Source organism: Myotis brandtii, unplaced genomic scaffold (assembly GCF_000412655.1).
Source record: "Myotis brandtii unplaced genomic scaffold, ASM41265v1 scaffold363, whole genome shotgun sequence".
Lineage (NCBI taxonomy): Eukaryota > Metazoa > Chordata > Mammalia > Chiroptera > Vespertilionidae > Myotis > Myotis brandtii.
In genome coordinates, this window is record NW_005363938.1 from 4909792 (window position 1) to 4979313 (window position 69522).

General features: G+C 38.9%; 1 protein-coding gene and 1 long non-coding RNA gene across 6 annotated transcripts in view; one reads left to right on the top strand and one right to left on the bottom strand.

The window, feature by feature from the left end:
• The first annotated feature begins 13200 nt into the window (after positions 1 to 13200).
• On the top strand, positions 13201 to 59490 carry RABGEF1 (RAB guanine nucleotide exchange factor (GEF) 1). Of its 5 annotated transcripts, XM_014544444.1 has the most exons (10): positions 23184 to 23188; positions 25841 to 25847; positions 26784 to 26969; positions 29287 to 29453; positions 36969 to 37138; positions 46172 to 46253; positions 47147 to 47279; positions 49456 to 49547; positions 54281 to 54537; positions 58885 to 59490. In XM_014544444.1, the coding sequence occupies exons 3-10, from the start codon at positions 26791 to 26793 to the stop codon at positions 59281 to 59283; spliced, it is 1479 nt and encodes a 492-aa protein (XP_014399930.1). In that variant the 5' UTR covers positions 23184 to 23188; positions 25841 to 25847; positions 26784 to 26790; the 3' UTR covers positions 59284 to 59490. The 5 variants fall into 5 exon arrangements, with proteins under 5 accessions (XP_014399931.1, XP_014399930.1, XP_005872100.2 ...); XM_014544445.1 differs by lacking the exons at positions 23184 to 23188; positions 25841 to 25847 and adding an exon at positions 13201 to 13214; XM_005872038.2 differs by lacking the exons at positions 23184 to 23188; positions 25841 to 25847 and adding an exon at positions 26018 to 26104.
• Positions 59491 to 61148: 1658 nt separating this feature from the next.
• Positions 61149 to 69522, bottom strand: part of LOC106727099 — a 14403-nt gene continuing 6029 nt past the window's right edge. The window contains exons 2-3 of the long non-coding RNA XR_001363258.1: positions 62954 to 62962; positions 61149 to 61238 (exon numbers count right to left, since the gene is read on the bottom strand). This is a non-coding gene — a long non-coding RNA (uncharacterized LOC106727099). The remainder of the gene's footprint in view (positions 61239 to 62953; positions 62963 to 69522) is intronic.

A 69522-nucleotide genomic window follows, 5' to 3' on the forward strand; every position in this document is an offset into this window, starting at 1 on the left:
GCTGGATTGAGAGCGCGGCCCCACCTCGCAGGCTGGCCTTGGCAGGGAGCCGGGCTTCCCGGACCCGCGTCGTTCGTGGGGAGGGACACGTCCCGGGGCTGGGAGGGCGCTGACGCTGGTGGTGCCGAGCCTTGAAGACTGGTCCTAACTTGGCCCGGCGGTTGAGGACCTGGGCTTAGGAGCCGGAGTCCCTGCTCCCACGCCGCCCTGGAGGCGAGCAGGGTGATGCCCATTACGGAAGTTTAGTGGAGAGGGAGGGAGGGACCCGCCGCTCTGGAGTGTAGGTCACAGACCGCGGGTGGTGCCTCCGGCTGATGACCAGGCCGGCGGTCGGGAAATGTGTCATGGGCGGTGGTGGGCTCTTGTCCTAGAGATCAGATGTGGGAATTTGCCAGTACGAGTTGACAGCATCACCTGGGAAGTTGTCCTTTCCTTTTCTTCTCTTCTCTTCTCTTCTCTTCTCTTCTCTTCTCTTCTCTTCTCTTCTCTTCTCTTCTCTTCTCTTCTCTTTTCTTCCTTCTTTGGAGCTGAAGAGTTGTTTTGGATTTTGAGATTAAAAAAAAATAATTGTACTGCTTTTCTGTAAACCTAAAACTGCTTAAAGTCTATTAATTAAACTAGTTGTATCAAGAAAGCTTGCAGAGGTACAAGATCTGATTGTATAACGTTAATTAAGTTACTGGTTCTTATACAGAATAATAAGTGTCAGGATCTTTACTGACCTTGGAAACAATTATGTTTCTTCTCTCTAGAACTTAGCCAATTTAGGAGGGAGAGAGGAAGGGGAAGAGAGAAAGAAAGAAAGAGAGAGAAAAGATACTTTGAATACAAGATGGTAAGTAGTGTGAGTTAAGATAGAGCGCCCTAAGTGGCCCCCCCTCATCCTGAGAGACTGCAGATGTGGAAGGTGGAGAACAGTATCAGGGATACCTTTCCAGGAGTACCATGAAGAATGAGTCACATTCAGACTGACAAAGTGGTGTGGGAATTTTAGGGGTAGGTGGAAATGTGGAGGTGGAGCAACTAATGGAGAAGAGGCCAATGACTACTTGGAGGTGGTTTTTGAAAAGTAAAAAAGTGCAGGGCAGAAAGGGACAGAGATGCTGGAACGTGGTCTTTTATCTGATGATGACAGAACCAGGGAAGGGATTTAGGGAGGATTATAGTGAGGTTAAAAAGGAGTTTTATGTAGATCTTAACACACAGGCTGCTATATGGTTGATGAGGATTGTGCCCAATAGTGTTTGCTTATGTGCTATCTTTTCTGCTCATTAAATGTTTGCATTGTATATTTATTTACTAACCAGAGGCCCGGTGCATGAAAATTCATGCACTGGAGGGGGAGGGGGGTGGTCCCTCAACCTGCCTGCCCCCTCTCACAGTCCCGGGAGCCCTCAAGGGCGGGAGGCGACCCGGTGATCAGGGGAAGGTGACGCCCCATCACACCTCTGCTGCTGCCACTGCTGGCAGCACTAGCCTTGGCCGGCCCTGGTTACCTGCGCCTCGGGCAGCCCTGGGTGGCTAGGCAGCTGCCATCCAAGGCTTTCCTGCGCCTCGGGCTGGCCCTGGGTGGCTGGGGGGTTGAGGGGACTGGGGGACTCCAGAGGCAGGTGCGCGGCAAGCCACGCGCCTGCCGCCCCATCAGGGCTGAGGGGACTGGGTGCCGCCATCTTGTAGTTGTGGATGCCGCCTTCTTTGAGGGCGGGGCAGTCAATTAGCATATTCCCTCCTTATTGGCTGTGGGCACCACCATCTTTGAGGGCGGGGCAGTCAATTAGCATATTCCCTCCTTATTGGCTGTGGGCGCCACCATCTTTGAGGGCGGGGCAGTCAATTAGCATATTCCCTCCTTATTGGCTGTGGGCACCACCATCTTTGAGGGCGGGGCAGTCAATTAGCATATTATTCCCCCATTGGCTGTGGGGGCCACCATCTTTGTGATGGTGTGAGGGTCAGTTAGCATATTCCCTCTTTATTAGATAGGATTGTTTCTTTGTGTATGAGTGACTGACCCTGCTAATTTTTAAACTTCTATAAACAGGAATTCTGCTTTTACGTGTTAGCATTCTATTCCAAGTTGGACATTCACAAATGCTACATGACTACCTGCTAACTTGATGAGAATTCATTGCTTTCTGATATTTTTCAGTGAAAAAAATTCAGTCAGTACTTTATTTTTTTTAAAATGTTTCTTCTAGTACAGTGGTTCTCAACCTGTAGGTTGTGACCCCTTTGGCGGTCGAACAACCCTTTCACAGGGGTCGCCTAAGACCATCCTGCATATCAGATATTTACATTACAATTCATAACAGTAGCAACATTACAGTTATGAAGTAGCAACGAAAATAATTTTATGGTTGGGTCACAACATGAGGAACTGTATTTAAAGGGCCAGAAGGTTGAGAACCACTGTTCTAGTACTTAACTTACTTTAATATCTACATACAAAAGAACTAAGATCCTATTTGATTTACTGTGTCAGTCTTTTTCTAGAAACATAGCATTTCAGTCTTGACCAGGGGTCCTCAAACTTTTTAAACAGGGGGCCAGTTCACTGTCCCTCAGACCGTTGGAGGGCCGGACTATAGTTAAAAAAAAAACTATGAACAAATTCCTATGCACACTGCACATATCTTATTTTGAAGTAAAAAAACAAAACGGGAACAAATACAATATTTTTATTTGCATGTGGCCCGTGGGCCGTAGTTTGAGGACCCCTGGTCTTGACAGTGTGAGTTTAATTTTTGGCATGTGTGTTTTTATTGGTTGCAAAGTAAACGTCGCCGGCAGAGATTACCCATCCCTAAAATGTAGGCAATGCCTGTGTAATAATTACACCTGTCTATTCTGTGACTCAGAATAGAAATGCTATTAAGTAGCTTCTTAACGCATAAATAAAGTCATCACAGTAAAAATAAGTTTCACAATAGAGGTCAAACATTTTGAAAGTCTTATTAAATGCTCATTTCTTTCATAAAGCATTATAGAGACACTAGAGACCCAGTGCATGAAATTCGTGCATGGGGGGGGGGTGTCCCCCTCAGCCCAGCCTGCACCCTTTCTAATCCAGGACCCTTTGAAGGATGTCCGACTGCCAGTTTAGGCCCAATCCCAGGGATTGGGCCTAAACTGGCAGTCGGACATCCTTCAAAGGGTCCTGGATTGGAAAGGGTGCAGGCTGGGCTGAGGGGGACACCCCCCCCCCATGCACGAATTTCATGCACTGGGTCTCTAGTGTCTCTATAATGCTCTGGTTGCCCCCAAATGTCCCCCCCTGCCGGCCTGGTCACCCCTCATGGCCCCCCTGCCAGCCTGGTCGCCCCACGCAGCCTGCTGTTCAGTTGTTTGGTCATCCATCACTAAACCCCCAGCCAGCCTGATCGCCTCACGCAGCCTGCTTGTTCAGTCATTTGGTCATCCCTCACTAACCCCCCCTGCCGGCCTGGTCGCCCCACGCAGCCTACTTGTTCAGTCGTTTGGTCGTCCCTCACTAATGCCCCTGCCAGCCTGATCGCTCCACGCAGCCTGCTTGTTCAGTCGTCTGGTCATCCCTCACTAACGCCCCTGCCAGCCTGGTCATAGGCAGCCATCTTGTGAGGGTGTGAGGGTTAATTTGCATATTACCCTTTATTATATAGGACTATTATATAGGATTATGTTGTTTCATATGACTGAAATATCTTGATATAAGCTAGACTATTGTTGAAAAAAACAGGATAAACAACAATTGCCTTATTTTTATCCTACTCAATATTATGTAACTCATTTTATCTGATATTTGGGTAAGGCTAAAATGCTTTCAGAAAAGGCTGCATTTATGATGCTGCTTTCAAATTACTCAGTGAGATTCCTGTTTTTGATTTAGTTGTTGTTGGGCTAGAAAGTTGCTGACTAGCCAGTCTAGTCAGTTCCCATTCAGAATAAATACTCTGTAATTTTTATTGTATAGAACATTTTTTTCATGTTTCTGGTAGCCGAAGAACTGTAATTATGATCAGTTAATTAGATATATTTGTGAGTCAGAAGTTATCAGAATGACAAGTATGAGTTCATGAATGGGGAAATTTTTACACACTAAGAGAGTCTTTTTGTTGTTGATTCTCATCTGAGCTTATATTTCCTATTGATTTTTAGAGAGAGTGGAAGAGAAGAAGGGGAAGAAAAAGAGAGGGGCGGGAGGAGAGAGAGAGAGAGAGAGAGAAACATTCATGTGAGAGAGATCATCAATTGATTGCTTCCTGCATACCCTGACTGGGAACAGGGAAGGAACCTGCAACCCAGGTATGTGCCCTTGACTGGGCATTTGAACCCATGATTCTTTGAGGCCAACGCTTTACCACTGAGCCATACCAGCCAGGGCCACATTAAGAAAGTCTTAAGTTTTTTTATTTTCCTTAAATGACAGCAAGGAGATTGTGACATCTCTGAAGCAGGCACTTAGCCAGAGCCTTTAGGCCTCTAAATTCTGTGCTGTCTCACATTAAGGAATGGTTGGCAGCATCCTCTGTGCTAGGCACAGGGCAACTCAAGAGTTATAAAAAGCCGAAACCGGTTTGGCTCAGTGGATAGAGCGTCGGCCTGCGGACTCAAGGGTCCCAGGTTCGATTCCGGTCAAGGGCATGTACCTGGGTTGCGGGCACATCCCCAGTGGGGAGTATGCAGGAGGCAGCTGATCGATGTTTCTCTCTCATCGATGTTTCTAACTCTCTATCCCTCTCCCTTCCTCTCTGTAAAAAATCAATAAAATATATATTTAAAAAAAAAGAGTTATAAAAAAATCTTGTGGATCATTTCTGAAGCAAGTCTAGTCAGTTCCCATTCAGAATAAATACTCAGTTGTAATTACATTTTATGGGGATTTGGTCTGTATTTGCTTGCTCTTTAAAAAAAAGGGAGAGGTAGAAACATCAATGATCGAGCATGGAACCTGGTCATGTGCCTTGACTAGGAATCAAACTGTGACCTCCTAGTTCATAGGTCGGTGCTCAACCACTGAGCCACGCTGGCTGGGCGATTTGTTCTGTATTTTTAAAGTACAAAAATGACCTTGGGGGATTTTTACACAGGGATATATTTATAATTTTTTGTGTGCCCCAAAGTTAAAAATACATAATGAAAGTGTTTTATTTTTGTATTTCCTCTGTTGTTAGAATTTCCTAATTTTAGATATAATATTTGCTAAAACATTTTTCTTTTGGAGCACAAAAAAGGTAATGCCTTTAGAAATTGAATTTATACAATGTTTGTTAATGGAAGAGAATATTTTATTGTTTTTTAAGTGGAGCATATTTACTTATCTCCTATCTTGTTCCAGAATGGACTCATAATGACTTATAAAGATACATACAACATATTGTCGGTAACATACAAAAATTAGGGGTGATGAAATCAGGACTAAGGGAGAAAACTTAAGATGGAAACAGGAATAAGATCTGAACACAAACTATATGGCCTAAACTCATAAGTATTTTTTAGAGGATCACAAATTTAATGCTGCTTTTTTAGTAGCCAGTTCAGAGAGAAATACAGGGTGGAGCAAAAGTAGGTTTACAATTGTGAGTAAGCAAAACACAGTTTATTTGTGTATTGTTACATATTATTTTTTATACGAACAACTGTAAACCTACGTTTGCCTGACCCTGCATAATCAGTTATGGTTCAGTGACCATAAGAGGAAAAAAAACAGTTTCTTCCTTAGCATTCCCAAAGGCTCCTATTGAGAATTTCAACTACTGTACATCCTAAGCTAAATACAGCATGCATCTCAAAGGACTATGCTGTGTTTTACTTTGTTTTTTATTTTTTAATTAAAATTTTTTTTTATTACTTTGTTTTTTAGTAAAATTCCTCATGTCTCCTTGTGTAGGTTGATGACATAACCTCAAAACACAATTCAGTAAAAGCAGTTTCAGAGCTGGCAAAATAATGTGATCTAAGTACTTATATCTCTAGACTGATTTAATTTAAGAACCTATTTTAGATTATCTAGATAAGTAGATGGGGATCAAACATTCCTCAGGTTACCTTCCATAAATATCTTGTTTCTCAATGGAGCTTTTGTTAAGAATTTATCAGCAGTGGGGTTAGAGTTTGTGCTTCCTGACAAGTTTTTTGAATACATCTATGTTTTATGCTGTTGGTTAATCACAGAGCCATATTTTTAGCAGGCATGCTTTATCATGGGCGGTATGAAAATGGAGGAGTCTGACAAGGACAGATAATTGAAATGAAAATCACTTAACCTCCACACAGAGATGGGCTGAGGGGAATTTCATACAGCAGACCCAAGGTTCATTTCTGGAAGTAGGTTTGGGGTGTTAGCTCTGGCACAGACAGCATTGACTTGAAAAGTCCTGGCATATAATTTATTTTTAAGAAGGAAACAGATCCATTCATCATAGATGAAGTGTCCAGTAGATTAATATATCTGTATTTTACATCGGCTAAAAGGTTACTCTTTTCAGTAATAATAGTTCAAATTTATCCCGTGCTAGCATGAGCCCAGCACCATGCTAATAATAAACTCTTTACACGCATTATCTTGCTCCTCTCCCCTCCTTCCTTCTTAAAAGAAAAATATAAACAAATGTGATTCATAGCAGTAATTTGTTCAAGGTCATACAAGAGATGATAGATATTTAAACTCAGGCAGTCTGACTGACTCAATGGTCTGCGCCTATCTATGACTTTACTACCTGAGGTGGACTAGCCTGGGCCTACACCATGGGGCTGGACCCATACAGTAAATAGAAGTAAACACATTGGCAAGTGTCAGAACCCACCATTACAAAAGGGCCTTGAATGGTTCTGGATCTTCCCATCCAGAAAATGGGCTGGGAGCTACAAGTTCAGGGCATTTGGCCATGGTTTGTAAAGATGAAGAAAAAAAATGTACCTTCCAGGCATCCATCAGGACTGGAGAAGTGGGAATATTTATGTACTTGTTTGCATCTAAAATGCATATATTTTTTCTTTCTATTTGCTATAAATTTGTCTCACGAGATTAGGAAAACCACAATGATAGTGTGCCATTCTGGAAAAAGAGGTTTGTATTTATATATTAGAGTAAAATTTTAGCTGGTGATCTCACTGCTATGATTTGATATGAATTTTAAGTTATATTTGTGTTTTATTAGGAATTCTATTGTATTAGAGTTGTACAGATAAGTAAACCATTATTTATTGTGAATTTTTATATGAGACTATTCCAGGTAATCCCAGATCACTTTATTTTGAAGTATTACAGTTCCTACAGAGTAGAGAACACCCCTATGCATCCTTAATCAGTAAACAATGGGTGGAACTGTCCTTGCCTAAATATAGTTATGTAACATAGCGGTTCTTTAATTGCATTTCCATAGAGCTTTTGACATTGTTTCTTAAATGTGTTCCTGAAAAAAAAAATTGGGCTAGTGACCAAAGTTTTGAATAGGATATTATAAGAAGATGCAAATTAAAAAATATGAAAACATGTCCTAGCTGGTTTGGCTCAGGGAATGGAGTATCGGCCCGTGGAATGAAAGGTCCCGGGTTTGATTCTGGTCAAGGTTATGTCCCGTGGTTGCAGACTCAATCTCTGACCCTGGTGCGGGGGAGGGCATGTGGATGGCAACCAATCGATGTGTCTCTCATATCAGTGTTTCTCGCCCAGCCAGCATGGCTCCGTGGTTGAGCATCGAGGTCACGTTCGATTCCCAGTCAGGGCATATGCCTGGATTGCGTGCTGGATCCCTTGTGTGGAGCATGCAGGAGGCAGCCAATCAGCGATTCTCTCTCATCATTGATGTTTCTATCTCTCTCTCCCTCTCTCTTTCTCTCTGAAATCAATAAAAATATATTTTAAAAAATGTTTCTCTCTGTCTCTCCTCCTCCCTTCCACTCGCTCTAAAAAATCAATGGAAAAATATCCTTGGGTGAGGATTAACAACAACAAAACAAAAAACTGTTGGCTGATGAAATAAAATGTTGAAAGTCTATTATAATTAGTGTCTGAGGAAGTAATGTGCTTGGTATCTATTTAGCAGATTAGATTATATTTTTATTTGTATAAATTAACCATTTCAGTTGGGATTGTAGTGTGCTAAATGTGTAGATTTTATTTGTGTAGGGTTTCAAATGTTATATAGTCATGAATGGATACATCTTAAATATTATTTATGGAAAATAAGCAGTTGGCAGTGTTTTCATACCTATATGCTAACTTCTGTAAGTATTGTGATAGCTGTCCTTATTAAATGCTATAGGAATCAGAACTATTCTGTCAGTGGGAAAAGGGGAATCAGATGTTATTTGAATAAGGTGGGATTTGAAGGTGGACAAACACAAGGGTATTCTGGGCTTGTTCATAAATTAGACAACCATGTAATTTATTATCCAAAGCAGATTGCTTTTGGGAATCAATGGCAAAGGGGTTCCAGGACAATTTATGCCAGGACGGTTCTTACTAACTGGGATATATGGTTACCCCACTTACAAAGAGCAGGTGATGCCTGAAGCCACAGTTCTTTGTCAGCTTGTGGAAAACTAATTTATTTTAATCATTTATAGAGTTTACACCAATTCTTACTGGATGGTTATTAGTTTCCCAGGGATGCTATAACAAATTACCACAAACTGGGTAGCTTAAAACAACAGAATTTTATTCTTTCACAGTCTGGAGGCTAGAACTCTGAAATCAACGTGTCAGCAGAGCCACGTTGTCGAAGGCCCCAGGGAAGATGATAGCTGACAGTTGTAGGAATTCCTTGGCTTGTAGCTGCATCACATGGCCTTTGTGTGTCTCTCTCAGAGCCTTGGCCCAGTCAATCCCAGTCATTGGATTTAGGGCCCACCCTAATCCAGTATAACCTCATTTTAACTAATTACGTCTGCAAAGATGCTATTTCCAAATCAGGCCACATTCACAGTGTTCGGGTTCAATCTATTTTTGGGGGGAGAGACAATTCAACCTACAACATGGGATGGTGTTAGCAGCCTTTGAAAGTTTCTGCAGTTTAATTGGATTAAAATTTTGTTAAACACAAGGCACCTCTCAAAAACCTAAAACATAATGCAAATATTTATTTGAGCTATCTAACAAGTCTAAATAAATATATGTTCAATCCAGGCTATTGCTTTTTGTTTTTCCTGTCTCAGAGAGATGTGTGTCACTTTGTCCAGCCACAGCAATTGGCTAAGGATGAAATGGCTGTAGCAAAGCTAAAACTAAGATGTAACTTAAAAAAAAAATTGTTGAAACCACTTTATATATTGCAGTTTGTTGTTACTTTAAGTGGAGTCAGAAGATAATTTTTGGTCATAAAATTATTGAATAAATTGACCAGTTGGGAGATTGGCAGTGCTTCTGTGGAAGAAGAGTAGCACATGGTTGACGTAGACTAATGCAGCCAGGTTATTTTGCATGTAATTTTGAGTTATTAGCCTGAAATATGGCATGCTCAGATTAGAGTTACGCTTTCACTTAACTTGAAGACAAGGGTTTGATTTAGAACAATAGAAAATTGTTGTCTAGAACTCATTCCTTAAGAATGCTGCTCAGCTGGTTCAGCTCATTCCAGCAGTTATAAACTCTGCATTCTATTCCAGGGTTTCATTATCATTTGGAATTATTTGGACAATCTAGTGTTTGGATACTTTGTTTTGTTATATTTAAAATTGGAACTTTGCCATTGATATTCTGCATGAGGTTTACATTCATTTGCAATGTATTAAATGATATGAAAGTTGGTGAAACTTGGGTACAGATTTGAAACACTTTTTTTTTTTTTAATCCTCACCTGAGGATATGGCTATTGACTTTAGAGAGAGAGAGAAACATAGATGTGAGAGAGAAACATCGATTGGTTGCCTCCGATACAAACCCCAACCAACGGGGGTCAAACCTGCAACCTAGGTATGTGCCCTGACCAGGGATCAAACCCGAGACCTTTCAGTGTACAAGATTATGGTCCAACCAAGCTACACTGGCCACAGCTGAAACACTAAGTCTTTGATTCAAACTGTGGTGTCTTCATAACATAAAGTTAAGACTAAAAGAGCACCTATAAAAAGGAAAAAGGATGACACAGAAAAATGAGCAAAGAACATGAAGAGTGTTAAATTCTTCAAGGAAAATATACTAATGGCCGATAAATATCCATAAAGATGGTTAGCCTTCTTAAGGAAATGCATATTAAAACAATAAATGATATATTTTTTTTCCTTTCAGATTGGCAAAAATTAAAGGTTAATCCAGTGTTTATGACTTTGTGGAAAAGTAGATTCTTTCATACACTGTAGGGTGGGAATGTAAATAGATATAATCTTTTTGTGAGGCCAGTTTGGTAGTATATATCAAAATTTAAAATGCACAAACCACCCTGGCCAGTGTGGCTCAGTTGGTTGAGCATCGCCCCATGCCCTGAAAGGTCCCTGGTTTGATTCCTGGTCAAGGCACATGCCCAGGTTGCCAGTTCAGTTCCAAGTCAGGTTGCATACAGGAGGCAACTAGTCCATGCTTCTCACTCACATGGATGTTTCTCTCCATTCCTCTCTCCCTAAAATCAATTAAAAAATAAAGTAAAATAAAATGCACAAACTCTTTGACATTTCATTTCTGTTTCTAGGAAGCTATTTCCATTTTGTGAATGGTCTGCTCATATCTTTATCCTGTATTCAGAGATTTAAAAATCATCATTATTAACATAATTTCTAAGTATGATAAAATTCTTCATTGTCCAATTGAAATATTTTTTTAGTCTCTTACTTGCTTTTTTAAAAAATATGTTTTTATTGATCTTAGAGAGAGGGGGGAAGGGAGAGGGAGAGAGAGAGAAAGAAATGAGAGAAACATCATCAATCTGCTGTCTCTTGCACAACCCCCTACTGGGGACCCAGCCCACAGCCTGGGCATGTGCCCTGACCTAGAATCAAACTGGTGACCTCTTGGTGCATGGGACGGCGCTCAATCCACTTAGCCACATGGCTGAGCTTGTTTTTCTATTTTGGGTCTAAGTGGGGCCTTTTAAAAGCTAGATAGAAGTTTCAATTTATGTGTTCAAATCTGTTTTCTTTCTGATTTCTACTTTAGCATGTAAGCTTAGATAGACCTCTCCTCTTTAGAAGTTGCATGGCCCAGCTGTCGTAGCTTAGTGGTTGAGTGTTGACCTATGAACCAGGAGGTCACGGTTCGATTCCTGTCAGGGCACATGCTTGGGTTGCAGGCTCGATCCCCAGTGTGGGGCTTGCAGGACTCGGCCAATCAATGATTCTCTGTCATCATTGACGTTTCTCTCTCTCTCTCTCTCTCTCCCCCTTCCTCTCTGAAGTCAATTTAAAAAGTTGCATAAATACTTGATTTTAGTTTTTTCTATTTTTTCATTTGTCTTTAAAAATTTTAACTCTTTAAGATACCTGTAATTAATTTGGGGGCTACCAGATTACTGGCCAAGTTATTCCAACACAGTTTATTGAAAATTCTCCCCTTCTCCTCCTTTCTCTAATATTAAATTATTTTGTATATTATGTTAGGATTTGTATTTTGTATATTATGTTAGCATTTGAGTCAGTTTGTTGTATAGTAATTTACCAGTTTTGTTGCTAAGTTTGCAGTATTTTTTTATATATATTTGTTTTATTTTTACAGAGAGGAAGGGAGAGGGATAGAGAGTTAGAAACATTGATGAGAGAGAAACATCAATTGGCTGCCTCCAGCACAACCCCTACTGGGGATTGAGCCTGCAATCAATGTACATACCCTTGACCGGAATCGAACCCGGGACCCTTCAGTCTGAGGGCCGGTGCTCTATCCACTGAACCAAACCGGCTAGGGCTCGCAGTACTTTTTAAAATATATTTTTATTGATTTCAGAGAGGATAGGAGGGGCGGACAGAAACATCAGTGATGACAAAGAATCATTGATGGGCTGCCTCCTACATGCCCCCTACTGGCGATCGAGCCTGAAATCCAGGCAGATGCCCTGACAGGGAATTGAATCTTGACCTCCTGGTTCATAGGTCTACATTCAACCGTGTAGCCACACTGGCCAGGCTAAGTTCACAGCATTTTAACTACAATAGTTTGAAGAAAATTCAAATCAATAAGTTAAATTAATTTAGAAAAAAATTTTAAAATCTTGCCGATGAGATGTGGAATAATTTTGTCAAGTTCAAAAAAGTCTTTTGGATTTTTGTTGTCATTTCCAATAAACAGAAATTTTGAAGCATGTATCATTTTTAGAATATTTAATTTTCTCATTCTGTATCCTAGTGTATGCCTTACCAACTATTTAAACCTTCTTTATATTCTCAGTTTTGTGTAGCTCACATAATTTTTTTATTAAAATACTTCCTGGGTGGCCGAAACCGGTTTGGCTCAGTGGATAGAGTGTTGGCCTGCGGACTGAGGGGTCCCAGGTTCGATTCCGGTCAAGGGCATGTGCCTGGGTTGCGGGCACATCCCCAGTGGGAGATGTGCAGGAGGCAGCTGATCGATGTTTCTCTCTCGTCGATGTTTCTAACGATCTATCTCTCTCCCTTCCTCTCTGTAAAAAATCGATAAAATATATTAAAAAAAATACTTCCTGGGTGTTTTTACATTTTGATATTATTGTGAATGAGACCTCTTTATATTTTCCTAATTTTTTTACTTTCCTAATTTGTTAGGCTATTATGAGTTCTGTAAATTTAATATACACATATTTAGCTTGTTTCACATAAACATGAATTCTTTTGTGAAACTTTAAAATGAATTAATTCTTCAGTGTTCATAGTGTTTTAATTTCTTCAGGCATGATATAGAGTTATGTCTTTCGTACTAGACAGTATGCGCCATGGAGATCTTTTTGTTTATTTTTCCGTTTTCCATGTGTCTTTGTTTTTAATTTAAATTCTTTATTGTTGAAAATAATACATATGTCTCCTTTTTCCCCCATTGACCTCTCCCTGACCGCTCCTGCCCCCCAGCACATGCCCTCACTCTCCTACTGTCTGTGTCCATTGGTTAAGTTTATATGCATGCATACGAGTCCTTTGGTTGATCTCTTAACCTCGCCCCCATCCGCCCCCACTTTCCCTCTGAGGTTTGACATTCTGTTTGATGGATCTATTTTTGTTCATTAGTTTATGTTGTTTATTATATTTCACAAATGAGTGAGATCATGTGATATTTATCTTTCTCCACTGGCTTATTTTGCTTAGCATAATGCTCTCCAGGTCCATCCATGCTGTTGCAAATGGTAAGAGTTCTTTCTTACAGCAGTATAGTATTCCATTGTGTAGAAGTACCACAGTTTTTTAATCCACTCATCTGCTGATGGCCACTTAGGCTGTTTCCAAATCTTAGCTATTGTAAATTGTGCTTCTATGAACATAGGGGTGCGTATATTCTTTCTGATGGGTGTTTCTGATTTCTTGGGATATATTCCTAGAAGTGGGATTACTGGGTCAAATAGGAGTTCCCTTTTTAATTGTTTGAGGAAATTCCATACTGTTTTCCACAGTGGCTGCATCAGTCTACATTCCCACCAGCATTGTGCAAGGTTCCTTTTTCTCCACATCCTTGCCAGCACTTGTTGTTTGTTGATTTGTTGATGATAGCCATCCTGACAGGTGTGAGATGGTATCTCATTGTCGTTTTTATTTGCATCTCTTGGATGATTAGTGACTTTGAGCATCTATAATAATAAAAGTGTAATATGCTAATTAGACCAGACGTCCTTCCAGACAACCTTCCAGACGAAGCTGGGGTTGCGAGGGAATCCCGGGTCCCAGGTGCCTACTGGCAGCCAGAGGGAAGCCCAGGTCCCGGGTGCTGGAGGGAAGCCCGGGTCCCAGGTGCCAGAGGGAAGCTGGTGCCAGCAGCCAGGGGAAGGAAGGCCTACTCTTGCATGAATTTCGTGCATCGAGCCTCTAGTTTTTTCATATGTCTCTTGGCCTTCTGTATGTCCACTTTTGAAAAGTGTCTATTTAGGTCCTTTGCCCATTTTTTGATTGGATTATTTATCTTCCTTTTGTTTATGAGTTCTCTTATGTCTTTCATACTAGACAGTAAGCGCCATGGAGATTTAAACTGTTTTTACTTATACTAGTATTTGTTCCCAAGTGCCTCTCATATAGTGTAAATCAGTATAAAAATATTTGTTGAATAGATGAGTGACAAGTAGGGAAAGTACTACAAGAATATAATGACTGTCTCTGGGTGATGTTTTTATTTTCTTTCTACTTTATTATCTACTTGTCTTTATAGCTCCCGTTTTTCAGAGAATAAACATCTATATGTACACTGAGTGGCCAGATTATTGTGAGTACAATTATTGAGTACTCAAATCCACAAGAAGAATCTGGTTTGCATGCAGAGCCGTAAGGAAGAACACACAGCTCTAGGCTTTGTATTCCTCTGGCTCTTTTTAGTGTACTTCAGCCCACATTAAATCCTAGCCCTGGCGCAGAATTTACAGGAATTTCAACTGTCTCAAACATTGTTTTACTCTGTCCCCCTTAATGTGAGTGGGCCAGTTGAATGATGCATTCTTTATGCCCAGGTTGCTCAATAAAAGCCTACTTCTTGGAGTGCAGTGCTCAAACGGGAACTGGGTGTGTTTGTTCTAATCTTTCTCCTGGCTGCAGTGGTGACAGTATCTTGCCTCTGGATAGGTCTTTTCTGCCTAGGAAAAACAGAATTGAGTCTCAACATTAATCTCCCATATTTCTCCCTAACTGAAAAGTATATGCTGTCTATGTAGCTCTGGTGCCTAATCTGTATATGCGGACTGTGCCTGCTGTGCACCACTGAAACAGAGCTATCATTACCACTACATAGCCTTTCAAATCATAACATGTACTTTTGGTGGTTCACTTGCTTGCTTTGTTTTCCATACTGAGAAACAGAAATGATCTTATGGTATGTTTAACTGTCAATACACATTGGTTCAATCATAGGTGTTTATTTTTAAAATTTTATTGGAATTTTTAAAAACTTTAATTTGAAATTACAGATTAACAGGAAGTTGCAAAGGAAGTACAGAGAGGTACTGTGTACTCTTCATCCAGTTTCCCCTCAATGGTTACATCACACGTAACTATTGTGCAATACCAAAACCAAGAAATTGACATCTATACAATGTGTGTGTATAGTTTTGTCATTTTATCACTTGTCTAGATTCCTGTAACCACCACCACAGTTAAGATCCAGAACCATTCTATTACCAGTAAGGCCTCCCTCATGCCACCCCTTTATAATCACACCCTGTGTCAGTAGTCCCCAAGACTTTCTCAGGTTTGGTAATTTGCTAGAAGTACTCCTGGCTATTTTTGTTATAGTGAAATGGTACAAAAAATGATCAATACAGGAAAATGGTAGAATTAGCAGAGTTTGGAGGATACCAGGTATGAACTTCTAGGAGTCTTCTCCCAGTGGAGCTGTACAGGGTACATTTAATCCTCCAGCAACAAACTGTAGCAACACGTGTGATGTGTTTTTGTTAGGGAAACTGACTTAAACTAGGATTCCAGGTTTTTTATTGGAGGCTGGTCACATAGGCACAAGTGCCTTCATGATCGACTATAGTTGCTATAACTTCGGCCCCAGAGGAAAGCAGGTGTTCTCCATACATTACACTGTTTGCATAGACTGTCTAGACAAGTTGGCACAGTGTGGTTCAAGGCTCCAAGCATAAAACACCCTTATCAGTTAGTACATAAGGACACTCTAACACCTCAGTGTCTAGGATCCGGCCAAGGGCCAATCACACAAGCATGCCCTTCTGAGAATGTACATGATTTGAGCAACTCAGTTCTGCTTAGCTACTTCTTTCCTGCACACCTTTCCTTATCCTCCCTTGTTAGAAACAGATCGAATATGGAGAAACTGTGCTGGGCCTAAGGTAGGTTGGGGTAGCTACTACTTTAGATAGAGTGGCCAGGGAAGGCCTTTCTGAAAGTGTGACATGAAAGCTGAGACCTATATGATGAGAGAGAATCACCATATGAACAGCTAATAGCACAGCATTCTAGGCATTACAACACCTGTGCAAAGGTGACAGAAATGTAAAGGAGGCCTATAACAGTTTTCTGTTGTTGCCATAACAAATTACCACAAACTTATTAGCAGCTTAAAACACCACCCATTTGCTATCTCAAAGTTCTGTAAATCAGAACTCCTGGCCAGCTCAGTTAGATACTCTGAAGGATCTCTGGAGGTCAAAATTAAGGTATAAGCCAGCCTGGACTTTTATCTGGAGGCTATGGGGAGAATCTGCTTCCAGACATACTCATGCTGGCAGAATTGAGTTCCAAGTGATCATAGGACTGAATTCTTCATTTCTTTGCTGACTGTCAGCCAGAGGTCATTCTCAGCTTCTAGAAGCCACCCACATTCCTTGGCTTATGGTTTCTTCACCTTCAAAGCCAATAGTAGTTCACTGGAGTCCCATTATGCCCTCCTCTTCTGATTTTTATTTTAAAAACAATTTTATTGGGGTATAATTCACCCATTTAAACAACACAATTCAATAGCAGTCATCACTATGACCAACTGTAGAACATTTTCATCACCTCAAAAAGAATTCCAGACACTTTAACTATTTCCTTTACTCCCATCCTCTCCCCTTCAATCCTAAGCAACCACTAACCTACTTCTGTCTTTATAGATTTCCCTGTTCTGGACGTTCATATGAATGGGATCATATGATATATGGGCTTTTATGACTGGCTTCTTTCACTTAGCATCATGTTTTCAAGGTTAATTGTGGCATGTATCGGTACTTAATTCCTCTTTATGACTGAGTAATAACTACATTGTATGATATATTGCATTTTGTTTTTCCATTCATCAGTTGATGGACATTTGGGTTGTTTCCACCTTTTGGCTATTATAGATAATGCTGCTATAAACATTTATGTACAACTTTCTGTGTGGACATAAGTTTTTGTTTCGCTTGGGTAAATACAGTACCTTGAAGTGGAATTGCTGGGTCATATGGTGACTCTGTTCAATGGTTTGAGGAACTCTCAGATGGTTTCCAAAAGTGGCTGCACCATTTTACATTCCGACCTGCAGTGAATGGGGTTCTCATTTTTTCACATCCTTATTAACACTTATTATTATCTGACTTTGTTATCCACTGGGTGTGAAGTGGTAGCTCATGGTTTTGACTTACATTTCCCTGATGATGAATGAAGTCAAACATCTTTTCTTGTGTGCTTATTGACCATTTGTATATCTTCCTTGAGGAAGTGTCTATTCAGATCTTTTACCCATTAAAAAATCAGGTTATTTATCTTTTAAAATTGAGTTATAACAGTTCTTTATATTATATTTCTGTGCATAAGTTCTTAATCAAATATATGATTTGCAAATATTTTCTCCCATACTGTGGGTTATCTTTTTACTTTTTTAAAAACTTTTTAATTTATTGGAGTGACAATAAAATTATATAGGTATTTCGGTTGTACAATTCTATAATACATCATCTGTATATTGTATTGTGTATTCACCACCCCAAATCAAGTCTCCTTCTATCACCCGTTATCTTCCCTTTACCCTCTTCTACCTCCCCCCACTCCCCCTTTGCTCTGGTAATCACCAAACTGTTATCTGTCTTCACTTTCTTGATGCGGTCCTTCGAAGCACAGAAGCTTTAGTTCTGATGAAGTACAATTTATTTGACTTTTGTTGCTCTTGTTTTTGGTGTCATATGTAAGTATCCTATTCTGGGAGTTTTTATTGTTTTAGCTTTTGCATTTAGGCTTTTGATCCATTTTGAGCTAATTTTTGTATAGTGTGTGAGGTTAGGGTCTGACTTAATTCTTTTGCATGTGGCTATTCAGGTATCCCAGGGCCATTTGTTGAAAAGATTTTTCCTTTTTCATTGAATAGTCTTGGCACCCTTGTGGTGATCATAAATATGTGGGTTTATTTCTGCTCTCATAATTCTATTTTATTGATCCATATGTCTATTCTTATACTAATACCACACTGTTTTGGTTATCATGGTTTTGTGGTAAGTTTTGAAGTTGGAGAAGTATGAGTCCTACATTCTTTTTTAAGATTGTTTTGCTTATTCTTGGTTCCTGTCCTCTTTTGCATTTAGAGTTCATGTGCTTATATTGTGCCCATGTGGATAATCCAGGGTAATCTCCCTATTTTTAAAAAGTATTTTTTATTGATTTTAGAGAGGAAGGTAGACAGACAGAGAGAGAGAGAGAGAGAGAGAGAGAAACATCAATGATGAGAGAGAATCATCGATTGGCTGCCTCCCGCACTCCCCTCACTGGAGGCCAAACCCGGGACCCCTTAGTCTGCAGGCCCATGCTCTATCTACTGAGCCAAACTGGCCAGGGCTAATCTCCCTATTTTAAAGTCAGCTGATTAGTAAACATAATTATCGGCAGTCCTTTTTTTTTTTTGCCATGTAAGGTAACATAATCACAGGTGAAATATCAGAGATCAAAGGTCATGGGGCTTAGATTTGTGAAAAGATTGAGAATAGTAGGAGCAGAAGTTGGACAGAGAGATATAAATGAAAGTTGTAGAAATATTAATTTGTCTGAAGTCACATTTCTAATAAGTGGCAGAGCTGAGATTTGAATGCAGATATGACTGATCGTTATGATCTTATGACCACACCAAATTGGTCTTTATAGACTCATAGCAACTATTATTGTTTTTATCTTAATACCTATTGAGCTCTTAGTATATACTAAGCAGACTTCATAGAAATCCTGTTATATTTTTCTAGCTCTAGAATAGTACCTGGACAAGTCTTTGGGTACAGATAAATAGATTGTATTGGAACAAGTGTAAAAAAAAAAAGAAAAAGAAAAGAACAGTGGGGATCAGGATTGTGTCTTAGAATCTGAGGGTAGGCAGGCAACTGAACCTTAGGAATGGACTGAAACTGAGAAATGGAAACGTTTCAGGACCTAGAGCAGTGGTTCTCAACCTTCTGGCCCTTTAAATACAGTTTCTCATGTTGTGACCCAACCATAAAATTATTTTCGTTGCTACTGTTATGAATTGTCATGTAAATATCTGATATGCAGGATGGTCTTAGGCGACCTAGAGAGTATTTTTCTTCTGCTACTTTTCTCTGCTTCTTGGTGTGTATCTATTTCACTCTGCAGACCTGTTATCCTGTTACTCAGGTCACCTGATGGAAGATGGTTATGCCACACTTACTCAATCATTCAAGAGAGCCCAGATTAGTCTCATTTCCAAAACTTCTGTTTGGGTCACATGTCCATCTCTGGTTCATTCAACTGTGGCCCTGATGTGGCAGGTATACAGACATGGCTGCTGGCAGCCTACCTTTGTGGATTGGGGTAACAGTTCTCAAGAAAAGGAAGGTCGCTGGCACATGTGCTAATTTTAGCGTTGCCCGCAGACTGAAGGATCCTGGGTTCGATTCTGGTCAAGGGCACGTACCTTGGTTGCAGGTCCCCAGCCCTGGTTGGGTGCATGCAGGAGGCAACCAATTGATGTGTCTCTCTCACATCAGTGTTTCTCTCTGTCTCTCCCTCTCCCTTCCACTCTCTCTAAAAATCAGTGGAAAAATATCCTCAGGTGAGGATTAAAAAAATTTTTTTCTTAGTGACACAGACCTGTGCTATAGTATTTGTAGTATAAAAATTAAAAAACTTACTGAATTGATATAAGGAAAAATGGATATTTCATTTTGTCCATTCCTCTTGGAATTGAAGAAAGGATGATAATGGTGAAAGATTAGCTTAAACTCTCAAAATAGTTTGATGGAAATTGGGATTAGTATACATATAGGCTCTAGTGATGTCCCTGCCACTTTCTACCTTTTTAAAAAAATATTTTTTTTAATTGATTTCAGAGAGGAAGGGAGAGGAAGAGAGAGACAGAAACACCAATGATGAGGGAGTCATTGATCGGCTGCCTCCTGCATGCCCCACATTGGGGATCGAGTCCACAACCCGGGCATGTGCCCTGACCGGGAATCGAATCGTAGCCTCCTGGTCCATAGGTCGATGCTCAACCACCGAGCCGCACTGGCCAGGCACTACCTTTTTGATTGAACAGGTCATAAACTTCTCAGTCTCGGTGTCTTCATCTTTATTGTAAAAGGAGAGAACCTAGGGAACAAAAAGTCTTTAAAGTTTCCTCAATTTAACATTCTAGACTCTGGGTAGATTTAGTTCTTCCTCTCTACCTCAACCTCATTTACTAAATAAGTATGTTAAATCTAAATGCTGTCCTTGGAGGGCTTTAATATTGTAGAGACAGAAAAGAGTTTTTATAAACTTGCAAGTCTCTCTGCCATGTCTCATTAGTTAATTGTTACAGATCCCACCTGCAAAGTGTTTTGCCACCACTCCCCTTTCCATTCCCACTGCATTGCCTTCTTATTGTAGTTGTCTGTTGATCACTATCCCTGTCTCCTGCACTTTTCCTCCAATCCAACCTAGAAATTGCCTCTCAAAAAAATTTTTTTTTAATCCTCACCCGAGGATATTTTTTCCATTGATTTTCAGAGATGGTGGAAGGGAGAGAGGGAGGGAGGGAGGGAGGGAGGGAGAGAGAGAGAGAGAGAAAGAAACAGAGAGAAACATCAGCATGAAAGAGGGACATTGATTGGTTGCCTCCTGTACGTCCCCGACCGGGGCCCAGGATTGAGCCTGAAACCAAAGTGTGTGCTCTTGACTGGCATTAAACCCGAGACCCTTCACTTCGCCGGCTGACGTTTTAACCATTGAGCAAACCGGCTGGGGCTCAAGTTTTTATTTTTAATTATAGAGTAAAATTGAGTTTTTGAGGGGTGTATAGTTTTTATTATTGACAATATATGGATGTCTCCAATTTTCTCCCTTTTTGCTTCCCTTCATCAATCCCTACCCCACCCCAGACCTTTCCCATTCTATTGTCTGTGTCCATGGATTATGCATATCCTATATAATAAAAGCCTAATATGCTAAGTATCCGACTGTTTGACCAGTCACTATGACCCACACTGGCCACCAGGGGGCAGATGCTCAACGCAGGAGCTGCCCCCAGCTGGTCAGTGAGCTCCCACAGAGGAAGCACCGCTCAGCCAGAAGCCAGGCTCACGGCTGGTGAGCGCAGCGGTGGTGGCGGGAGCCTCTCCCACCTCTGCGGCAGCACTAAAGGACATCAAGCAGGTGGGTAGTAAGGAGCCAGGGGTCCTAGACTGTGAGAGGGCACAGGCCTGGCTGAGGGACCCCCCGCCTCCCCTTCCAATGCACGAATTTTGTGCACCGGGCCTCTAATTGTAAATAATGGTGCTATGAACATAGGGGTGCATATATTCTTTCTTTCTCATTGGTATTTAGGGATTCTTAGGATATAGTCCCAGAAGTGGGATTGCTGGATTGTGCTATTTTTTTTTTTTTTGAAAGACACCTTCCCCCTAATTCTAATTCCTAACAAACACTGATCATACAATGTGTAAACTTTTAAAACTGGCTTCATTCACTCATCATTAAGCCAATTTTTGGCTATGTCAGTACTGCCCCCCCTCCTTTTTTTGTTTTGTTTGCTGAGAAGCATCCGTTGCATGGATGTACCACAGTTTGTTTATCCATTCACTGATTGAAGGATATTTTGGTTGTCTCCTTTTTTTAATGGTCCTGAGTAATGCTACTGGAAATATTTGTGTATGGATTTTTGAGTGAACATCAGTTTTATTTCTCTGGAGGAAATAACTAGAAGTGGGATTGCTGAGTTGTATGGTAAGAATACGTTTAGCTTTTTTTAAAACTATCAGGCTGCTTTTCATGGTGGCTATACTATTTGCATTCCACTAGGAATGTATGAGTGTTTAGTTGCTCTGCATCCTTGCTACCCCAGGTATTTTTAATTTCAGCCATTCTAATAAATGTGTAGTGATATCTCATGGTGGTTTTAATTTACATTTCTCTACTGGATGATGATGTTGAACAACATGTGCTTATTTGCCATGTTGTTAAGAACTGTGAAGGACCTGAGTTTTTACCCTGCATACAGGTAACAAGTGAGCCTGCCACAGTTTCATGCATGCTGGCAGAAGACATGAGATCCTGAGTCAGAGACAAAGTACTTTACTGTTCAAAGGGCGTTTATAAAACAAGCTTTATCTTCACTTGGGCTACCTTTACTCCCAAGTCGCATAGGGGTGATGCCACAGCTGAGGAATCCAAGCTTAGGGAACCCAAATCTTTTACAACAGGCAGCAAACAGACCTGCCTGACCTTTGACCTGGAGGGAAACATTGTATCTATTTTACTGGACAGTACACAAACTTGTCCTCTGCTGGGGTGGGAATGAGTCGGGGAGATAATTATGTGTTTCTTTTAAGAATGTTAAGATATTCAAGGATGCTTGCAAAGACCTCTTGGACGAAACTGTGAGAATTGTCTCCCAGCATGTATGTTTTCTTTAGATCACTCTCTTCAAGTCTTTCACCCATTTTGTAATTGGGTGGTTTTTCTTAGTGTTGATTTTTGAGCATTTTTAAATCTGGTCATTTATTAAATTTGTGATTGCATGTATTTTCTCCCAGTCTGTAGTTTGTCTTTTCATTTTCTTAATAGTATCATTTGCAGAGCAAAATTTTTTAGTTTTGTTGTCCAGTTCGGGCTGCAAGTTCTAACCCACCTTCTGTGATTCCAATGTCGGTTCAATTTTCAAAGCCTTTACAGTACTATTTTGATCTGTTTCACGTATGTGCCAGTTTGAAACTTGTGCAGTGTCTCTGTTAGTTTGAATTTTAGTCTTTTGTCCTGAATAGCATCAGATCCATTATACACAGCTAGGGGTGGGTGAGCCCAGGAGTTCACAAACATTTTCAGGTTGCTTTCTTGAGTTCTTGTCAGTGTGTTCTCCTATATGTTTTTTGGTTCCTAGGTTCTCATCTTTTCTGGCCAGAAAACAGTGGAGTTAGTTATGCTACTCTGTCATATACACTGTACTTCCATGACTGTCTCACAGTTGGGGCTAAGAAATGGGAGGATAGAGAGTAGAGAAAATTGATAATTCCCCTTCCTCAGAGTTTGGTTTCTGCAATCTGTCTTTTCAGGCATTGCTGTATGTGGTTGCTTGGGTGCTGTAGCTCAGGAGAAGAGGTTAAAAATAATAAATTGGAGGGATTTTCATATTTCCTCTCAGTGTTAGAAGTTCCCTTTCTCCTTCCTTGAGCCTGAACTAGAGGATCTATCTCTGTGCCTTGGTGTGCATTTCTGGGTTGGCTCAGTGATACTGGAGGGGAAAATGATAAATTTACCCAGGGTTTGGTGATATATTGAATTCTGGTCTTCTTTCCCAATTCTCCTCCTCCCTTTTGCCGTTGAGAATCCCCAAGTAGTGCTTAGTGTATACCATACACATTTTATAGCTGGACTAAGACTTCATGTGGCCCTTGATGTCTGTTGTTGTTGCTTTTTCTTGTTTTTATTTTTATGCTTGACTTTTTTCTAAGGGTCACCCCTGTGCTTGCATACCTTAATGCTCAGTCTAACATTGTTGTTTGTTCAGACAAAGAATTTGTGTGCAAACACTGCTAGCCAGTAAGGCTTCCTTCCACTCTGGCCAACAGAGCCTGTGCATACACAGAGGAGACAGAGAGAGGCCAGCGGAAAGAGCTGGTGGCCTGCAGTGTAAATGCACTCCTTGGCTAACACATTGACTCATCAGCATAGAGGAAGTTTTGTCCATTTTTATAGTTGATTTGGGGGAAGAAGAATTTATTGTCCACCTCACTTCATAAAACAGAACTTCATCTCTCAAGTTTTAATGTCTATTTAAAATCATGTCTCATCATGATTTCCCCTTTTCAGGAGCTTTCAGTGGTGGTTCAATCAGACTGTATAGCCTGAAGTTTTTAAAAACCGCCATAGTTGACTTCACACTTAATTTCTTCAGTTAACCTATTTATACTACATCATTTTCTTTCCTATTTCCAAGCTTTTTGTAAAAGATGTTCTTCCTGTCTAGAATGTTCTTCCACTTTTGTATCATTCCTCCAAGACCCTCTAAGGTTCAACTCAAAGCTCTTTAAGGTCTACACCTCCATCCCCTGGCCCAAGTGGTCTCTTCATGCTCCTTAAGTCAGAATTACCTTGTCTTTTTCTTCCCCATAGTTTCATAGCACTATATCTTTATGCATTACTCAGTATGCCTTATTTTGTTTTTTTGTTGTTCTTGTTATGAACTTTCTGAGGGGAAGGACATGTTCTATTAGTTGTATTAAGAGTGGTATCTAGCCTGTTCTGTGCACACAATTGGCACTTAGTAAATTATGGTAAGATCCACAAGATACAGGACTTACTTTTTTCTAGACATGTGAGCTTCTTGAATACATGCTGTGGAGTGCCACTTTTTTTCTTTTCTTTTTAAAAAAATATATTTTATTGATTTTTTACAGAGAGGAAGGGAGAGGGATAGAGAGTTAGAAACATCGATGAAAGAGAAACATCGATCAGCCGCCTCCTGCACACTCCCTACTGGGGATGTGCCCGCAACTAAGGTACATGCCCTTGACCGGAATCGAACCTGGGACCCTTGAGTCCGCAGGCTGACGCTCTATCCAATGAGCCAAACCCGTTAGGGCGCCACTTTTTTTCTGTGCTTGCTTGGCAGTTAGCTTATGGGCAGAAAAATGAAGACCATTTTATTCTGTGAATTTAAATGGAAATTGGTGGGTAGCAATTTATAATACAGTCCTGGTGCTATGAGCAAATAAGACATGGTATAGTAGAAAAGAAAACAGACTTAGAGACTTGTTAAGGTATTATTTCAAATTTTAACTCTAACAGGTGTGACATTAGACAGGACCACCCCATCCCTCTTTTCAGAGCTCTCAGGTGGTTCTTCCTCACTCCCTTAACAGCTATAACATGGTAGCAGCAAAAATAAAATAGGGATTGGTAAATGAGTCAACCTAACAGGATTAGTAAGATCTAGTTGATTGCCAGAGATGAAGACTACCTTACCAAATAAGGAATCTTGTTAGATAATAGCTTTGCAGAAAATTCAAATTATTTTGCTGATAGCCTATAAAGGAAAGTCATAGCTAAAAATTTTTCTGGTTGCCTAATCAACTTATGACACATATTTATATCTTACATAAGTCCTCATTTGTATCAAATCTTGCCCAGTTGGTGTGGCTCAGTGGTTGAGTGTTGAACTATGAACGAGTAGGTCATGGTTCAATTTCCGAACAGGGCACATGCCCAGGTTGTGGGCTCCATCCACATTGGGTGGTGGTGGTGGTGGTGGTGCAGAATGCACCCGATCAATGATTCTCTCTCATCATTGATGTTTTCATCTCTCCCTTCCACTCTGAAATCAATAAAGATATATTAAAGAAAAATAATTTCTATCAAATCTTAAAGGAAAACGTATTCACTGTTCAAATGAAGGCTGAATAGAAAGCAGCCCTATCTCCATATGCAATTCAAAACACATATTGAGCACCTTAGCACCATACTGTGTTCTGTTGGGATATAAAGCAGCTCTTCAAGATGCTTCTAGACTAAGTGAGAGGAAATCAAACATGCGATTTTTTTTAAATCCTCACCCAAAGATATGTTTTTATTGATTTTTTTTTTAAGAGAGAGAAACATTGATGTGAGAGAGAAGCATCAATCGGTTGCTTCCCGTATGTTCCCAGACCAGAGATCAAACCCCCAACTTTTTGGGATGACGCTCCAACCGAGTCATCCAGGCAGGGCAGAAATGATCCTTTATGATGAAGTAGAATGGACTTAACTGGTTCCTAAATAAGTAATGTTACAAGAATGGAGGTTCAGTTATTTCTGGGTGGATGGAAGCTCATGGGAAGTTTCATTGAAGGGATGACCCTTAAAATGAACTTTCAATAGTGAATGATCTTTGAAAAAGCAGAAGAAAAGTATAGGAAAGAATTCTAAGCTGAGGCACAAACTTGCATGTTTTGTTTAGGAGATAATCATATGAACATTACTGTGCTCAGGGATGTGAGTTGAGTTTGGACAAGTAGATTGGGGACAATGTGGTACGAGGATTTTGGAAGCTCACCTGGTTTTAAATTCCTTTTCTTTTGTTTTCAGTAGAGTTTATGTGCTTTTGAAAATTTCTCTGAACCTGAGATTTCACATGTGAAAAAATGGAGATAATGTCTACCTTGGGGTTTGTTTGTTTGTTTGCCATAAATAATTATATTAAGTACCTGTGACAATATTGTGTATGTAGTGAGTGGTGACAACTAGTGGACTCATGTTAATTTGTCCTAGATTGCTAAGGTTCCTGAATGCCTTCTTGAAGAGTTTAGATTGTTCTGATGCTTTCATTATATTCATTTTCTTGGTAAATGTTGAATTATTTTATTTGAGACAAAATATTCACTTTTATATCACTATTGAATTTGTTCTGTGCAGATGTTTTTAAGTTTGCTGTAGTCCCATTTGTCTGTTTTGTTACTTGGGCTTTTGGTGTAATATCCAAGAAATTGTTGCCAAATTCAATGTCATGAAGTTTTCCCCCTATGTTTTTTTCTAGGAGTTTTATAATTTTATGTTTTACTGTTAGGTCTTTAATATAACATTAGTCCTTTCTTAAGGTGTTCATTATGTAACTGGGCAGGGAATAAGAAGTCTTTTCTTTAATATGACTATGTCAAGAATTTGCTTTATTTAAACTGTCCTTTTTCCCTCCCTTTCTCCTTCCCTACCTCCTCCTCTCCCTTTTCTTCCTTCTCTTCTTCCCTCCCCTATAACTTGAAGATATGGAATCATTTTTGGGGTATTTGCTGTGCTGATAGAATAATTCATTTTCAACAACACTTTCTTGTTTGTTATTTGATTAACAGGAAGAAAATGAGCCTTAAGTCTGAACGCCGAGGAATTCACGTGGATCAATCAGAGCTCCTTTGCAAGAAAGGATGTGGTTACTACGGCAACCCTGCTTGGCAGGGTTTCTGTTCCAAATGCTGGAGGGAGGAGTACCACAAAGCCAGGCAGAAGCAGATTCAGGAGGATTGGGAACTGGCAGAGCGGTAAAAAGACTTAACTAGGGGTGGTTTTACAGTGATATAACTGGATACATAGTACTGTTATTGTCAGAATAAATTTTTTCTCTTCTGTCTTGAGCTATCAGCAGGTCAGCCTAATATTAAGTGAAAAAAATGCCCCCCTTCTTCTCAGTCAACATTTAATGAATAGCTTTCAGTACCTTCATTTTGTCTTACCATTTAAGTATTTTGTGTTTGAGGTGTGTGTGTTTCCTAATACAGACAATAACATTTGGGAGTAGAAGAATGGAGGTAAACATACTTCATGGTGGAGGCTAAATGAGGTAATATTTATGATGTCCTTAGCACAGGACTTGGCACATGGCTCTCATCAAGCATTGTTTTTCCCCATTTTTTGTTATATCCAGCATGGCATCTGGCACATCACAAACATGTAGTATATACAAATCAACAGATTTGTAGTTCTTGAATTATGAAAATTTAACTTTTCCGAAATGGGGTTTGTAGGACAGAAGTATTATTTGAGAAGTTTGTATTATCCAGAAATATGATTATGATAAAAATTAAAAGATGGCATAGCTGGTGAGCATAGGAACTAATAAAATGCCACAAATAATGTTAATCCTTTGCCAGAGCATCCTTGAAGCTGAAACTTCTCAGTAAAAGAAAGTCAAGCTGAACTCTGACCACTTTTGCTAGTTTTATATCTAATTAGCCACATTTGAGTGACCACTTTTCTAACATCTGTGAATGCACAGAATTAAATAGTACACTCACCACTTTCGGTGACTCCATGGTCAATCAAAGAGAGAAAAAATATATAGAGAACATTAACTATTCCTTCAGGTTTCTCACTGCATTCCTGATATTCTCAGTAGCTGATCTATTTCAGGAAGAAGTAAAGGATACTAAACATGAATGCTCTTAGCTTTCTCCCCTCTTCACTGCCAAATGTACTAATACCTATATTACCTTCTATTTTGTTTCAGAGAAAGATGTATCTCTATTCCATTCTCAGATTAACCACCTCTCCCTGTGATTTTGTTGCTATTTCTTACTCCTTTCAATTGTAATCTCGCTTGAGGTTTCCTACAGGCATGAGAATCAACTGGATGGAAATCTTGTAAAAACAATGATTGCTGGACCTATTCCCAGAGTCTGAATTTATTAGGTTGGGAGTGAGGCCTGAAAATTTGCATTATGACAAGTTCCTAAGTGATGCTGATGCTACTATCTGAGGAATCACACTTTGAGAACCATTGTTCTATAGATAGCTTTTGAGATTTATTATAAATACCTCAAATTCAGCAGTTCTAAGGCCAAAATTAGTGCTTTTATTTACTCTAATCCCCATTTTCAACATTTTTTCCTAACCTCTTTCTGAATCAGTTAGTGACATTACCATTAATTCAGTTGGCTAAAAAACATTGGCGTATTCTTAATTTCTCCTTCACCTCTCACACTATCTACAACTAGTTGTGCAAGTTCTACTTTTTTGAGCTTAGAGAAGTCTTTTTAATTTCACCCTCTCCTGTTTTCTAGGTCCTATTTTCTCTCACTTAAATATTTGTAATATATTCTTAATTGTTGTCCCTGTCTCTAGTCTCTCTGCCCCTCCCGTTGTCACACAACTGCCTGTATTATCTTTCTAAGTACAGATCTGATCATGGTAACTTACTGGATTTACAGTCTTTTTGGTTTCCCACCACATAGTGAAATCCAGGATGATAGTGGGTCCGCAGCCAAGGTTTCTTACCATCTGGTGCCTATACACAAATAAGCCTCATATTCATCACACCATCGGTGCTCTGACTACACTGGACTTGGTTTGTAACAAGAACCTTATGCCTTCACATTTGTAGCTCCTTCTTCCCAGAATGCCTTTGACTTGGTGGAATCTTATTCATCCTTTAAGACATACCTAAATGTCACTATTGTGAAACCTTCTTGGACTCCTCCAGCAGATTTAGTTGTTCTTTCCTTTGTTCTCATAGCACTTGTGTTTTACTCTCTACTATAGGAGCTGTTACATTATGTTGTAATTATTTACTTATCTTTTTCTTCTTTTTGACCTTGAGCTTATTAGGGAAAAGGACTGGACTTTCTTTTATGTAACCCTCGTACAGTTGCTGAATGAACATGATCTGTGGAGAAAGTCTCTTTTAAAGTCTATAGTTGCATGTAGGATAGTTTCATGTCAGAAACTACAGACCTATTATTTGGTGCATTTGGCCTCTAGTTCTAAAAATTTTAGATCCTCCTCAATTCATTGAGTAATAACCTTTAGATACAAGGAAAACTTGGAGAACATCTGGGTCATTAATCCTCTCTTGAATTACAGACTACAGCGGGAGGAGGAAGAGGCCTTTGCCAGCAGTCAGACCAGCCAAGGGGCTCAGTCCCTCACATTTTCCAAGTTTGAAGAAAAGAAAACCAATGAGAAGACTCGCAAGGTTACCACAGTGAAGAAGTTCTTCAGTGCTTCATCCAGGGTTGGATCAAAGAAAGGTAATTTTCTGATTTTCTTTTTTTCTTCTGTGCCCAAATGAAGTACAGAGTAGATCCACATACATGTAGGCTCAGCCTTTTAATTTCTGTAAAAGCTTTTAGAGACCATGAACTCAGATTTGAGGGTCAGGTGACATATGAAATTGGGTTTGAGGGTCAGGCAATATATGAAACAAAAAATCTCTTTGGTTGGTTTTTTTTTTAGAGAAGCTTGTTTATTTACTCTAGGAGAAATAAAGAGAAATGAAATATATAGTTTCCTTTATAAAATTCATGCCCATCTAAATGGCTGTCTTTTTTGGATGTTCTGTTTTTTTGTGCCTTTAATTTTTGGATCCTGGTTTATTCTCCTTTATGTGTTGTCCCTACCATTCATGTCTTATCAGAAATGGCTGTTTCTAGGCTTGAAGTCATCTAAAAAGGAAGTTTTCTGAGAGCTTATCTGAGAGACAGTATTGAGGAAATATATGGAGAACATATACAAAAAGACTCACTTTGGTCTTTTAGATTGGTGAACATAACCCATAGTATGCATTTTCTAGTGTGTGGGTGTGTATGTACTTGACCTTATTCATCCTACTTCTTAAAATGCCATAAACCAGCAACAGGATTATCGCTAAAGTCACACTTGTTCTACCAGTGAGCAGTCTAGCAGGAAGCAAGAGAGAATGTCTGCTGTTAGGACTTGGTCTCTGAACATTTATATTGGTAACCGTTGTGCAGTGAATTTGGAATAGTGAGGAAGCATGGGAACTAACACTGATGCAGTCAGAAGAGCTCTTTTCTTGGGAGCCCCGTCTCATTCCCAGCCCCTCAACTTGGGGTATTTGGGATGAGGTTTTTTGGCCTGCCTAAAGGCAGGGGAATGAATAACATCACTCCTTAAGATCTTTGCTGGTCTTGGATTTAATGACTCTTGTTTAGTTTTATTAAAGGAAAGGTTGCTTATAACCAGAAAAACAAATCTTTAAATAATCTTTTAGTTCACATGATTAATTTGGAGAATAGTCAATACCCGCTGGAGATTAAATTAAAAATATATTTGGCTCATGATTTATTTATTAGGAGGTAGTATAGTAAGGTGGTTAAAAACATAAGCTTTGGAGTCATCCTGGTTTGAGTCTCAGCTTTGTGGTTTACTGGCTGTGTGACTCAGAGCAAGCTAATCTCTTTAAGCCTGTCTGTTCTGAAGGACAGTAATACTTACCATAGGCATGCCTTTAGGTTAAATGAGTTGATGTGTTTAAAGAGTTTAGCACAGTACCTGACATACATTGTAAGTCTACAGTAAGTGTTAATTATTTTAAAACCAATAAATGTTTTTCTGAGAGAATAGTCTCTGCTAGTAGAGAGCTCAAGGGCATTGATCAAAGTCATTCTTTCCTAGTTAGCTTAAATTCTGTTTCCTGCTTTGGGAAAAGTCTCACTAATCTTATGAATTTACTAGAGGTCCGGCACATGAAATTCGTGCATGGGTATGGTCCCTAGGCCTGGCCTGTGATTAGGGCCATCTTCCCCGGCTGCCTGCAGCTGGTCCTGCCTCCCACCGCAACCCACCCACAGTTCCCCATTCGCCATTGGGTGATCGGAGCCTGCCGGCCAGGGGGAGGAACTGAGAGGTCGGCCATTCCGCCCGCTCGCCAGCCCTGCCCTCGCAGCAGGTTGCCCTCTGTATGTGGGGCAACTGGTGGGGTGGGGGCCTTGGCCTGGCTCCACCTGCGTCCCCCGCCACCCACCCCTGGCTCCCCGTTCACCATTGGGTGATTGGAGACTGCTGGCCGGGGAAAGGGACCGAGAGGTGGTCAGTGCGCCTCATAGTGACTGGTCGAGTGGTCGTTCTGGTAGGGTCAATTTGCATATGACCTTTTTATTATATAGGACAGTGATGGCGAACCTATGACACGCGTGTCAGAGGTGACACTCGAACTCATTTTTTTGGTTGATTTTTCTTTGTTAAATGGCATTTAAATATATAAAATAAATATCAAAAATATAAGTCTTTGTTTTACTATGGTTGCAAATATAAAAAAATTTCTATATGTGACACGGCACCAGAGTTAAGTTAGGGTTTTTCAAAATGCTGACACGCCGACCTCAAAAGGTTCGCCATCACTGGTATAGGATGATAGATAATGAAATGGCATATGACAGCAGATGAAATAGTACAGAAATTATAAAACTATTAACTCTAACCTGCCTCATTTTACAAATGACATAAAGCTCATAAAAGTTATCTAATTTACCCAAAGTTCTATGAGTTGATGTATTAGAGCTCAGGTCTCCTAACTCCTGGCTTAGTGTTTTTCCTTGAATTCGTGTGTGTGTATGTGTGTGTGTTTATCTATATCTTTACCTATATGTATAGACATTTGATGAGGTTTCTATTACTGAAGTGCATAATAATCATGTGCATTCACTGACCATCCTTGACAGTTTTAGAAAAATGTTCTAAGAGCTTCTGACAATGTGCATCATAGTATAGAAAGAAGATTGGTACTTTAAAAGAAACAATTCCAAGTTATTTTTATTGTAAAAACCTTTACATGGCCCTCGCCAGTTTGGCTCAATGGATAGAGTGTCGGCCCTTGGACTGAAGGGTCCCAGATTTGATTCTGGTCAAGGGCATGTGTCTCAGTTGCAGGCTCAATCCCCTGCCCTAGTCAGGGCGCATGCAGGAGGCAACCAATCAATGTCTCTCTCTCACATTGATGTTTCTCTCTATCTCTCCTGCTCCCTTCCACTCTTTCTAAAAATCAATGGAAAAATAGTCTCAGGTGAGGATTAACAAAAAGTAAATTTAAAAAGAAAACCTTTATACGGAATATTTTTTCTTTTAGAATGATAGGTTTTTACTTTGATTTTTTATCTTTAGTTATTTCTATTGTTTGTTTATAGAAAGCATATGGGGGAAAAGACCTCAAAGTATTGAAAAAATTAATGTGTGTAAAGAGGATGCTGTTGGATCTTTTTTTTCCACAAGCTTATGTAACTTTGCTAGATGGACTTAGCATTTTAGACTGATTGTTTGGCCTTTGCATGTAGGTGAGGTTAGCCTATTCTAAATGTGTTTTAATTTATTGAGTCTAAACTAAGATAGACCTTTTGTGTTTCGTGTTCTTTATTTTACTTCATTAATACATGATGCCCTTGCTCTTGATATTTTACTTCTTTGGTAGCACAAAAGAAAGCTGTTAAGCCAGGGCAGCTTGGTAATAAACAGAACACAAATAACCTTCTAAAGATTTGAAGACTATTTTAACAAGCATGAGATGGTTGACTGTAAAAACTTAGAGAGTTTACATATAGTTTTCTAATCTCCAAAGTAAGCTTGAGTGAGCTAAAGCTTACAGAGTAATTTATAGTGCGTTGGCCAAGTGGAAATACTTGCTCATACATTTAAAAATTCCCACTTTTTAAGAGCTCAAATAGATGTTGTCACCTTAAGTAAAAACTTGTTAACAGTTTACAAATTAATCTAAAAGTTATGCTCCTAGAATTAAAACGCTAGTCTTCCACCTAGTTATTAGATTCTAATACTGTTCTTCACTAAACTAAACTATGGTTCCTTGGAGAAATGACTGATTCCAGGGCTGGAACTGGGAAAGAGGACCCCCAAAAATGTTGGGGACATGGCAAAGACCCAGAAACGAGCTTGAATGGGTTCCCACTGGCCAAACTGGAGTATCAGAATAAATAAGGACAATCAATGGAGTGTAACTTATTGAATAAAATAATAATCCATTAGTCCAGCCAACTAATAAAATAGATAAATAATTAAAGGAGAAGAGAAAGTTCTTCTTTACCAAAGAGTGTTATCTAATTAGTGTAATCTAAAAGAAAAGGATGATGGAGATAGAAAAATCACTATTTCACAGTTGTCATAATAAGGATTGATTCAGGCAAGTTTCATCATCTGGGTTGAGAGGAGGGAGTTTCCTGAGGAACAAGTTAAGAACGTGGTCTCAAATGAACTCCCATAACTTATTTATTAATTACAAATAGAGAAATGGTAACTATGTAACTAGGGGGAAGGTAGCCATTATGTGTTTCCAGATAATGATACTTTGAAAAGAGCACAGCATAAGCTGAAAATTTATAACCTGAATGCAGTCATGAGGAAACAGCAGAGAAACCGGAACTGAGGGGCATTCAATGAAATAACTGGCCTGTATGTTTCTAAATTGTGAATGTCTTGAAAAACAAAGGAAGGTTGGGAGCATTTCCAGATTAAAGAAGACTAGTGCCCGGCTGGTATGAACCAGGAGGTCACAGTTTAATTCCCAGTCAGGGCACATGCCCAGGTTGCAGGCTTAATCCCCAGCGTGGGCCATGCAGGAGGCAGCCAATGAATGATTCTCTCTCATCATTGATGTTTCTGTCATTCTCCCTCTCCCTTCCTCTCTGAAATCAATAAAAATACATTTAAAAAAAAAGACTAGTATACATGACCACTAAATGAATGTGTGATTCGCAGTTTTTTTTGTTTTCATTTATAAATACATATATCTTTATCCCAATTTCCCTATTTTACATAAAAGATAGCACTACATATATCCTCATTTTTAAACTTAGCAATACAGCCCTAGCAGGTTTGGCTCAATGGATAGAGCGTCGGCCTGTGGACTGAAGGGTCCTGGGTTCAATTCTGGTCAAGGGCACATGCTAGGGTTGTGGACTCAATCCCCAGTAGGGGGCATGCAGGAGGCAGCCAATCAGTGATTTCCTCTCATCATTGATGTTTCTATCTCTCCCTCTCCCTCTCTCAAATCAATAAAAATATATTTTAAATAAATAAACTTAGCAATACATTTAAGAACTTCTTCCTTTTATCACTACATAAAGGCATACTTTTTTGTTTTAAAATTACACAATATTCCATTTTGTGGATTAAATAATTTATGTAATCCCTTAAGTCACCATTTTGTACAGTTGCAGTATTGTGCTAACATGAGTAGCCTTATTTTGTACATATGCAATTATATCAGAAAATTTCTGAAAAATGGAATTGTTTGGTCATAGGATAAATGTATTTTTAATTTTGATGATTATTACCAATTGCACTTCATTGCAGTTATATCATTTTACGTTCCCACCTTCATGAGTGCCTTCCCCCATATCCTCATCAACATCAAACTTCAAATTTTTGTCTATTTATTACTTTTTTAAATGGCATCTCATAGTAGTATTAATTTGCATATTTGTTAACAGGAGTGAGATTGAACATATTTCCTGTTTAAGATCCATTTATGTTTCCTTTTTGTGAATTGTTAGTATTCTTTACCCATTTCATATTAAACTGTTCAATTTTTTTTCTTCTTTATAGGAGTCCTTTTACATTAGGGAGAGTAGCCCTTTGTGCTGTAACATACAAACATTTTTTCCCAGTTTGTTGTCCAACTTCTGACTGATGTGTTTCTAGTCACATATACAGTATTTTTTGTGTGCTTTTTTCCTTTATTTTTCTTTTAATGTGATTGAATTCTTTAATGGCTTCTACATTTTGAATCATAGTTAGCACCTGATAATTTAAAAACTAGGCAAATACTTGTTTTGGGAAGATAACTATGAAGTGCAGTTTTCTTCTGCTAACTACTTAATAATACAGTTTGGGGGGAGGTGTTTTTACTTTAATTAGAGCATAAGTCAAGTAATTAAGTAACACATTTAATAACCAGTTATGTAATAAGTGAGATATGGAGTGATTAATTTGTTACAGGTAATAGTGTATATTTTTAGGTAATCTATATGTGTTTGTTTACTTGAATAAACCAGGCAATCTATAGAAATAATGCCTTTATTAAAACTTTATTTTCTCCTAACCAGTTTGGCTTAGTGGATAGAGTGTAGGCCTGCGGACTGAAAGGTCCCAGGTTTGATTCCAGTCAAAGGCACATGCCCGGGTTGCAGGCTCAATCCCCAGTAGGGGGCATGTAGGAGGCAGCCTGTCAATGATTCTCTTTGATCATTGATGTTTCTATGTCTCTCCCTTTCCCTTTTTCTCTCAAATCAATAAAAAAAATATATTTTTAAAAACTTTATTTCAACTTCATTAAAATGTATATTAGGTACTAAAGTTCAAAAAATAAGATTATAAGAAATTACTCTAAGAAAACATGTAGCCCTAACCGGTTTGGCTCAGTGGATAGAGCATCAGCCTGCGGACTCAAGGGTCCCAGGTTCGATTCCGGTCAAGGGCATGTACCTTGGTTGCGGGCACATCCCCAGTGGGGAGTATGCAGGAGGCAGCTGATCGATGTTTCTCTCTCATCGATGTTTCTAACTCTCTATCCCGCTCCCTTCCTCTCTGTAAAAAATCAATAAAATATATTTTTAAAAAAGAAAACATGTAATTAGTTGATTTTTAATACCTTAAAAAGATTATTTTTCTTCTTAATTATCTTTCTTTTTGTGTTAAAAGGGAAGTATGGATGTATAAGGTACCTAATTCCTTATAGGTATTGAATTAGAGAGCACAGTTCAAAAGTAGGAGGTTTAGAATGTGATAAGAGACCAAGTGATAGTTCATACTTTCTGAGAGTGCTTACTCTTATATCTCCCTTACCTCTGTTCCATGACTGTCCCATTTTCCTTTTAGTGTATGTATGTATGTATATATGTATTTATTTATTTAATACTTTTGTGGTGTTTTTTAAAAAATACATTTTTATTGATTTCAGAGAGGAAGGAAGAGGGAGAGAGAAATAGAAACATCCATGATGAGAGAGAATCATGGGTTGGCTGCCTCCTGCAAGTCCCCCACAGGGGATTATGCCCACAACCTGGGCATATGCCCTTGACTGGAATCGAACTTTCAGTTTGCAGGCCGACGCTCTATCCACTGAGCCACACCGGCTAGGGCTTCAGTGTATTTATTGAAGAGAAAAAGAGTATGTGGCCAATTCATTGGACAGTGTTTTATTTGCTTCCCTTGCCTCTTAGCTGTATGCTCTGTCATGATCATTATGCTACTTAAATGCAGTCTTTTACTTTGAGCAGTCTGACTTGAAAACCGAATGTTGGATAAATAATTGTTAATCTCCACATAAACAAATTAGCCTTTTGCCTTTTTGGCAAGTAAATTGGATTTGGAAAAGTTGTCTAATATTTTATAAGTCATCTAAATTTTTGTACTTCTGATTATTTCACTTAATTAGTTTTATAAACTCATGCAAACCTTGTAGAAAGTTGTTCAAGACAGTGGTGCCATTTTAGTATTAATGATTAAATATATAGATCAAAGCATGATATATTTTGGCCAAGAAAATATAAATAAAGCAACTTTTGTTGGAATAGGGATATCTTTTACATCATATAGGTTTTTTTCTATTTGTATTTTTACTCATAAAATAAATTTAGCTTACTTTAAGGAAAGTTGCCCAAATATTTAAACATAAAATAATTTAAAGTCAAGTTTAACTTTGATTAAGCGTCATTTAAATAATCTTAAATTAGATACTTTAAGTAATTCCATGCATGGCTCTTCTGTGTAATGAAACTTATTTTTAATTTTCCCAGCAGAAATTCAGGAAGCAAAAGCTCCCAGTCCTTCCATAAACCGGCAAACCAGCATTGAAACGGATAGAGTGTCTAAAGAGTTCATAGAATTTCTCAAGACCTTCCACAAGACAGGCCAAGAAATCTATAAGCAGACCAAGATGTTTTTGGAAGCAATGCATTACAAAAGGGTAGGTTGAGAATGACTACTTAGAAACAGAGTTTTGGTTTGAGGAAGGGTCTTCGAGATAATTTAGTGCAACTTTGTCATTTTATACCTGAGAAAATCAAGACCCAGAGATATTAAGTTACCTAAGAAATGACACTGAATAAAGTGAAAACCTGACTCCCAGTCTAGTACTTTTCCACTGCAACTCAGTGGCATTTAGATCATCTTTACGTGGAAAGTGTGTCATCCAAGACACTTTTATAGTATACTTTAGTACTAAGCCTTCCTAACTGTACCTTGTAAACAGTATAAACTACCACAGTTAGTAGAACTTGAGCTCGTAAGTAACAATTGTTAGACCAATAGCAACCATTTTAGGGTATTTTTGTTTTTGTTTTTTGTATTTTGATTTTAAATTTTCCTCTCCTTGCTAAAGTAGAGAAGGGAAAGCTAGAATTTAGATGTTGAAAGGGACCTTAGCAGTTATCTGATTTTAGTCCTTTTATTTTATAGATGGGAAAGTTGAGAGCCAGAGAGGATAAGTCACTTGTCCAAGGTTAACAGCTAGGTTCTGCCAGTGTCAGAACTAGTACTTGTGTGTTTCACATGTGTGTCTTTAACCTGTAATTTCTAACCGATAATTTCAGTTACAGTAATTCATAAGACCACCTATAAAGGGGCTCATTTTGTAAATAGTGATTAATGTGTTTGTAACATACCTCACCCATTAAACTTAGAATTAGCTCTTGTCAAAATATTTTTTAAATATTGAATTCAGTTAGTACAGGAGAAAATAAGCTTTCTTTCTTGTTTTGCTTTTTTTTTTGGTGTGCATTTACACTGAAAATAAATAAACAGGCTTCTGTTTCCACCCTGAAAGTGTTTGCAAGCAAATAGTGAGAGTTAAATAAAGCAAGCAAGATATCATTTACATTTTGAGTTAGAAGAAATGATAGACTTCTTTAATATGAAAAATTCAGATATCATGTGATATACAACTTTCACTTTTATCAGAAGTAAAAACTAAAGTTTTGTAGTTATTTATTCTTCAGCCCATATGAAATATTTACTTGCTATATATACTGTATTGGCATATATACTATATAGTACACATAGCACAAAGCACTATATTTTTAAAAACTGCTGAACTCAGATTTGTTTCTTTTTCTTTTGCTCAGAAGTGTAATGTTCCCTTTTTCTGTAATAATTTAGTAGACTTTTGACTCAATATACTGAAGTAAAGAGGTAATTAACAGGTACAGATACTGCCATACTTAGTTGTTTTCAAGGCACCACTAATTGATATTAGAGACCTGAATATGGCCTCAGAGTCCTCCTTGTTGAAGAACCACTGTACAACCTAGTTTTCATTTGTACACCAGCACTGTTTTATGTTGAAGTGGCCAAGTCGTATGCATGTGTGCTCAGCATCTAGCATGGTACCTGGCACATACCTGATACCGAACAGATGTTTGTTAAACTGAATGTCCCTAGGGAAGCCCTTCTAGTCTTTAGCTGCAAGTTAATGTTTCAAATAAATAAAACAGTTTTTACACCTGAATGAAGCAACCTTATCTAACTAGCTTCAAATCATTTAATTATAAATTTCTTGAGAGAATTTGAGTACAACTTGGGATAGTTCCTGTGATATAATGAAATATATCACAGTGCAAGTGCCCTCTGAGAGGTACTCAGTTTATCAAAACTGCTTAAAAATCTGAAGTTAATGTTATGCTCACCAACTAAACTTTCTAGGCTTCTTATTCTTATGATCTACTCATTATGAAAATACAGTCTTATCTGTTTGGAACTGCCTCATTGCCATTCATTGATAATTCTTCCTACTGCACCCCCACAATATTATTCTTCAAATGTGTGAGTTTCAGAACACTGAACCATTCTTGCCTACATCTTTTTTTTTTTTTTAGCTTTATTCCTGTTTTCTCCAACCCTATGGTATGCCAGTGGTGAGCAGCCTTTTCTGCATATGGGTCAAGTCTAGAAAATGAAATACATATTTTCAGAATTATGTTAAAATTTTTCAGCCATTTTATCTTTATCAATAAGGAAGTACTTGACCTGCACTTAGACTGAAAAAGAATTTTTTTTCATTCTAAAAGGGGAATTTGGCTAAAATTTCATTTACATAACACTGCATTATTGAAATGTAATGCTTTTCTGTTCAACAGATACTATCATTTGCTAAGACTGGTTTATTTTCCCCTTTTTTTCTTTTTGCTTAATCTTATTAGATACTTAATATTAAGGTATGTATTGTCTTGTAATCCCTTTTCATATTCTTTAAAATAAGATATATTTCTATTGTAAATGAGACAGGCAGCTACATCATTAATATACAGTCCATTCAGGTTGAACACACAGTTATAATCAGCTATTTTTCTCTTTTTTTTTAAAGTCATCATAGCAAGATTTTAAATTGTAGAAATGGCCAGAAGGTTGGGGACGGGGGAGATGGTGTATGAAGAAAGCTAAGGAGAATTTACAAGGTTTAGTTTTTTAAACTTCTTCTTATTACAAAATAACTATAAGAATATTACTGTAAGAACCAAGCTTTAATTAGGTACAAGTGTGGCACGATCCAAGGACGTGTAAGATCACACATTATTGGAGGCAACAGAAACCAGCCATACAGAAAATATGGACATCAAAACTAAAAACCTAAATTCATTAAAAACAGTTAACTGTAGTGCAACAGTTAATGAATTCAGAAAATGATCACAGAGATCCAATTTCTGTAGATGGGGAGTTCCAGATAAAATATACAGAAAACATAATTACAGAAATAGTCAGATTTTCAAAACTGGAGGTAAATAAAAAAAGACTTCAACTAGACAACTAAGAAATGTATACAGAGAACCTCTCAGTATTAATATTCAAAGGAATATATCCACTTGTCAAACATTTTTTTTTCAATTTTTAAAAAATCCTCAACCAAGGATATGTTTTTATTGAAAAAAAAAATTTTTTTTAAGAGAGGAAAGGAGGTAGGAGAGAGAGAGAAACATCATTGTGATTAGGAAACATCAATCAGTTGCCTCCTGTACTCCCCCCGACCAGGAATCAAACTTACAACTTTTTGGTGTACAGGATGATGCCCAGCCAACTGAGCCACCCGGCCAGGGCCACTTGTCAAAACTTTTTAAACTACAAAGAAAAAATAGTTTTAGGGAAAAAAAGTAAAATGACTTTATACAGACTTTATAGAAAAGATGATCCCAGGCCATGTTTAGAGAATACTTAATACTTAAGGATTTACACTATAAGTGTTTTTTTCTTAGGAAAATATGAAAAAAACCTTTGGAATTTTATAGAACCTGAAAGACTTAACCAACACAAATCTACTATCATTTAGCCCTTTGACAAGAACTGTGAAGGATCTGAGATTTACCTTACTTGCATGTTAACAAATTAGCCTGCCATAGTTTCATGGATACTGGCAGAAGACATAAGTGTCTTGGGTCAGAAATAAAGGCCAGTTTATAACAGTAGTAAGCCAGAGTGAATCAGCATTTGCACCAATTCCTTGAGTATCAATTCCCACAGGGCAATGCCTGTGAATGCAGTGTGTTATGTTAGAGAAAAGGATCTTTTATAATGGGCATGAGTTTAGAATTTATATTTAGAATTTGTAAATATGTTCTTATGGACATGTACTTCATATAGCTGCTGCTATGACTATCCACCTGGAAGTCCAAGCATAATATTAAAACTAGTTCTTTGAAGAAATGTTTTCAGTGGACCTAAACTTGTTTTGTCCATGGATATATTTTTCTGGAGATCAAGTTTTGTACGAAGATGGGTCTACTTGAGTTCATACAACGGAGCATAAAGGAAACAACCTTCCTCATGACCATCTCATATGGGTATTAGTATAAAACAAAAATATTTGCTGCTGCTACCACCATATCTGTTTCGAGATGATTAGTGGAGATAGAATAAGAAAAAGAAGTGAGACCGCCTGGGAATACCGGGTGCTGTAGGCTTAAAAAAAAAAAAAAAAAGAAGTGAGAGATTTACTATATGTCCTATGACATTTTATCCTTCAGGCTTATATTTATCATACAGTAGAAGATAATTATTTGCATGCTCTCTGAGCATTTTTTAAATCTTTCATGTAATTGCTTATACTACAGTATAAGCAATTGTGGGAATTCTAATAATGTAATAAATGTTTTTAGAATAGATAGAAATATAATATTCAGGATATTCAGGAAAATTTGTCAGGAAAATCCAAGGAAAAACAGAATACTAATAGAGGTATAAATTTGGCAATATGGTGATATAAAAGTCCACAAAATTCAGTTACAATACAACATTCCAGTGATAAAAAACCTAGCGCATTCTTTAAAAATAGTAATTTTAAAGACAATAGCAATAAATAAAATTAAATATTAATAACATCTAATATAGAAAGTTAGAGGTTTATTCAATGAATTAAAAGATTAAGGATTGTACCTGGGCTCTAGCCGAGAAAAATAAATTTACAAATATTTTTCAGGTTAATATGAACACTTAAGATATCATTTAAATTACAATGTTATATTGTTTATTCTAGAAAAACAAGGGAACAAGTATACCGTGTAATCTTTGGGGGTAGAATGCAAGGATTTTGGAGAGGAGGTTTCTAAATTTTGCAAGCGTCAAAATATATTCTAAAATGAACTTTATATGATTTTTAAATGTTTTTTAAATAAGAAATGGACAAAGCCAGCTTTCTTTTCAGAATCAAAATGTAGAACAATTGGGAAAATTATGTATTTAATTAACCTTCACTAGTTTGAGCCTCCACAACTATATGTGATTTTGATGTTAAAAAACATCTCTATATATAAAAGCGTAAGCGACCATTAACAACGGAACCGAATTTAAAAAAGACCCCGAATAGCTGCAGCAATCCTGAGAAAGAAGAATAAAGTAGGTGGGATCTCAATACCAGATATCAAGCTGTATTACAAAGCCACTGTTCTCAAAACAGCCTGGTACTGGCACAACAACAGACATATAGATCAATGGAATAGAATGGAGAACCCAGAAATCGACCCAAACCACTATGCACAATTAATAATCGACAAAGGAGGCATGAACATACAATGGAGTCAAGACAGTCTCTTCAATAACTGGTGTTGGGAAAATTGGACAGATAGATGCAAAAAAATGAAACTAGACCACCAACTTACACCATTCACAAAAATAAACTCAAAATGGATAAAGGACTTAAACATAAGACGAGAAACCATAAAAATACTAGAGGAATCCGCAGGCAGCAAAATAGCAGACATATGCCGAAGCAATTTCTTCACTGATACTGCTCCTAGGGCAATGGAAACTAAAGAGAAAATAAACAAATGGGACTACATCAAAATAAAAAGCTTCTGCACAGCAAAAGAAACCATCAACAAAACAACAAGAATGCCCACTGCATGGGAGAACATATTTGCCAATGTTATCCCCGATAAGGGTTTAATCTCCAACAGTTACAGGGAACTCATACAACGAAACAAAAGGAAGATAAACAATCCAATCAAAAAATGGGCAACGGACCTAAATAGAAACTTTTCAAAAGAAGACAGAAGGAAGGCCAAGAGACATATGAAAACATGCGCAAAGTCACTAATCATCCGAGAGATGCAAATCAAAACGACAATGCGGTACCATCTCATACCTGTCAGAATGGCTATCATCAACAAATCAACAAACGACAAGTGCTGGAGAGGATGTGGAGAAAAAGGAACCCTCCTGCACTGCTGGTGGGAATGCAGACTGGTGCAGCCACTGTGGAGAACAGTATGGAGTTTCCTCAGAAAACTAAAAATGGAACTCCCATTTGGCCCAGTGATCCCACTTCTAGGAATATACCCCAAGAAACTAGAAACACCAATTAGAAAGGTTATATGCCCCCCTGTGTTCATAGTAGCACAATTCACCATAGCTAAGATTTGGAAACAGCCTAAGTGCCCATCAGTAGGTGAGTGGATTAAAAAACTGTTGTACATCTACACAATGGAATACTATGCTGCAGTAAAAAAGAAGGAGTTCTTACCATTTGCAACAGCATGGATGGAACTGGAGAGCATTATGCTAGGTGAAATAAGCCAGTCAGAGAAGGATAAATACCACATGATCTCACTCATTTGTGGAATATAGTGAACAACATAAGCTGATGAACAAAAACAGATCCAGAGACGGAGAGGCATCGATTGGACCATCGGGCCGGGGAGGGAAGGTAGGGGAGGGTGGGGGTAAGGGGGAGAGATCAGCCAAAGGACTTATATGCAAGCATATAGGCCTAACCAATGGACATGGACAACAGGGGGGGTGAAGGCATGAGTGGGTGGGATAGGGGGTAACGTGGGGATAAGGACACATATGTAATAACTTAATCAATAAAAAAATTTTTAAAAAAATAAAAAAAATAAAATTAAAACATTTGATAAAAGTTAAAAACAAACAAATACATCTCTATATATAAAAGCCTAAGCGACTGTTAATGACGGAACCACTGGAATGACCTGTTGATCAGTTGCTATGATGCACACTCACCACCAGGGGGCAGACGCTCAATGCAGGAGCTGCCCCCTGGTGGTCAGTGCCCTCCCACAGCCAACCTAACCTGGCCAGCCATCCCCCATCGGCCCCTGGTGCTAAATCATTCCTAGAGACCTGCTTCTAGGTTGGGGTTTTGTACATAGCAGAGCAGCTCCCTTGCTGCAATCAGTCTTCGACACAAGGGTTTGTCTCACTCCCGTCCTCTCCCTTCCCCAGGGGCCGCCCACCTGCCGAGGTGGCAGCTCGGCCGTGAGGGAAGGAGAAGGGGGGAGGTGGGGAACTGTGCGGTGGTGGGGCGCCAATGGCGGTGGCGGCATTCAGTGTCCGTTCCTTCCGCACCCGGCCCAGCAACAATCACCTCCTCTCCTGACCCCACCAGGCCCTTAGGGCCTGGGCTGGGATGGGGAACCAGGGGTGGGTGGTGGCAGACACGGCCCCTTTTCCAAGGGGGTTGAGGGCCAGCTCCCTTCTTGGGGCCAGCGGCCAACCTCCCGTGGTTCCCACACACAAACACACACACACCCGTGCACGAATTCGTGCACCGGGCCTCTATGATCTATACTAATAAAAGGGTAATATGCTAATTAGATCGGGTCAACTGGACATCTTCCGGATGTCCTTCCAGATAAAGCCACAGTGGCGGAGGCTGAGGCAGAGGTGGTTAGAGGTGATCAGTCCGGCAGGGGAGAGTGGTTAGTGGCAATCAGGCCAGCAGGGGAGAGCGGTTAGGGGCGATCAGGCAGGCAAGCAGGTGAGCGGTTAGGAGCCAGCGGTCCCGGATTGCGAGAGGGGTCCCAGATTGGAGAGGGTGCAGGCTGGGCTGAGGGACCCCCCCCCCCGCATGAATTTCATGCACCAGGCCTCTAGTCCTATATAATAAAAGCCTAATATGCACATTGACCGAATGGCGGAATGACCATTCGGGGGGGACAGAGGCGGCACCACGCCAGCCAAAGCGGGTACCAGCGGGCAGAGGGAGGGGACGGTGATCTGGGAGCAGTGGTGACTGGCGTCGGCGGAGGGGTGATTGGGGGCGGGGCAAATGCTGTGAGACCTACAAAGTTGTTGTTTTTTTTTTAAAGGAATGAGAGCGTTTCAGAGGAGATACGGTATGAACTGAGTCTTAAAGGCAGTAACTATTAGGGACTTTCTTGGACAGCTTTTGAAGGCAGCATCTGTCTGATGGACAACTGTTGGAGATTTGAGGCACAATCTAGCATGATCAGTTGGACTGTGGTATGTTAAAGATGGATTGAAAAGTGAGAGAGATGAAAGGTGCGGAGAGCAGCTAAACAGGTGAGGTCATGAAGGCCCAAACCAGGAAAGAACGGAAGGCAGATAAGTCAGGTTTGATCACTGCCCTTGAACCAGGACATCCTTTCTGAATTAAGCCAGAGCATTAGGGTCTGCATGCTTTACCAGGGCTTTGTCAGCCCTTGCTGTATGTTGTCCTAGGCCTGTGCAGAGGCAATTTATGAGAAAGAGTCCTGTAGAGTTTGCCTTTCTACAGTGACATCTTTGTGAGAATCCTTGGGAGAAGTTTCTAATTTTGGTGTCAGAATTTCACCTGAAAAATTAGTTTGTTTCTATATGTTGGACTCTTAATTGTGTGACTATTTTCATCTTAGTGATGATTGCTAGAAAGTTGAAAGACAAATTTATGGATTGACTGTTGATTAAGTTTTGTATCTTCAAGGAATACATTTTTGTGTTGTCATTCCTGACTCACTTTCTGTTTCTCTCCATGTTTTGTTTTTCTTTCTTTCTTTTTATTTTTTTTATCACCTTCTAGTTTGCTGTGGTGAACTATGTTTATCTTTTATGCAAACTTCAAATATTCTTTGGAAGAATGTGGGACATAAATATATGTATTTACACCTAAAAGTCAGTAAAACCAAATAAAAATTAATGAAGCGCAATGTTGTAGTGGTCATGAGGGAATAAGCACACATACTTGGCTGATGACTGTACATTGCAGTTTCTGAGGATTGTATCTAGTGATAGATACTCAAAGCTATCTTAGAAACTATTAGTGACACTTTTGAAAATGTATCACAAAGAAATAACCCAAAAGAAACAGCTTTCACATAATTGTTTATAGCTATAGTACATAAGGGTGTAAAGGGGGAAGGAACCCAAGTGCACAGTGGTAGAGGATGGTCTAAAAAATTGGTTAATATAATAAAGCCATCAAAAATGGTTAAGTAGATTAGATAAATAGAAATGTACATAAACATGTAAATTATCAAAATATGCATTATACTCATTTAATAACATGTATATATAGTAAAAGGAAATGAGAGGTCATAGAGTGTTACAATTAATATTTATGAATAGGCTTTTCTCCCCTGCACAGTTAATATAATTTGTGAGTACTTTTGAGATTGGTACCAGTTTAAGGAGTGGGTTTGGAGACTACATAAAATTTAAAGTTTTATTCCTGATCTTTCTTCAGCTACCAAGCCGCCTCTTTGTCCCTTTGTTTTAGGATTTAAGCATTGAGGAACAGTCAGAGTGCACTCAGGATTTTTACCAGAATGTGGCTGAAAGAATGCAGACTCGTGGGAAAGGTAATACTTTGTTAGCCAGCCCAAATTGAGGGATTGCTGGTAGTTGCACAGAGCCAGACTGCTGGATCTCTTAGCAGTTTCTCTCTTTCTCTGAAGGCCTGGCTGGTGTGCCCAACTCCAGCATTTTGGTAGCTGGTCTTACACTTAGCAGTGCCATTGAATAACATCATGTGTACTGTTCCAAGATAATCAGAGCAATAGGGTAATTTATTGAGCAAGGTTTAATAACTTCATTAAGGGTTGGGGCAGAGCTGATTAAAACTCTTTTGGAGGCTTCTAAATGAAACCCCCATTTTAGAATTACCATCTTGGTGAGTTATTTGGTCATGATTATATATTTCTTAAAGGTTAAAGCAGGAGAAAAATTGAGAACCACTGATTTACTTTAGGTTTATAGGGATTCTTCTTGAATTTAATTTTCATTGATGTTATATTTTAGGATGTACTTAGCATACATATACATTTGAGAAATCTACCCCATGTATATACTTTGGAGAGATCTCTAAGGTTTTATAGTAAACCTCAGAAAAGTGAAAGGGTGAGTCTTACTAGCATTCATTCGTCTGGGGATTTCAAGTGCTTTTCTAATGTAGCAATAGAGTGGGACCCATGCTGAGCCTTCCCACTTGGGTGTGAGGAAGACCTAACACCTGATAGGTCTTGCCAAAACAGCTTAAGTTAGAAGTGGGGATTATGTAAAAGGCAGTCCCAAAAGTCAGGTAAATTTTTTAAAGGTATTTTTCAATGTAACATCTCATACTTTTCTTTTTGGGTGTGTTTAATGTATTTTTAGCAAGTTAGTTTTCTGCTGTGTAGAAAGTACTATGAAAATAATTCTTAATTATACATGCCCATCCTCATCTTGGGCTTTTATTTCCATTTGGATATTTCAGTGCCTCCTGAAAGAGTTGAGAAGATAATGGATCAGATTGAAAAGTACATCATGACTCGTCTCTATAAGTATGTGTTCTGTCCAGAAACAACTGATGATGAGAAGAAAGATCTTGCTGTTCAAAAGAGGATCAGGTAGTTGATTGTTTTGCTTTGTCTTGTTGTATAGTAATCCCCCTTATCTGCAGGGGATTTGTTCTTAAGACCCCAAGTGGACGCCTGAAACTGCAGATAGTGCTGAACCCTATATATACTTTTTCCTCCTATACACATATACCTATGATAAAGTTTAATTTATAAATTAGGCGCATAAGAGACTAACAACAATAACGAATAAAGTAGAAGAATTACAGTGTACTATAATAAAAGTTATTTGGTCTTTCTCTCTCCCAATATATCTTACTAAGTTGAGAACTTCCACCTTTTCACTTAAAGGAAGAACTTTATGGCTTCTCTTTGGCATATTTGAATTACCAGCATCACTAACTCTTGCACTTTGGGGTCATTATTAAGTAAAATAAGGTTCACTTGAACACAACCACTGCAATACTGTGACAGTCGATCTCATAACTGAGACAGTTACTGAGTGACTATACTAAGTGACCAATGGACAGGAAGAGTATACAGTGTAGATATGCTGGACAAAGGGATGATTCACGTCTCAAGTGGGACTGTGCAAGGTTTCATCACACAGAACAGCAATTTAAAACTTATCAATTATTTATTTCTGGAGTTTTCCACTTAGTATTTTTGGACCACAGTTACTGTGGGCAACTGAAACTGAGGGAAGCGAAACTGAACAAGGAGGGATTTAATTTACCATTGTATTTACCACCAGCTGTTGGGAGAACACATTGTGGGAAAACAGGGCATTTGAATTTCAGACCTTGAGAGCAAGCTAAGGTACCTGCCATCCTTGGCATATAAGCATATGAGCTTACTTGTGGGGTCAGAAAGAAAAGGAATATGGTACATTGATAGGAAGAGAGAGCTCAAGGCACCATTTTGCTTATCCATCTGAATGCCAGCAGTTTTAGGTAAGAACCATTTTTGATGTTTCTGATTTTTTAAAATATCCAAATTTTCTAAGGAGGAAATGTCATTATTTTCTCATTTCATTGTACTAACTATCTTGTCAGGTAGGAAGCTGTAAATATCCATATCAAGGTGATGGGTATCATTTTTTTCTCATCTCTACCAGGGGTGCTCATTATTCAGCCATTCCTCCAATCACATCTTTCCGCTAGCACTGGGTAGATAATACTTTGCAGCACATCCAGTCTTTCATGGCCAGTAGAATGAGCCTCAGTGTTCTGCATTCCAATGGCAGTGAAACACAGAGAATAGGCTATCAAATTTGGGAACCACACAAAGACTGAGCATGATGAGGTGTTTCTGGAGGAGAGGGGCCAAGGAATTTCAAATGGAGTTCCCAGACAGTGAGGCTGATGATTGATGGATCAGTACTTTCTGGTGTCACACTAGAAGTGAGAAGTTGATCTTGGGAAGATAGAAGATAGACCTAAACGGGCTTTGGACTGAGATTCAGGGTGAGAGCATTAGTCAAGAAAATGGTGGGCATAGGCAACAGAATCTCTGGAGTGAAGCTGCGATGTGATCGGAGAACTCAGTGATTCAGGCTGAGGTGACACATGCTTGTTGACCTCTTACACAAGCTCCGATATGCTCCAGAAGTTGAGGACAGAGCCTACAAGGACATTAATGGTGGTGGGCAGGACAGGGAGCAGCAGGTTCTTCACAATTATTCATTCTCAGATATCTAGTGCTTTCACACCTAGTATAATCTCATTACAGCCAGTAAAATTGTCTTCTGCTTTTCTTGTGATTAGTGCAGAAGAGAAGCCTCACTGTAGGACTCTAGTTACTGTGAGCTTCTGATCTGTGCAGGGGTGATGTGGTTGGGCCTAGAATTGCCCGATTAATCAATGGTGTCCCTTATTTTCTTGTAACTGATGGAAATGATAAGATAAATGGCTGCAGTTCATTCTGTTTTTAATCTGTTTGTTTTTTGTTAATCCTCACCCAAGGATATTTTTCCATTGATTTTTATAGAGAGATTGGAAGGGAGGGGAGAGACAGCGCGCGAGAGAAACGTAGTTGTGAGAAAGACACATTGATTGGTTGCCTCCTGCACACATCCCGACCAGGGTCAGGGATCAAGTCTACAATCAAGGTACGTAGACTGGAATCAAATCTGAGACCCTTCAGTCCTCTGGTCAATGCTCTAACCAACTGGCCACACTAAAAAGTCCATTCTTTGAACTTTTTTTACTGTCTTTCTCTCTTGTAGAGCCCTGCACTGGGTTACACCTCAGATGCTTTGTGTCCCTGTTAATGAAGAAATTCCTGAAGTGTCTGATATGGTAGTGAAAGCAATTACAGGTCAGTGAAACTTTTCTTATATATATATATTTTTTATATTTGGATATTTTTCCCTTGAAGTTAACACTATGTTTTAGAAACCCATACTTATTTCAGAGAGCAAAAAGATAGTAAAGTATTTCTAAAATTCAGACTGCCAAAGACATATTGGAATGTGGTAAACATGATTTCCAGGAGTGTTAGTTTTATGAATTAAAAGCATTCTGATTAGCAGGTAAACTACTTTTCCCCTTCACTTTCCAGGACCCAGGCTTCTTATTTCTTGGGTATTGAACTAAACTAAGATCAAATACAGATAGAATAAATTTCTTAAAATTCAGTTGCATTAATTCTTTTTTTAAATATTTTTATTGATTTCAGAGAAGAAGGGAGAGGGATAGAGAGAGAGAAACATCAATGATGAGAGAGAATCATTGATTGGCTGCCTCCTGCACGCCCCCTACTGGGGATTGAGCCTGCAACCCGGGCATGTGCCCTGACCAGGAATTGAACCACGACCTCCTGGTTCATAGGTCAACGCTCAACCACTGAGCTGGGCTTATTTGCATTTATATACTCAAAGGAAGTTTGGAGAGAGGGAGAGAATTGGTGAGGCAAGGTCATACCCAAACTAGAGTTACATATTAAAATGATGCTTCTAATTGGTTGTTAATCAGAGATGTGCTTTGAATTACTCTTCTGGTTTGTTCAGAAAGTATATGAAGTGCCTTATATTGATGTGGTTCTGCCATTTCTGGATAGATCTAGGCACCTAATAAGGTTTCTGTTTCTTAGTCATAGGAATAACTGAGTAGAAGTGCAACACAGAAATTTAAAAAACAAACAAGAAACGAAAAAACTCCTAATGGAAAAGACATCCAATCTTGGACAACTTCTCCTTCATTAAGAAGAGTTGGGAAGATTTGCTCACTTAGAGATTGTTAATGAAATTCTGCCGGGTAGGAAAGTAGGCCAGTTGCCGGTAGTGGTGTTGGAGGCAGGCTATGAAGTAGACTGGCTCCTTTGATTATAAGAACCAGAGACTCCCTTAAGTAACAGGAAGAAATGGGGGTTTGCTTAAGATATTATGAGGGTTGGAAGGGAGGCAGGACTTAGAAACAGCTCCAAGGCCTCTCTACTGTTAACATGATTCTTTTCCACTTTCTCAGGTTCTGCTTATCTCTGCATTTCAATTCTTGTTATTACATGAATTGTTGTTTTTAATTCCTCGTGAAGAGTCTAAATGATGTAGCTAAATACTGTCATCTTTGTTGTTCAAAGCTTTTCTGCTAGGCTATGTCATAGGTCCAGTGAATTGAGTTCTTTGGGTCAAGGCCTACTTTTTGCTCAGGGAACATTATAAGAGATTGAAGGTGACAGCCTCTCAAAAGCCTGAATGTGCACCTTTTAGACTTTTCTCAAGTTCAAGACCAACTGGTTTATGTTTAAAGTACTCCATAGGAATTTATGTCGAGAACTCTTTTCTGAAAAGTCACAGGACAGACCTTGCAAAACCAGAAACTGCAAGTACCCAACTGTTGTTTACTTAAAAATAGAACTAAGAAAGAGGATTTCAATACATCAACCATTTGTTAATAGAATTTGAGAGGTAAAAATTTTCTTTCAAGGCACCTGAGATGATGTTTCAAGAGATCTTTTGATAGTAAAAATTCAGCCACAAAATTGTAAACACCTTCTTACTCTTTCTCATTTTAGCCTTGATATCTTGCCAATCCAAGTGCAATATTCTGCCTCTTTGAGAACCAAGGATTATATGATCACTTTCTTCCTAATCTTTAAAATTGTCAGTCTAAGTACAGGAGTATTTATAGGACAGTCTATAATAGTCATCCTTTTTAAAAATAATACAGTTCTTAAATATAGAGATGTCAGCTCAGTTTCTCCAAGTCATCCCATGTGCTACTAATCAGCACTATCATTTTTGTTTATAAATACACTGCATGGGGCATTTTCCATTTTAGTTGACATCTGGCATCTAGTGGGTGGAGGCCAGGGATGCTACTAAACATCCTGCAGTGTACGGGACAATCCTGCAACATGGAATTTTCCAGCCCAAATGTCAAACATAACCTAGAAGTACAGACTACTTTGTTTCAAAACTCCATTAAAGATAAGTCTAGACATCTGCTAAGATAGAGTAGGCACACTCAACCCTACCTTTCCTACTGATTAGAAGAAAAAGCCCGGGACAGGAGACCCAAAGCAAGAACTGTGAAAAGTAAATAGCAGGCAGATTGGGGAGGGAAATCATTACTAGAAGAACAGCTAATACAATGGCGAGTTTCCTGTTTTGTTTGTTTTTCCTCCTGCATCTCCTAGTTTAGACTTTAGGGCAGTGCAAATCATAGAACTGCATGCTGTGGTGTGAGTGTCCAAAAGAGTCCAACAGAGAAACTTCTTTTAAACTGAATGATATTCAAGGAGGAGATGGAGGGGTTGCTGCAGGATGAAGAGAGTGGGAGAAATCCCTTGGACTCCCCCCAACCTCCCCCCCCCCATTATATACTCTTCTTTACACTCTTGGCCCTGCCCCTTGGCAGTGGCAGCTACACATGCATCCAGATAAAAAATAATTCATTTTTTATTTACTTTAAAACATAAACAATAAAAATTAATGAGAAAATGTTTAAAATAGAGAATAAAAATCAACAATAAAAGGCTTTGAAAGTATAAAAAATATCTTCCCCAGTATCTTTTTTTGTAATAAGTTCTATTTACATAGAAAAAGAAAAATAGACTGAGACATAGTAACAATAATTATAATCCAGAGATAAAAAAGTAAAGGAACTAATAATAAAAAAAAGTGAAGATTATATACTTCACAATATAGGTGCATAAGTAAAGAGAATAAAAGCATTAGTAAGTTAAAGTAAGGCCTCTGCACTGTCCGGTGTTTCTGTCTTCGACACATGGTTGATGGTCCTGTGAGGGTCCCTTGAGTAGCTTACCTCACGGATAGGAGCTGAGCAAAAAGAACTCTCTGGCCTGTACCACCCTGTCACCTAAGTCTGAAACTTTTATTCCTGCTCATGGCAAGAACTGGTATCAAATTCAGCTGCCTCAGCTGTTTATTTTGATGATATTCAAGATGGCAAGCATATGTGTGCATCCAAAGGCACACTTCCTGCCCTTGTTCTGGCACTGAGTTTGTACCTAACTTTCCCTCACTATCTCCTAGTCCTCTGACAACGGGTGTGTGCATATAAGAGTCCACCAGTTGGCCCTAGCTGCTTTGGCTCTGTGGATAGAGCATTGACCTGCAAACTGAAGGGTCCCAGGTTCAATTCCAGTCAAGGGCACATGCCTGGGTTGCGGGCTCCATCCCCAGTGTGGGGCGTGCAGGAGGCAGCCGATCAATGATTCTCTCTCTTCATTGATGTTTCTATCTCTCTCTCCCTTTCCCTTCCTCTCTGAAATCAATAAAAATATATTTTAAAAAAAGAGTCCACCAGTTGGACTTAGTGGTATTGAAGGGCAGTGAAGCAATTTTTTTCTGAGAAATAAAATGTTTATGAGATTAAATTTATACCCTTGATTTATCTCGTTTGCTAACAGCAGGTTATAAGTGTCTTAAAGTTTCTGTAAATGTTTGTAGCTAGTGGAGATTTACATGCTGTGAGGGTTGGCCACTGGGAACCTCTGTGTGATGGGTTTCAGCAGCTGTATTTTGATATCTAATACAAAGATGCTTTGTACCATATAGTAGCCACATTGCTAAAATGCAGTATGCAAATTGAGGATTTCTAAACTGAGTTTTACAATACATTAAGAAGTAATTAAGAGACTTATTTCTCCATGAAATTCATAAGTAGTTTTACATCATGATTAAAAGAATGGGCATTAGAGTCAGACTTGGTTTCAAATCCCCCCTCTGTTACTTGCAATGTGTATGATCTTGGGCAGGTCATTAAACTTCTCTGAACCTCAGTTCTCTTAATAATAATATTATCCCTGCCCTAGCCTGTGTGACTCAGTTGGTTGAGCGTTGTCCCATGCACTGAAAGGTTGCCAGTTTGATTCCTGGTCAGGGCACACGCCCAGGTTTTGGGCTTGATCCCCAGTAGGGAGCATGCAGGAGGCAGCTGATCAATGTTGCTCTCACATTGATGTTTATATCTCTGTCTCCCTTTTTCTTCTTCTCTCTCAAAATCAATTTAAAATATTTTTTTAAAAAAAGTATCACTTGCATCATCTGAGGATGAAAAGAAATTTGTAGAGCATACTGTGTAGTGCTAGGTCATGGTCACATGTTCTCTAAGTATGAACTGGTATTTACTGTTTGTGCAATCTATTTTATTTATTTATTTTTGTTAATCCTTGCCCAAGTATATTTTTCCCATTGATTTTTAAAGAGAGTGGAAGGGAGGGGGAAAGACAGAGAGAGAGAGAGAAATGTCGATGTGAGACAGACACATCAATTGGTTGCCTCCCACAACGCCCCAACCAGGGCCAGGGATCGAGCCTGCAACCAAGGTACATGCCCTTTACCGGAATCAAACCCACGATCCTTCAGTCCTCGGGCCAACACTCTAACCACTGACCCAAGCCAGCTACGGCCGATTTAAGTTTTACCCCCCCCCCCCCGCCGATTTAAGTTTTATATACATTAAGTTAACTGGTGAGAGGAGGTTAGCGAGGTTACCTCGCCAACTTAATAGGATAAAGTGATTATCCTAATGCTTCTTTTATGTAATTATTTTCTCATTGGAAGCACTGTGTTTTCTGTTTTACAGATATTATTGAAATGGATTCGAAGCGGGTGCCTAGAGATAAGTTGGCCTGCATCACCAAGTGTAGCAAGCATATCTTCAATGCCATCAAGATCACCAAGGATGAGCCAGCTTCAGCCGATGACTTCTTACCCACTCTCATTTACATTGTTTTGAAGGGTAACCCCCCACGCCTTCAGTCTAATATTCAGTATATCACCCGCTTCTGCAACCCAAGCCGATTAATGTCTGGAGAGGATGGCTACTATTTCACCAATCTGGTGAGTATTTGTGATTTCTTGGTGTTATGGAGAACCACCATGAAGGTATTGAGTTTAGGGATATGACCAGTCACTCATAGGCCTGCGACATGTTAATTGCTCCTGAGTTGAGGAGTCAACATAACTACAGATGTTTGCTTGGTGCCACAGTGCACAGGTGACCAGGCCATGCAAATACTCCACCTCCCAATACTTGACCAGAGATTATAGGGCTTGTATGGGAAACATGATAACCACATTGAGGAGTCTGCTGCTTTGGTCCATCATTCCCCAGAGTCCTGGGTATAAGAGCCATTCACTTACATGGCTTGTTTCAACCATGAATAAGTCAGATCCTAGGCTTTGGTTCCTTTATTAAAAGATTTATTTTTGTTGTATTTCTACAAGTTACCACTTAGAACTGAAAACTAAGATATTTTAAGAAAGGGTCAGTTTAGAGAATGTGAAATGATTTTCAACTATTGTTTTGCTACAGTGCTAATTAATTCTAGGCAGGACAAGATTGAAATATATATATCTAAGTTATAAGGCAGAATAATTCCTTTTACTGACGACTAAACTTCTGTGTGTTTGCTTGGACAAGATATACTGTCAAACAATGAACTTGAACCTCAGCACTGTAAGTGCTTTGTTTCCTGTTCTGAAAGTTGTACAGGGTAATAGGTAAGGAGAGGAAGCCAGGGTAAGGAATCTCCAAGCCTCCCAAAATTTGTTGAGATTTATTTTTACACTAGAGGCCTGGTGCACGAAATTCGTGCAAGGGTAGGGTCCCTAGGCCTGGCTGGAGATCAGGGCCGATTGGGACCTCCCTTCCCCAACTGCTGGCTGCCAGCCGGGGTCTTCCTTCTTTCCACGCCACCCCCTGGTGGTCAGCACATGTCATAGTGAGAGATTGGTCTCCCGGTCGAAATCCCGCAGGGACAATTTGCATATTAGTCTTTTATGTATATAGATACGTATTCACTTTTGTACCTAATTTTGTGTTCATCTTTTATTTATTTCCCTTTAAATGAGTTCCCAAAAGCGTATAAGCTTCAGGTCCCTCAAAACCTGGATTGCCCTTGTTAAGTATCACCCTCAGCCACTGTGTTCCCCTACCTGTCACTGTAGTGCCAGCATCTGGGAAGTGTGGTTTGTAAGTGGAAGAATTTGGGACTATTTCAAAATGATGCTTGCTTCCTTATTTGGAGCACTATTTCTTAACATAAAGGAAGCATGCACTGGAGTACTAAAGAAGAAAGAGCCTTTTGGAGTCAGTTGTTATGTAGAGAGGATTAGATGATCTGAAAATCCTGAGAAGAATAGAGATGGAGAGACATGGTAGTAGGAGAAATGAAGCAAGACCAGGAGGTATTTGAGGGGCCCTCATTGTTGAAACTGGAGGCTGCTGGTTCTCCTATACTGCGCAGCTTCCCCGTGCCTTGACCTACAGCCTTAACTATGTTTGCACCTTCTTTCTTCATCCTGTTCTTGCTGGACTCAGAGTCGGCTTCTATGCTCACTTTTCCAATCAAAATGCTCTGGCAAAAGTAAAAAATCTGCCAGTTGACAAATCCCCTGGGGAACTCTCAGTCTTCATCTTACTTCTTTAACATTCTTGATGGCTCCTTTGTTCTGGAACTTCTTGGCTTCTACAATTCCACCCCTTCTTGTCTCTTTGTAGGCTTTGTGTCCTCTACTTCCTCTTGAGTTGTGTCACTCCCTGGGGTTCTGTCCTCTGTGCATCCCTCTCCCTAGGCTGTCTCCTCTGGTCACAGCTCTGCTGGTCACCTGTACAGGTTTGTGTCACCTGTTTTGACCTCATGCTGAGCTCCACTTCCAGCTATTTGTTGTGCCTCAGATTTAATTTGTTCAAAACTGAAACTGCTTCCCAATCAGATGTCTTTTTTCTTTTCTGTATACAGTTGATCCTTGAACAATATGGGTTTGAACTGCACAGGTCTACTTATATGCAGATTTTTTCAATAAATACTGTAACCATATTTTCTCTTCCTTATAGTTTTCTTTTTTAAAAAAAATATTTTTTTATTGATTTCAGAGAGGAAGGGAGAGGAAGAAAGAGATAGAAACATCAATGATGCCCTAGCTGGTTTGGCTCAGTGGATAGAGCGTCGGCCTGCGGACTCAAGTCCAGGTTCAATTCCAGTCAAGGGCATGTACCTTGGTTACAGACACATACCCAGTAGGGAGTGTGCAGGAGGCAGCTGATCGATGATTCTCTCTCATCGATGTTTCTAGCTCTCTATCCCTCTCCCTTCCCCTCTGTAGAAAATCAATAAAATATATATATTAAAAAAAAAAAAGAAACATCAATGATGATAGAATCATGGATCGGCTGCCTCCGGCACGCCCACTACTGGGGATGGAGCCTGCAACCCGGACAAGTGCCCTTGACTGGAATCAAACTTGGGACCTTTCAGTATGCAGGCTGACGCTCTATCCACTGAGCCAAACCAGCCAGGGCCAGTGTGATTTTTAAAAACTCTATATATTTTATTGACATGTGCCCTTGACCAGAATTGAACCCAGGACCCTCAGTCTGCAGGCCAATGCTCTATCCACTGAGCCAAACCTGCTAGGGCTGATTTTGTTTTTAAAAATTTTTTTTAATTGTGTTTTCATTGATTCTTTTTTAGAAAGAGAGGAAGGGGGAGGGATAGAGGGATAGAAACAACGTTGAAAGAGAAACATCATTGGTCGGCTACCTCTGCATGTCTCCTACTGGGGATTGAGCCTACAATCCAGGCATGTGTCCTGACTGGGAATAGAACCAGTCACCTCTTGGTGCATAGGTCGATGCTCAACCACTGAGCCAGTCTTATTATGTTCTTAATAATACTTTTTCTGTGATTTACTTTATTATAATAATACAGTATTCAGTACATATAACATACAAAATATTTATCAATCAACTGTTTATGTTATGAGTAAGGCATCCGGTCAACAGTAGGCTATTAGTAGTTAACTTTTGGGGGAGTCAAAAGTTATACTGGGTTCAGTCCCTACTTCAGGTGGTATACGAAAGGCAACTGACCGATAGCTCTCTCTCTCTCTCCCCCTTTCTCTCTCTCTAAATATCAGTAAAAAGATGTCCTTGGGTGAGGATTTTTTTTTTTTACAGATTCGGGTGAATATTTTTGTAAAAATAGCATTTTTACAAAAAATGCGAAAATGGTGCGTGCTCATTGTAGAAAAATTTAATCAATATAAGAATGTGTAACTGATGGAAGTCTGTTTCACTGAGTGTTTGTCCTAGCATTTCTATACTAACAATTGTTGCCATTTATTCATTGCTTACTACAGATCTATGAGCTAAGCACATTACATGTGTTATGGTGTTTAATTCTCACAGTAAATCTGATATTTCCCCCATTTTACTCATGTGGAAACCTCACAGAGCCTAGGTAATTTTCCTAGGATCACACAACTCTTGGCTGTCAAGTGACAGAGGTGACAACTCAGGTTGTCTGGTTTTAAAACTTGTACTTTTGCCCTGGCTGGTTGGGCTCAGTGGATAAGAGCGTCAGCCCAAAGATTGAAGGGTCTTGGGTTCGATTCTGGTCAAGGGCGTGTACCTGAGTTGTGGGTTTGCTCCTCCCAGCCCCAAGTGTGCGGAGGCAACCTGTCAATGTTTCTCTCTCTGTCTCTCCTCCTCCCTCCCACTCTCTCTAAAAATCAATAGAAAAATATCCTCTGGTGAGGATTAACCAAAACAAAACAAAAAAACAAACAAACTTGTCCTTTTAACATGTGATTTAAAATATCTCTTTGGGAACTGGTGGTCTGTGTGCCACAGGGGTCCCTGAGGACGCTCCCAATGTCTGGCCATGCCCAAGTAGGCCTTGTGGGGCTCGCAAGACCCCAAAACAAAATGGTTTTATGGGGTGTGCCCCCAGGTACTTGGCCCTGGAGCTCCTGTCCTCAACAAGGATTCCTCTGTCCTACAGAGAAGCAGAAAGCCTGTAGGAAGCTCTGTAGCAGCCAGGGTGGAACCAGCATTGAAGGTGCCTCCTCAGTACTTCACTCTGTTCAAGATTGTAGCACCTTTGAACAACCTAAGTAGAGAATTGAATTTCTGACAGGCTCAATGGGAGTTGGCAATTAGATTTAATTGTTTTTTTGTTTTTTTAAGGAAGAAATGTACTGTTTCAGATGAGAGCATAAAGGAAACATGATCGGCTATGTGTTGATAGTTTTTGAAGATGAAGTCCATGGAGGTTCATTAGACTGTTTTATCTACTTTTGCTTCAGTTTTAAATTCTCCATAATGAAAGGATTTTTAAAAATCTGTTTTAATATTTGTGGCTTTGCTCTTATGATTATAATAACATTCTTTTCTTTTTGTAGTGCTGTGCTGTGACTTTCATCGAGAAGTTAGACGCTCAGTCTTTGAATTTAAGTCAGGAAGACTTTGATCGATACATGTCTGGCCAGACTTCTCCCAGAAAGCAAGAATCTGAGAATTGGTCTCCTGATGCTTGTTTAGGTGTTAAGCAAATGTATAAGAACTTGGATCTCCTGTCTCAATTGAATGAACGACAGGAAAGGATTATGAATGAAGCCAAGAAACTTGAAAAAGACCTAATAGATTGGACTGATGGAATTGCAAAAAAGGTCCAAGACATTGTTGAGAAATGTCCACTTGAAATTAAGCCCCCAAATCAGTCTTTAGCAGCTATTGACTCTGAAAATGTTGAAAATGACAAACTTCCTCCACCATTGCAACCTCAAGTATATGCAGGATGATGAAAATGTACAGATAGTATTTATTTGAGCCTAAATTGTAGCTAGTCCTTACTACAGTCCACTGATTGAGATATAGAATATAACTTAATTGCTTCTAAGTGTCAGAGCATTTTTCAAGGTACAGTTTGTGGGGATTGTTTTTGTTTTGTTTTCCTGGCAGGGGAAGCTTAGTAAATAATAAAATACTATTTATTTGAGTTACTGAAATAGATTCATTTAAGGCTTGTGTGAAATTTTTGTCTAAATCTATTTTTTCTCCACGATTTTCCTATGTGCTTCCACGTGGTATTCAGTGTGGTTTAGATTTGGGTAAATAATTGCCTCTTAAAGGGTAAAACAAATGAATGCTACAAAATGTATGTTTAAGGGAATTTAATGGTACCACTATTCTATAATTTAAAATAATTTTATAATTGTAAAGATAGAAGATATATTGATAAGTAAGTATATAAAATTGTAAATATGTAAAAAAAGAAAAAAAAGGAATGGTGTGTGCTGTGCATGGCATTTCATATGTTCATTTTTTGGGTTTAAAATGGTGTATTGAATGTTTGCCTTTAACACCATTTTACTTGGTTTGCCCCACTACAGTGAATGTAGAAGTTTTTAGACATACTTCCCTTAAAATGTTGACTCCATTTTTGACACTATGGTAACCCTGATTTTAAGGTCCTGTATAGTCAGAGACTATGACACCATTGAGGTTCAGGATAATTTTAAGTTTAATTCACTGTTCAGTATACTCAGTTGAAGGCTTTGAGCCATGCTTCTCACACCTCTTTCCTCTATCCATTCAGCAAATATTTATTGAGCTCTTTGATGTAAAGGAGACCTTGCTCTGGGTCAAAGGACAGCAGGGACCAGGACTCTGCTGATGAGAGCTGACGGGGAGGTCTCAGAGCTATAAAGTGCAGGTGACCTTTTGCCTCCATAGTGTACTTTTGACTTTATGGACAACCCAGACACATGTCATATAAAACTCTTTTTGGGTTTCTCAACTTCAGCACTATTGACATTTGGGGCCCGAGGAGTTTTTGTTGTGGGGCTGCAACATCCCTAGCCTCTATACCTACTAGATGCTAGTAGCAACAGCCCCCCCCCCCCCCCCCCCCCCGCCAGTTGCGAAAAATCATCGTAGACATTGCCGAATGTTACCGGGGGTGGGGAGCAAAATTGCCCCCAATTAAGAACCACTTGTCTATATTGTAAGCAAGGTAGTTCTGCCGGTGGATAATATGCTGTAACCAAAGAATATTGCATGAAGTGCACACTATACTGTTAACTGACCTCTCTTCCAGTGAGGCTTTACCGTCACCATCCATGCAAAACTTCTCCTAATTCTAATGGAGCCTTTTATAACTTAAATATGCCGCTTATGATACTCCTTCCCAGCAATCATTTCTACAAATTATCAGTGTACCTGTGAAATTGTGAGTAATTCCCAGGGCACCATTCTTGAACCAGATCACATCACACAAGCAGTAAAGAAAGTTTCCTTTGTTTTCCAAATATCTTGCTAATAATGTACCACAAATTTGTAGTCAGTAATTTTGGAATAAAACTAGGGTGCATATAAAACTTTTTATCCTTAAATTTACATATAAAATTCGTCAAGTTGACAAGTCTGTTGTCATAAAGCACTGAAGACATGAGTCAGCTGATCACCAAGTTCCTATGGAATGGAATGAGTTACTGTCAAATATGAATGAGAACTTGCTCTTAGAAACGTGGGCCCAAACGATTTTCACACAAAGCTTTTCTCCGTTTTTCTGTTTTATTTTCTATGTACTTTCTAGGTGCTAACCCAGATATGCACACTCTTAATTTTTCTGGGAATATATAGTTCTTTTAGTCATTGTACATTATGTCTGTTAAATGAAATGTGTATATCAGCCTCCCACTGAAGCAGTCTTCTTTGGATTTCTTACATATCTTAAGGCAATATGTTGAATTGACTTTTTTGTATATGTCATATTGGTTGAATTCTTCAGATGTGGACTCTTGCCTTAGGTAGAGGCTTATATTTCTCTTAAGCATCAATACTATGGCCAGAGTTTCTGTTTTCTCAACCAGAAAGTATTGCTATTTCATGTACTATAAATGTGATTAGAATAAACCTTGGGAACAGAAGTCCTTATCAATAAAATTTCATGATCCATTCCTTTTCCAAACTGATTTTTGGTTCTTCATCTTAGGAAAATGTACACTATTAATGTTTTTCACATTAAAAAGGTTTTCCTTTTAAGCCACAGACATCATTGTCATACTTTGAAAAATTAGAGACATCCAGCGGGGTGAAAAATAGCAAGAGAAGGATGTTTGTATCACTACATTTAATGCTGTTCTGAAAGTTTCATCCAAGATACTCAGTCTTCAAGCAGAAATAAAGGTAGAGGGGAAAGGAGTTAGTCTAATATAGAGCTGTTATAACCTGGTGGTTGAGGACATGAACTTGAGCTAGAAGGCTTGAATTTGGTTTTGAATTTTGACTCTGCCACTTACCTTACAGCTCTTTGACCTTGGGCAAGTCTCTCGTGTTTCACATACCTCTTCTGTGAAGTGGGATAATAATAGAACAAGCTTCAAGGGGTTGTTGTAAGGATTAAATGACTCAGAACACTACCGTGCTTAAGTGATAGCTATTATTTGTAGGTGATTTTTCTATGTAGAAAACCTAAGAGAATTGATATTGAAACTGTTATTAAATTTCACTAAAGTTATGCGATATGAAATGTTAAAATAGCCATTAAAAGTAACTGTACAAAATGACTTTTCTTATCTCCTTACTAGCCACTTAGCAAATATAATGGGAAAAATTTATTCATAATAGATACACATATAAATCACCTGGAAGTAACAAGAGCTTTTGGGATTTATATGAAAAGAAATTACAAAATTGAGTAAGAAACAAAAGAATAGAGAGAAATACACAGGGCCTCTGTGGTTGCATAGGGTCCTGTGCTCAGAAGGTCCTTGTGCTAGGGCTTTAATTTTTTGTCTGCCATCTTGGAATTCTTAATAATTTTCTATTTGAATTTGTGCTTTTAAGTGAAGGCTGATGGGATGAAGCATGGTGGCAGGGTGACGGGATAAGGGCTTGAAACCTCCTCCTATCACCCCGCAGGATGACTTCTTGGTCTCCCCACTCCCACCCAGTGACCAGTCTAACCAGGGCTGGACACTCAGCTTTAGTTGAGGCTGAGTGTGCATGCCTGTGGTGTCTTGGGGCAGAGCATGATGGTACATCTTGTGGATAGCTGGCTGGGAGCTGCATCTTGGTCAGTGGGGGGCAGGGACATATCTAATGCCCACCCCTGATCTCGTGTGCTCTTTGGAGAAAAGGCTGAACCTAGGGCTGTGGATGGGGAAGAAATGGTGTGAGAAATATCTTTTATGGTCAGGAAGTAAGAAAGTACTTTAAGACTAATAGGAATATCTCAATAGAACACGAATCAGCTTGAAAGGGTTCCCACTGGCCAAATTTGGGACAGCTTGAACAAAAGAAACAGCATTTAATTGTGAAAAACATTAAGTAAATACTGTGGGGGGTTTTTTCTTAATGAAAAAAAAAACAAAAAAACCAACCCTCACATATTGGAGGTTATCATACCAACCCATTTGGGAAGGACTATAGTTGACACCTAATTGATGGAGGAAAAGCCTTCTTCACAGAAAAATGCTTAGTAAATGTAGAAAAAATAATAGAATTTTAAAAATCATTGCTTTAGCCCAGGTCAGGATGACTTTATTGGTGAAGAATAAACAGCTGAAGAGAAAAAACCTTTCTAACTCATTCTTATGAGGCCTGAATTGCTGACACTAAACCTAGATAAGGACATTACAAGAAAAGAAAACTAGAGACCAATTTCCCTGATGAATATAGATGCAAAAAATTCTGAACAAAGTATTAGCAAATATAATTCAACCACACACTAAAAGGAATTCCTGGAATGCAAGAATGGTTCAACATTCGATAATCCATGCAATATCACATTGACAATGAAAGGAAAACATAATGATTATTTCAATTGATACAGAAAATTTTGTTAAATAACAAAATTGAAGGAAATAGAAGAAAACTACCACAACTATTAAAGGGTAAAGTGTATAAAAAAATCCCAAAGCTAAAACTATATGGTGAAAGACAAAGCTTTTCCTGTAAGACCAGGAAGAAGACAAGGTTGCCTGTTTTCACCACTTCTATTCAAGATGACCCGTGTTGGGATTATCTGGCAAGAATTTTAAAGACACTATCATTTTAAAAAACCGCATCAGGGAGAAAGATGAATGTGCTTGAAATAAAAAGCAGAAAACTCCAGCAAAATAATCAGATATAAAAAAGAACCAAAAGGGAATGTTAGAACTGAAAATTATAATAACTGAATTTTTTTTAAAAACCTCACTATTGGGCTCCATATCAGAATGGAAATGACAGAGGAATGCATTTGTGAACTAAAGATAGAAATTAATCTGATCAGCAGGGGGGAAATAGACTGAAATTAAAAACTGAGTGTAGCCTTAGGAGGGATCTCTGGAACAATAATGAAAGATCTAGCATTCTTGTCGTTGGAGTCCCAGAAAGAGAAGAAAAGTACTATGGCTAAAAAAAATTTAAATAAATAGTGGCTGAAAGTTGACCAAATTTGGCCAACAGCATAAATCTATAGATTCAAAAAGCTGCATGATGCCCTAGCTGGTTTGGCTCAGTGGATAGAGCATCGGTATACGGAATGAGGGGTCCTGAGTTTGATTCCGGTCGGGGGCACATGCCTGGGTTGTGGGCTCCGTCCCCGATGTGGGGTGTGCAGGAGGCGGCCAATCGGTGGTTGTCTCTCATCACTGGTGTTTCTAACTCTCCCTCTCCCTTCTCTGAAATCAATAATAATAATAATAATAATAAAAAGCTGCATGAACCCCAAACAGAAGGAACCCCATAAAACTATTCAAAGACATGTCACATATTTCTCAAAATTAAAGACAAACAAAAAGTCTTGAAAGTAGTCAACAAGGACACGTTGTCTAGAGCAAAGATTTAATGACATTGGATTTCTAATTAGAAACCATGGAGGCCAGAAGGAAATGCTGACAAGGATGTGGAGAATCCTGATGGGAATCTAACTTGGTATAGCTACTCTGGGAAATTGTTTGGGTTCTTCTTAGTATAAAACGAAACATGTAATTATCATACAAACCCCACCAATTGCATTGTTGAACATTTATTTCATTTATCACAGAGAAATGAAAAATGTATGTTTTACACAAAAGCATGTATACAAATGCTCACAGCACCTTTATTTATGATAACCCCACAGTGGAAACAATTCACGTATCCTGCAACAGGTGAATAGTTAAATTGTGGTACAGTTATACAACAGACTACTACTCAATAAGAAGGAATAAGCTATTGGTACAATGTCTTGGATGTATCTTAAAGGATAAGCACTGAGTAAAAATTGTCAATCCAGAAAGGTTACATATTGTATGATTTCATATATGTGTATGTTATATATATAAAACAGTTATAGAGATGGAGAACAAATTAGTGGTTTACAGGGATTCAGAAAGGGTTGAGGAGGGAGCTGAGTGTTGTTATAAAAGGGCAGCACAATGGTTCCTATTCATGTGAAATTGTTCTGTATCTTGACTATCACGGTAATTATACAAGTTTACACATGTAAACTATAAATGTTAAACCATAAATGATATTATGTAAAACTGGTGAAATCTGAATAAAATCAGTGTATTGTTTCAGTGTAAATTTCCTGGTTGTGGTATTGTACAATGTAAGATGTTACCATTGGGGGAACCTGGGGGAAAAGTACATGGGATCTCAACCTATTATTTCTTACTCCTGCATGTGAATTGGCGTTTATCTTGAAATAAAAAGTTGGATTTTTAAAATCTATTAAATCATATGGAAACAACCCAGAGCCCATCAAGTAATGAATGAATAGAAAAACAAAAAAATGGAATTTTTATGTGTGAATTAACCTTATTTTTATTAGATTGAAGAAAAAGACTGCCCATGACCATATGGGTGATGTCCAAATCTTTATTAAGTTTATTGGAGTAACATTGGTTAATAAGATCATATAGGTTTCAGATGTGGATTTCTATGATACACGATCTGTGTATTGCACTGTGCCCACTACCCAAAGTCAAATCATCTTCCATCACCATATATTGGGCCCTCTTCACCCTCCCCACCCTCTTCCCTCTGGCAACCACCACACTATTGTTTGTGTCCACGAGTTTCAGTGTTATATCCCACATATGATGAAATCATATGGTTCTTAGATTTTTCTGCCTGGCTTATGTCACTTAGCATAATATTCTCAAGGTCCCTCCATGTTGTTGCAAATGGCAGTATTTCATCTTTTCTTATGGCAGAGTAGTATTCCATCAAACAATGGAAAATTAATCAGCCATACAAAGAAGGAAATACTGATACACTCTATAACAAGGATGACATTACACTATGTGATAAAGAAGTAAAACAAAATACCATTTATATAAATGGAATCATCACGTAATGTATGATTCCATTTATATAAAATGTACAAAACAGGCAAATCTATAGAGACAGAAAGTAGATTATTGTGCCAGGGACTGGGTGGAGGAGAGAAAGGGGAGTGACTGCTAGTGAGTACAGGATGATAAAAATGTTCTGGAATTAAATCGTGATAATGGTTTTACAACGTTGCGAATATACACAAAACACTGAATTGTACACTTTATTATTATTTTTTTTGGTAAGCAAAGGACATTTTATTGAAGAACAAGTACAGACTCCTACGTGGGGAAGGGGAAATAATCTTACAGCACAGACTCCCACGTGGGGAGGGGGAAAGAGTCCCTGAATTGTACACTTTAAAGAATGAATTTTGAAAAAAAAAAAAGAATGAATTTTGGCTTGACCGGTTTCGCTCAGCGGATAGAGCATTGGCCTGTGGACTGAAGGGTCCCAGGTTTGATTCCGGTCAAGGGCACATGCCTGGGTTGTGTGCAGGAGGCAACCAATCAATGATTCTCTCTTATCATTGTTTTACCAGTTTTCTCTCTCCCTCTCTGAAAAAAAAAAAAAGAATGAATTTTAAGATGAGTTATATCTCTATAAAGCATTAAAATATCAAAATAGCTCATTAGTCGCATGTAGAATTTTTTCAAACCACTTCTCCGGGCTGAATTATGGCATTTACTCTAAGATTGGTCTTTTCTTGAGGTTACTATTACCTAAAGTGGATGTGCTTTATGGACAATACGTTGTACATGATTTTAGCAGCTTTTGTTTTCTTAAAAGTTCCCCAGGTGATTTTGCTAAGATGTTTGTAGGAATAAACATTTACCCCCCCCCCCCACAAAAAAATGTTATCAGAGTACAAATATAAGTGGAAAGTACTTTTTCAAATAAAAAAATTAGAAAACATTTCTATCATTTAAAAATGCATAAAATTCAAATTTAAAGGCCCTAGCTGGTTGCTCAGTGGTTAGAGCATAGGCCTGTGGATCAAAGGGTTCTGGGTTCGATTCTGGGCAAGGGCATGTATCTTGGTTGCAGGCTCCTCACTGGCCCAGGCCCTGGTCAGGGCTCGTGCAGGAGGCAACCAATCGATGTGTCTCTCTCACATTGATGTTTCTATCTTTCCCTCTCTCTTCCACTCTCCCTAAAAATCAATGGAAAAATATCCTTGGGTGAGGAATAACAACAAAAAATGTTTTTTACTTTTTGACACAGTAATCTCATTTCTAGCAAACAATGCTAAGAAAATAGTAGTAAACACAATAAAATTTTATGTAAAAATATCGACCACCAAAGTTGAAAAATTTCAGTGTAAATTGTTGCAGAGGGGAATGTTTAAATTGAAGGATAATTATGCAAAAAACTATCCTAGGATAATATTAAGCATAGTTCCAAATTTGTTTTAAAATCCCATTCAATGCTAGGGAAAAAAGGGGGAGGGGGGGAAAGGGGAATAAATGCAGCAAAATCTTATCAGTAGTTACCATTGGATTTGAGGATTGCAGGTGGTTTTAATTTTTTTTCAATATTTTCTAAAATTTTAAACTTAATATTATGGTTGTTTTATAACTAGAAAATTAGAAAAATTATTTTAAGACTATAAAAACAAAAGCTATCCAAATTACTATACAACACGGAATTAGAATATTATTCAGCAATAAAAAGAATGAAATCTTGCCATTTGTGACAATGTGGATGGAACTAGAGGGCATTATGCTAGGTGAAATAAGTCAGACAGAGAAAGACAATACGGTATGATTTCACTTAACATGTGAAATTAAAAAAAATAAAACAAATGAACAAACCAAACAAAACTAAAACAGAGTCCTAGAAACAAAGAACAAACTGATGGTTGCAGAGGGCAGAGGTGGAAGAATGGGTAAAAAAGGAGAAGGGGAATATAGTCAATAATAGTGTGATAACTTTGCATGGTGACAGATGGTTACTAGACTTAGTGTGGTGATCACATTGTAAGGTATATAAATGTTGAATCACTATGGTACACCTGAAACTAATATAATATTGTATGCCAACTGTACTTTAATAAAAATTAAAATATATAAATAAAATAATTAAATTAAGAAAAGTGACACAGCTGTCTCTGAGCAGAATTTCCTGGGCAACCTCTCTGTGCATGCCAATGCAGAATGGGACCTGTAGGGATAGGGTCGCCCCCTTGGACGGTTCTGAGGCCTGCCCCTCTTAAAAAAATAATGAGTTGTCTGCAGGGCTGGGTGTCTGGTTTAAATTTCCTCTACAGAAGTACACGCCTGCTGAACGCTTGCTCCCTTAATAAAAAGTCAATGAAGCTGACAGGTATCTAATTTTTTGGATCTGGGTGGCAGCCAAAAGACTGGTAAGCATTCTTAAATCTGGAGGCATTTCATCTAAGCATTAAGAATTAACCTGAAATTCTGGTGGCACCTACTTTGGGGTTAACAGGTGGGATGTGGGAGGTGTCTGATCATTTTCTCCTGGTTTGAAAAGTAAGAGGGGTGGATGGACGGGACCACTGTTTGAAGTGGAATATTTCTCTTATCACTTTGTCATCAGTAGGGTCTCATTCTGAAAGCCCAGTCTATGTGTTTAGATCAACCAATCAAGTGGGGGCTGGGGTAGGTGGTTTGTTGAATGTTCTTTCTTACTTTCTTTTACATATTTTATTTATTGATTAGAGAGAGAGAGAGAGAAAAATCAATTTGTTGTTCCACTTATTTACACATTCATTGGTTGATTCTTGAATGTGCCCTGTCCGGTTCCATCAGGACAATGCTCCAACCAACTGAGCTACTTGCCAGGACCAAATGTTCTTTCTTTAAATGCATATTAATCCGAAGCTGTGACATGAACTTTGTGCCTCTTTTTTTCTCATGCTTTTTTTTTTTTTGTCAGAGCCCTACCACTTAGGTATGTATCTCCAAGAGTATTAGATTAGCATGTTTTGGAATTTTGTGTGATGGGATTATGCTGCAGTATATCTTTTTGTGATTTGCTTCCCTACCATATTACATCCTGAGGTTGAGCCCCACTGTTGTGTCAGCTGTTTCCAATAATTTTCACTGCTCTTTGTATTCGATTACATATGAATATACCAAAATCTATTTTTACATTGTACTGTATGGGCATGTGCCCCCTCAATTAATTCTTCGTGATTATAAATAAATGGTGCTATAAACATTAGGTCTACTTGTTCAGATGTACAAGTGTTTCTCCAGGGTAATATATTCTTCAGGGAGGATGTATATCTTCCACTTCAATTTATTCTACAAAGTGACAGCATCCAATTATACTTTCATCAGCAGTGATTCCTACATGAGCACAGAGACACACAGCCCTAACTCCCACCCGTCACGCGCAACACACGAAACACGTGCACAGACCCATAAAAAGAGCCACGTCCGTGCACCACACACGCACAATAACACAGACACACAAACGTACGTCACACACTCCACGCGTGCATGCGCATAGTCCACGCATTCACGCTCCAGCCCCTCACACGATCCAATCAGGAGGCGCGGTCTCCGCCGCCCGCAACGGAGGAATCTTGTCCCGGTCGCGCTGCCGTCGGACGCCAGGGGTCAGAGGTCACGGCATCGTTGGCGGTGGCATTTTTTTTTTCTACCCGGAAAGCACGGCTGCTGGACCCCGACTAACCCGTGAGGCGGTTGCGTGCGCCGGCCCGGCCTCTGGTCCTCGCGTGGGCCCCGCGGAGCCGG

Bases quoted from the DNA above. Each gene is read 5' to 3' on its own strand.
- RABGEF1 (XM_005872038.2), top strand. From the start codon at position 26,082: ATGGAGATAATGTCTACCTTGGG. The intron at 29,454-36,968 runs GTAATTTTCTGA...TAATTTTCCCAG, and splicing joins CAGGGTTGGATCAAAGAAAG to CAGAAATTCAGGAAGCAAAA. The intron at 37,139-46,171 runs GTAGGTTGAGAA...CCTTTGTTTTAG, and splicing joins AAGCAATGCATTACAAAAGG to GATTTAAGCATTGAGGAACA.